Source organism: Heterodontus francisci, chromosome 1 (genome assembly GCF_036365525.1).
Source record: "Heterodontus francisci isolate sHetFra1 chromosome 1, sHetFra1.hap1, whole genome shotgun sequence".
Classification (NCBI taxonomy): Eukaryota; Metazoa; Chordata; class Chondrichthyes; order Heterodontiformes; family Heterodontidae; genus Heterodontus; species Heterodontus francisci.
In genome coordinates, this window is record NC_090371.1 from 274687980 (window position 1) to 274760068 (window position 72089).

The 72089-nt window shown below is 43.7% G+C and overlaps 1 protein-coding gene across 1 annotated transcript; it reads left to right on the forward strand.

The window, feature by feature from the left end:
• Positions 1–4108: 4108 nt before the first annotated feature.
• On the forward strand, positions 4109–45150 carry dkk2 (dickkopf WNT signaling pathway inhibitor 2). The gene is made up of 4 exons (XM_068045558.1): positions 4109–4501; positions 22562–22715; positions 34946–35095; positions 42804–45150. Exons 1-4 carry the CDS (start codon positions 4307–4309, stop codon positions 43040–43042), a joined length of 738 nt encoding a protein of 245 aa, XP_067901659.1. The 5' UTR covers positions 4109–4306; the 3' UTR covers positions 43043–45150.
• The last annotated feature ends 26939 nt before the right edge of the window (positions 45151–72089 follow it).

The window sequence follows — 72089 nt, forward strand, 5'->3', positions numbered from 1 at the left end:
TTTTTTTTTGGTCATCCTTTGCTGGTTTCTAAAATTTTCCCAACCTTCTAGCCGACCATTCATCTTTGCCACATTGTATGCCTTTTCTTTCAATTTGGTACCATCCTTAACTTCCTTAGTTAGTCACAGATGATTTATTCTTTTCATGGAGTCTTTCTTTCTCAATGGAATATATCTTTCTTGAGAATTATGAAATATTCTCCTTAAATGACTGTCCCTCCTTATCTACTATCTTATCTTTTAATCTTTTTTCCCACTCAACTTTAGCCAACTGTGTCTTCATACCTTTATAATTGCCTTTATTTAAGTTTCAGACCCAAGTTTCTCATCCTCAAACTCAATCTGAAATTCTATCATGTTATGATCACTTTTCCCTAGAATTTTTATTTCCAACTTTTTTTTTTCAGAAATGGGATTGCAACTCATGTTCTCTGGATTATTGGTCCAGGACTCTAGATGACTAGTCTAGTGACGGAAACACTATACTGCCATATTTGTTTTTTTCTGATTCAAAACACTTCAAGGATCCTTCTAACTATCTGAGTAGCAAGATAACATTTAAGTACTATTATTAAAGAAACATCTAAATCCTGCCTTACATAGAAAGCAGCAATTACAATGTGTCAGCCATTATTTCCATCTCAATCTCAGTTGAAGGCAGGGATTTCAAATAGTCAGCTGCTGTGACAGTGAAACGTGCAAATATTACAAAACAAGAGTCTATTAAATTACAGTTCCAGGACCTCAAAGAAAAAAAAAACCCTGGTCAAAGTCAGGAAACTTCCAGTTGTCTCTATAATCTACAAAGGCTGCATGAATTGAGCTCCCACATTACCTGACTAAACAAATCGCAGTCGTTAAAAGGGCCACAGCAGAGGTGGGGAGGGAGTAGGGGAGGGTAACAGCGAAAACAAACCTTTCTATAAGGAGACATTATAGAATGTGTTCTGCGTGAATGTGTCCCAGTAAGTACACAGCCACCTGAGTGATATATAAGAGATGGGGCATTATCATGAAAGATGCATTTTATTAAAGATTGCATTAAGTCAAGCTGTAATTTTTGCGATATAATGGTAGATTTTTTCATTGATATTAAATTTAGCACAATGGTAATTAGCATTTCACTCTCCCAATCTGTATGGCTGTTAAAGATAATATTTTCTTACATGCATCATATTTTATTGTCTAGAGTTATCCAATAGCAATCACTGACTGGTGATCACAGGTTTGGCTACAGTGACACCGTTTTAGCCATAGGCACTAAATTTAGTAGAAAGCACCTTACAGGCTGTAATTTTCATATTTTCACACTTCACTTGGAGAATAGTGGAATAATACACAGACTGACCAACAGTCTGACAGGCTAGGACCATCCTTATACAAACCAATGGTTAGTCCCACATGGTAGGAGAGTTTTATGGGCTCCCACAACCCATATAATTAAGGGCACAGGAAACCACCCAAACCCACCAGACATGCCCTGCTGGATGCCACCCCAGAATTCAGAGCCAGAGTTCCAGTCTCCATTTGCCAAGATTGCCTGGAGTGGGGTTCGAACATTGCATCTTCTGACACCGTGACAAGAATGCAACTACTAAAGACAAGGCCTGTTCCACAATCTAGTGAATTGTACTTCATGTGTATATTAGCAAGCATCTGTTGTAACTTGTTCTCCTTGACTATAAGTATCAAAACAGCCATGGTCATAGGACAAGGTGTTGCATCTCCACCCCTGATCACACTAATTAACACCCCACTGGAAGTGGTTAGCAAATTCTGCTACCTTGGGTCCACGGTGACAGACAATCTGTCCCTTGATGCAGAGTTGGATACACGCATAGGGAAAGCAGCTACCACCTCTGGCTGACTTGCGAAACATGCATGGAAGAACGCCAAGCTGACCCTTAGGACCAAGTTCATGGTTTATAAGACCTGTGTTCTCAGCACCTTGCTGTATGGCTGTGAAACATGGGCAACTTACAGCTACCAGGAAAAGAAGCTCAATAATTTCCATCTTCGCTGTCTGCAGCACATTATGGGTATATCCTGGCAGGACAAAATCAAAAATGTGGCAGTCCTCTCAAAGGCAGAGCTCCCAAGTGTGTTGGCAGTAATCAAACAGAGGCGGCTTCGGTGGAACAAATAGGTTCACAGGATGGAAGACGGTCACATACCCAAGGATGTTCTGTACGGTGAGGTAGCCGGGGCCAGACGACCAGTGGGGCGCCCAAAGCTCTGCTGCATGACGTGAAGGTCCTAAATGTCAACTATCGCTCTTGGGAGTCACTAGCTGGTGAAAGAGGGAAATAGCACCACTGGTGTGCACTACCACGATGACCAGTTGTTACAACAACCTGGCAACAGGCGTCAACATCAAAAACAATAACTCACACCGTCACTTGGCAGCTTCACGTGCAGCACTTTTGGCAGAATCTGCCTCTCAAGGATTGGTCTTCACAGCCATCAGCAAAGGTGCACCAAGAGAAGACACCCCACCGAAATGGATTGTTTGCTGCGTGTCCATCATCTCTTGTAGATGGAAGGATGCCAACCAACTTGCTGCCGTTCAGCAATTAAGGAAGCAAAACACTCACACACTCTGCTTTTCCTCATCATTTCACCAACAAACACACAAAAAGGGTTAAAGTTTGTGTGCATACCTGTGCAAATGTGAGTAGTGAATCATAAGACCAACGTCTATTACTCATTTTTTGTTCACTAATCAGAAATGCAATTATCCACGCCTGGATTCCCAGGGTCTCTGTACCTGGCGCTATCTACCTCCCCAGATTGGGATGCAAAGCGATGACAAAACTTGGATATCAGTTCAATGTGTGAATCTTCTCACCAAAACGGTGAATGTGTGGCTGCATTGCTTGTTCTTTCACCCCACCTTCTGCCATACACTTTAATGGACTTTAGAGTTTGAAAATATCTAAAAAGACAAACTTGTATTTACATAGTGCCTTTCACAACCGCAGGATGTCTCAAAGCTCCATACAGCCAATGAAGTACTTTTTGATGTGTAGTAATGTAGGAAAAACAGCAGCCAATTTGTACACAGCAAGCTCCCACAAACAGCGATGTGACAATGACCAGATAATCTCTTTTTTGTGGCATTGATTGAGAAATAAGTATTGTCCAGGAGACTGGGGATAACTCCCCTGCTCTTCTTCAAAATAGTGACATGGGATTTTTTTAACATCCACCGGAGCAGGCAGATGGGGGCCTCCGTTTAAAGTCTCAACCGAAAGGCAGCACCTCCGGCAGTGCAGCACCCCACTGGAGTGTCAGCCTTAACTTGTGTGCTCAAGCCTAGAGAGTGAGATTCGAACCTGGAACCTATCAAGCTAATCCCTCAATTTTCATGTTTTTTTGTTGGTCAGGAGCGGGCACAGTCACTGACATTTGAGAATCAAATAAGAGATTGCTTACCTTGCTGTTTTAAGATTGGAATAAACAGAGGATGATGTGGGAGAGAGTGGAAGGTCCGGGATCCTGTGCAAAGTGACAAGTTTTGCTAATATAGATCACCCACCCAAACCCTTTCCTCTCCCAACCGAGCGGACTTCACATTCTGCCTCCAGACAATCTCCAGCTTTTGGAATGTTAAATACATTGGAGTCTGCGGACGGGAACATCCCAGTCTATGTTTATTAAAAAAATAATCTGCGACTGAAACTTCACGCGATTGGAGTTTCATGCAGCGCCCAGTCTCAGTGCTGCAACATTTTGTCCTCCATTGAGTTGGAAAATTGTACAATGAGTGAGAGCTGGAGGTTGGAAGTCGGTTCCCAGTGGCTGCGATGTGAGTGAGAGGAATTTTCCCCCGCACAAGCGGGAGTCTCCAGCTCGCTCTGTCTGCACTGCGTCCGATATGATTTCTCTTTTAATTCACGCTGTCTGCTCGCTTGTGTATCTTTTGAGTTAGGAGCCAATCTCTCGGGAGAACGCACCGGGATGGGAAGGGAGGAGGGGGAGCCGCCTGGAGCCGACCCCCCGCCCCCACCCCCCCCCCCCCCCCCCATCCATCTTCTCCTGAATTGGGGGGCGGAGGGAAACCAGTCTGAGGTTTATAAATAGAGGGGCTGAGATCAGCAGGGACACAGACGTCGATGTCAGAAACGCTGAGCACCTTCAGGCAAATCCACCAACAGAAAATAATATTCCTTAAGGCACTTGCACTGGGATATCCAGACCCCACCAGTGTCCAGCCTCACCCTGCCCAGTTTGTATTTTATTTTCAGAAGTTACTCTTTTCTGTTCAAATTCCCCACCTCTCTTCCCTCTTTGCTCCGTTTTGACCATGTCTCCGGCGGGCTGTTTCTTACTCTGGACTGCACTGCTCATCCTCAGTATTCAAAGGATTGACAGCGGCAGATCCAAAGTCAACACCATCAAATCCCCGGCCAGCGGGCAGCTTCCCGACCAGCTCCCGGCTAACCGATCCACCGGCATCCAGCAAGCAAAAGTCGCTAAGAAGAACCCCATCGGCAGCCAGGTGAGTGAGTGAGTGACAGACGTCCTGGGAAGCTCAGGCTGCTTTCAGCTTGGCATTGTGGAGGGCTCCCACCTGGAGTGAGTGGAGGATGCCAACGTTTAGGGATTTTTCTTTGGGATTGGGACTTGTCTCCCATAGACATGGGGTGTTGTCATTAAACACCTTGCAGTTGAGTTGGGACTCTTCAATCTCAGATCCCGATGGCAACTGCCCTTGAGACCAACTTGCCCCATAACAGGCATTTGTCTGCCTTGTAGCAGGTTCAACAGAGAATGGGAGCGGGATTGGTGGCGAAATCCGTTTTTACTCTGCACTGGGAGCAGGTAGAGAATGTAAAAAGTCCTTTGTTTCCATCACCATGAATTTTATGTTAACTGGAGGGAAACCAGTTCTAGGGTTGTTTGAACAGAAACGGTTGACCGAATAAACGTCGATCTACAATTGCTATAATTGAAGAATCCTCTGGTGACATTAACATGAATTTAAAAAAAAACGTTTGTTTCAACATATTAAAAGTTGGAGCTCAGAACAATGGAGATTGCAGAGTGATTCGATGGGCATGTTTGAAGTCATGAAGAGGTGGGACAGAGTAGATGGAGTGGTAGGTAGAAAATAGATTTTCCTCCGACTGGTTGAGGCGGTCGACAATGGTATGAGGTTGATGTCGGAGAGGACAGTTAACAGGAGGAAGTATTTTACAGGGATGTACCACCAGAGTTAGTGACTGAAGCCAGACCATCAAGGGGGTGAATTTCATTAGGGTTTAACCTGTTTCTCCACATTATCTTTGGCAGAACCCCTGCTCATGTGAATGAAGTGCCTTGGGATGTTTTACTAAATTACAAGTGCTATATAAATGCAAGTTGTTGTTTCTGCAAGAAAAACCCCAATCAAATCCCATGTCAACATTACAGACTAGGTCAGATAGGTGGTTGAAGGAAGTGGGGGAATTAGGTCAGGCACCTGAGATTAAGACTACATTTGTGTAGAGGAGAAACACTGACACAGACTTGTGAAACATCCATGTTGCAATTCTGAAGTAATACTGTTTAGTGTTGTACAATAGAAGATTTAACATTTTGTAAATTTAGTTTATTCAGTAAACCTAAACAAAACCCCCCTTTAAGATTAAGTGGAGGGTTTAGTATCTGACAAAATTTGCACATTGTAAGGTCGGAGAACACAAGGAGAGTTTACTTTGCCATGGATGAATATTGTAATAATGTGCTTTCAGTTTCGTCAGCTTGATTAATCCTGCTATTAATGTCACATGATGTTATCTACTATGTGCAGCCTCTTCACTTTTCAGTATTTATTTGATTATATTTGGTACTTGTTTTGGTGTCAGTTGTGACTCTTGCCTCTAAGTCAGAAGGTTGTAGGTTTAAAGTCCCACTCCAGAAATGTGATCACAGAACCTAGTCTGACAGTTCAGTTCAGTGCTGTTGAAGATGCTGTTGTGTGGATGAGATGCTAAACCTGCCCTCCCAGGTGGTCGTGAAGATTCCATAACACCATTCGAAAAACAGTAGAGGGGTTCTCCCTGGTGTCCTGGCCAATATTTATCCCTCATCCAAAATCACTGCAGCAGATTGTCCGATCATTATCACATTGCTGTCTGTGGGAACTTGCTGTGCGCAAATTGGCTGCCACACTTTATACATTAAAGGAGTGACTACACTTCAAAATACATACTGTAAAATGCTTTGGGATATCATGAGGCTGTGAAAGGCGCTATATAAATGCAAGGTTGCTTTTTCTACCTACTTACCTTTTTTTCTTTCACCCTTTCATTCTTCCATTATTTCGCTTGCACAATGTTTATACGTCCAGGGGAATGGTGTCAAAGCATTTGCACGATAAAAATAAAAAAAAACATGTAGCAAATATTTTAACTTTGCTCACCTTGTGAGACTGTCTGTGCTCTCATGAAATGTTGTTATTAATAAGGACCCAAGGATTTGCTTCCTCTTTTTTTGTTACTTTGATTGAAACGGAGAAACATAAACTGACTATTATTTAAAGTAAAATTATTATGTATAGTTTTATGTTTATGCTTTTTAGGTTAACAAGTAAACATTGGGTTCATTGCTCTTAAATGACTAGCTTATCGGCTCAACCCAAACCTTGATAGTTCAAATCATAGGTTTCCAAACTGGGATCCACTGAGGGATTCCTGTGGTCTGTGAGGTCTTCAGATTTTATCATCAGACTTCTGCACTTATTTTCTGTGTTTGCTGACTTGTTAATGCACTTACAGAAATCATGGTCTGTGTTCCTTTGGGTAAATAATGCTGCATTTCAGATGTTAATGTCGGGATAGATCAGGGTGAGTCAATAATTGTGCTGGGGGATCACGGGCAATGTGCCATTTTTTTCAGGGAAAAATTTTAAAATCACTGCTATAGATAAATAGCAAGCAGCAGGTTACCACCCAAGCAGTGATGATCAATATGTACTCCTAGGTTTTTTTTCCTAAAATATACTTTATTCATAAAAATCTGTAAAAATTACATTCCCAAACAGTTTAAAACAGCATCAAGTCAAAAAATACAAACAGTGCAAAGGTGATCAGTTTCCTTCTATACAATCATGAGTTGCCTCACAACCCTTCCATTTCATTGTCATGCCATATACATTTTTACATTTACAGCACACAAAATTTTCCCGATACAGTTCGAGGGGTTTCTCATGGATCCAGCCCCTCAGTTCAGCTTGGTGGGGGGGACCTTACACTGTGGTCTTTCCCCATTGAGCCTCTGCTGCGGCTGCCCCAAGCTTTAGTGCGTCCCTCAGCACGTAGTCCTGGACCTTGGGATGTGCCAGTCTGCAACATTCGGTGGTGGACAACTCTTTGCGCTGGAAGACCAGTAAGTTTCGGGCAGACCAAAGGGCGTCTTTCACCGAATTGATAGTCCTCCAGCAGCAGTTGATGTTTGTCTCGGTGTGCGTCCCTGGGAACAGCCTGTAGAGCACAGACTCCTGTGTTACAGAGCTGCTTGGGATGAACCTCGACAAAAACCACTGCATCTCTTTCCACACCTGCTTTGCGAAGACACATTCCAGGAGGAGGTGGGCAACCGTCTCTTCCCCACCACAGCCACCACGGGGGCATTGTGCGGAGGGGGCGAGACTTCGGGTGTGCATGAAGGATCTGACGGGGAGGGCCCTTCTCACCACCAGCCAAGCTACGTCTTGGTGCTTGTTTGAGAGTTCTGGTGATGAGGCATTCTGCCAAATGACTATGACGGTCTGCTCGGGGAACCATCCGACAGGATCCTTTTCCCATAGGGCCTTGAGGACATTCCGTGCAGACCACTGCCTGATGGACCGGTGGTCAAAGCTGTTTTCCCGCAGAAACTGCTCCACGAAGGATAGGTGGTAAGGCACGGCCCAACTGCATGGAGCGTTCCGCGGCAATGTGACCAGGCCCATCCTTCGCAACACCGGGGACAGATAGAACCTCAGCACGTAGTGACACTTGGAGTTTGCATACTGGGGATCTACACACAGCTTGTACTCCTAGGTGTCAGCTATAAGAGGGGGGAAGAGGCACATAGGAGTTACTGGATGTAGGAAGACCCCGGTCCTTATAGTTCACCTTCTACCATCCTGGTATTATTGATTTTTATAGCTATCAATCTCTGATAATTTAGTCTACAATAGATGGGTGATGGGAAGGGGTAAAGGACAAAGGTTCCAAACTTTGCGGGGGTGGGGGGGTGGGGGGGGGGGGTGCGAAAGGTCAATTTTTCACGTTAAGTATTCCGTGGGGGAACAGGGCAGGACTGATGTGTAATAATGCCCCACTGGGGGGTTGGGAGAGGTCATGGTAAGCTTATTTTATTCATTTTCAAAAACTTAAAAATCACTGTACCTTTAAAATTCAAATGCTCATTGGGGGCTGTAAGTCCTTTAAAAATGGTGCCGGCACCTGTGCATTGGTGCTGGATACCGTTGCTGGAGACAGCTCGCCCGCCGCCTCCACATCATCGGGTAGGTAGGGGGGGCGGCAGCCTCGGACATGCTAATGAGCTGCCGTGTTTGGAATCGCGGCAGCTCCGCGACGTAGTCCCCGTGCAGGCGGACCACAAATTGCTTCTGCCCAAATCTAGCCTGAGATGAGGAAAACCCCAATATTGGAGATCTTTTGGAATCATAGGTCCAAAGTCAACTTTTTCCTGTCAAACATGTTACACTTGCTGCATGGTGTCTCAAATTACTCATACACTGTGTCCCAAAATGTTATTTATTGAAAGAAATCTAATTTGCATTTGACTGAATTAACACCAACTGCTTTCACCATTCCCCTTGGGATCCTATTCCATAGATTGACCACTTTCTCACTGCAATACTGTTTCAGCAGATTAATTTTAAATTTACCCCCATTTCAAGTGCTGGTCGTGCCCTCTGGTTCTACCGTTCTGGACAAGGTGAAACAGTTTGTTATGGTCTAGCAAGGTCAAGGAGATGGATATCAGCAGAGCCCTGGCTAGTGAAGAGACACTTGCACTTAAATGGTATTGTCAGATTTAATATAGCATATTCATTAGATACAACAACTTGGCAATGCATACAAATCTGTGGATGTTAGTATGCCTGCTCGTATATATGCTAGAATTAATCCTTAGGGATGCGTGGGCTTACTGCAGCAGAAACATTTTAAATCTGCAGACATCTAACAACAGCTTGCATCTATAATCGCACCATCAATATAGTAAAACACCACAAGGTGTTTCACAGGAGTGTAATCAAACAAAAATTGACACCAAACCAAAGAAGGAGATTATGAGGGACAGGTGACCAAAGACTTGCTCAAAGTGGTAAGCTTTAAGGAGCATCTTAAAGGTGGAGAAAGAGATGGAGAGGTGGAACGGTTTAGGGTGGGAATTCGAGAGGTTAGATTACCGAAGGCATGACGGGCACTGTAGGGGCAATGGGAATGGGGAATGCACAGGAGACTAGAGTTTTGGAAATGGAGAGTTCTGGGCAGATTGCAAGACTGGAGAAGCTTGCAGATATAAGGAGGGGAGAAGCCATGGAGAGATTTGAACGTGAGGAAGAGATGATTAAATTTGGCACGTTGGTGGACTTTGAGCCAATGTAGCTCAGCAAACATGGGTGATGGTTGAGCAGGACTTAGGTGAATTAGGATAAGGGCAGCAACGTTTTGGATGCTAAAGGTTATGTAGGGTGGCGGATGGGAGGCTGGTTGGCACAGCATTTGAATAGCCGAGTCTGGGAGTAACAAAAGCATGGATGAGTGTTTCGGCAGCAGATAGGCTGAGGTACAGGCAGAGATGGGCTGTATTATGGAGGTAGATGTAGGTCTTTGTGATATTTTCACACAATAATATCCCATCGATAGCAATGAGATAAATGACCATGTTTTAAGTGTTCGTTGAGGGATAAACATTTGCCTGGACACCAGGGAGAACTCACATGTCCATCTTCAAATTATGCCGGGGATCTTTTATGTTCACCTGAAAAGGCAGAAAGGGCCTTGTTTTAACATCTCATATGAAAGATGGCACCTCTGACAATGTACTCCTCCAGAACTGTACTGAAAGTGTCATCCTGCGTTATGTGTTCAAGGCTCTGGCATGGGACTTGAACCAGCAGCCTTCTGACTCAGGGACAAGAGTGCCTCCCTGAGCCAAGGCTGACAACTTGTGTCAAAAATTCTGTCTGGAAGTGGAACTATTACTTACATTGTACTCTGTTGTATTAACCTATATCAATGGATGTTAATCTGCATTAAAAGCTTGTATGGTTGGAATGAATGTAACAAATCAAAGGCAACACCACTTCTGGGGTCTTAAGAGGCATATGCATCATTGCCTTTTAACAGGGGAACTTTTTATTTTTCAGCAAAGTTGAGAGCAGGCAAGCCATTGAGTTAGATAGATTCTTGATAGACAAAGGGCTCAAGTGTTATGGGGGGGCAGACAGGAAAGGGGATTTATGGCCACATTCAGATTAGCTGTGATCTTATCAAATAGCGGACTATGCTCGAGGGGCCGAATGGCCTACTCCTGCTCCTAATTCGTATATTCCTATGTATGTAAGCATCCCATCACTGTGACATCATGCACAAGTGATACACTGACCTATTTCAACACCAGTCACTTGATCACAAGTGAATTGTATCATCTCACTGCATGCTTAAGAAACTGTTTAGAAGCACTGCATGCAATATTTCAGGTACAATAATGTCCTTTTAAAAATAAACCTAAAAATTGTCCCATTTATTGATGATTATAAGGCAGTAGTTTTATTCTAGTGAATGGTTCCTCAGGAGGATTACTTAGAAAATACAACACAGAAACTGGCTGTTCAACCGAACCAATCTGCAGTTGGTGTTTATCCTCCACACACTCAATTGTCCTAATCCCTTGTTTCTGCTCTGTTCTCATATTCCTTTATTCCTCTTTTTTGTCAACCACCTACCTAACATATTCTTAAATGGAAAATCAGAAGATACTGGAAAACTCAGCCGGTCAGGCAGCATCTGTGGAGAGAGAAACCGAGTTAACATTTTAGGTCGATAACCTTTCGTCAGAACAATCAGAATGTGTTCTGACGTCAGGTCATCGACCCACAACAGTAACTCTCTTTCGCTCTTTACAGGTACTGCCTGACCTGCTGAGTATTTCCAGCATTTTCTGTTTTTATTTCCGATTTCCAGCATCCACAGTATTTTCCTTTATATTCTTAATTGATCTCGCCTTCAATCATTAACTCCTGAACTGAACTCCACAGCCTCGCAACACTCTTGTAAAAATTTTCTCCTACCCTCGATCCAAAATTACATATAATCTTATAACTATGTCCCCTTGTTTGAGACTCCATAATCAATGGAAACAGTCTGCCCCATCCCTTCATAACATTTAACATCTCTGTCGAACCACTGCTTAATCTCTCTGTTCTAGTGAAACAGCCCCAGTGTTTCAAGTCTTTCTTTGTATTTCCTCATACTGAGTGGTATCTGACTGAATCTGCCCTATACGAATCTGTCTAATATATACAATGATTGATAACTGAAAGGTTAAAAGTAATGCTATTACATCTACAGAACAATCCTGCATGCACAAATCAGTTGTTCTACTCCTCAATTCAAATTAACTCATTATTTTGTTTTGTAAGTGCCCACTTTGCTGTGTATTATTTATGTTGCTCAGTTCAAATGATTGGATAAATCAAATTTTATAACATGGAACTTTACTTTGAATGAGTAAGAGCTGCCTGTGCCACGTTTGAAGTTTTTAACACGTGAATGATTTTTCAACAAAAAAATTGTTGCAAACCTTTCTTCTGCAGTTGTAGGACACAACAGTTTGAGGTGATAATCTTGCGGTCCATTATGGGTTGAATGGTATATTGGGAACTTGCTTTCTATTTGCCTATAGTTGTGTGAAAGGGGCAGTATTAGGGAGGAAGGAGAGTTGAGAGACAAAGCCGCGATAAAAGTGAAAAAGTAGTTCGTCTAGCACAGACTGGGAGAGCAGCAGAAGGAAGAAGGGAACAACTTGGGAGGGAGTCATCTGGTAAAAAGGAACGAAGTGAATAAACGGTTAGTGAGTGTCTGGGATATATTTCGTCACAAGTGGTTTCAAAGTGGCATTGATGGTAAACTAATACTTGTGGTATAAACAGCAATGTGTCTCAGAAAATGATATTTAAGTGTCTCGTTTCACTTTGTGCATTAAATAAGTGAGGCAAGAAGAGACAGACAGAGAAACAAATGAGATTAAAGGCAAGGCTTTTAAAAACTGGAAGTGATACGATATAATGAGGGAAGTTTAAACATCTAAAAGCCCTACATTTTCAAAGCTGCCTGGAGTGGGTGTAAAGGTGGGGGATGCTTATCAACCGGGACGCTATCTGTAATCTTTTATTTCTTGGGCTGGAGTTGGAAGACAGCAGGTCTATATGGGCAAGGATTCCCAGTCCGACCAGTGTACTTCCATTCCACGCCCTTCTGTTCCACCCCCGCATGATGCGATCACAAAGCTGCAGATTAGAATCACTCCCGCTACCTGTGGGGGTTAATGGGTTTCAGTTCCTGTTCATCAGCAACAACCTCCCTCTCCTGTATCTTGGACAGGATCGGACTTGTGCCAGACAGTTTACCATGCTGGTGCATATGTGTTGTACTTGGCACTCCACACAGCTTGCAAATATATTACTTTTCACTTGTGTAAGGATGACTATTGTATATGCAGGTGCCCAACCTGATCCATATTTAGGGTTCCAATATGCAAAGCCATTTGCTATCTGCCCACATTCTGTAGAATTCCTAACACTACTTCTCCAGGAATTCTTATCCTCTCCTATGGTACAATTTATGTGTGCCTTGTCTTGCCATACCCATGTGACTGCTATTTGAACACGAAACTAGTCAATCGTGTGGGGCATCACAGCAAGCCCCAATCCTATCTTTGTCTGGCATCTGCCTACTTCCAATAGGGTTCATTGCAATAGTGCAATATTATCCTGTTTTATACAAGCAATTAAGCAATTAAGGGCTCCCCTGCTTCCATTTTGGCTGAAGTAGCTAACTCAATGAAGACCAGGGATTGAAGCTAAGACTTGCTTGGTCTGTGTGGATGTTACTTACTGAATACATTTCCTGAGCAATGAAAGGATCCACTAAGATTAACACTCAAGTATTTGTACTTAAATGAAGCATAACATGTTTCATAGATCAATACTTGTCACTTAATTGCAGGACACTAGAAATCTCTTGAATAAGGTCTGATTTTCTGTGCTAAAGCATTCTCATCTACACAAGACTGAATGGTCTCAGGCATCAATAACAGCAACTTGCATTTATTTTAGTCTTTAAAGGAATAACTTGAATTTATATAGCGTCTTTCACAACCTCAGGACATCCCAAAGTATTGTTATGGACAATGAAGTGCTCTTGAAGTGTAGTCTCTGCTGTTAGGTAAGAAATGCAGCTGCCAATTTGCACACAGCAAGCTCCCATAAACAACAATGAGATAAATGATCAGTATTTGTGATGTTGATTGAGGGATAAATATTGATTAAGACACCAGGAAGAATGTCCCTGCTGTTCTCCAAATAGTGCCTTGGATCTCTCTGGAGAGGGCCTTGAACCTCCAACCTTTGGCTTAAAGGTGTGACTGCTACCACTGAGCCAAGGCTGACACCCTAATAGCAAGACTTTCCACAGCACTTCAGAGAGGCGTAAGGATCAATGAGCAAAAGTTACTTGGATAGATTGAAGAAGCTGGAGTTGTAGAACAGTGAAGGTGAGGAGGAGGTTTGATAGAGGTGTTTAAAATCATAAAATGTTTACATTGAGAAACTCCAATGGCTGAAGGGTCGATAACTAGAGGGCACAGATTTAAGGTGATTGGCATCTTACCAGAGGCAACATGAGGAAAAATCTTATACAATAAGTGGTTAGGATTTGGAATGCCTTGCCTGATAGGGTGGTGGAAACAGATTCAACAGTGGCCTTCAAAAAGTAATTGGATAAATACTTCAAGGAGAAAAGAATGCAGGGATATGGGGAAAGATTGGGGAAAGATTGGGGGAGGGAGACTAACTGGATTGCTCTTCAAAAGAACTGGCACAAACTTGATGGGCTGAATGGCCTCCTTCTGTGCTGTACTATTCTATGATTCTAAGGAAAGATTATCAGCTCTGACAAAAGGCTTGCTCAAAGAAATGGATTGTAGGAAGGGATTTAAAGGAAGGTGTTGAGGAGGGAGGGGGTTTAGAGTGGAAACATAGGATTTAGGCAGAAGACACAATCACAAATTCTGGGACAAAGGGAAGAACAAACACACAGGAGGTTTGAGGAATGGGAAGTTCAGGTCAGGGTGGGGGCAGAGCTCAGGTTGTCTAGTTGGAAGGAGGTTTCAGAGGTAGAAAGAGGTGAGGCCATAGAGGAATTTAAACACAAGGATGGGAATTTTAAATTGGAGGTATTGAGAGACTGTGACCCAATATGGTTCAGCAAGGACAGGGGTGATGGGTGACCAGGCCTTGGGGTGGGATAGGGTACAGGTGGAGCAGTTATAAATGAGCTCAAGATTATGGAGGGTAAGGGAATAGGAGGCGAGTTAAGGAAACATTGGTGTAAGCTGTTGCAAATTGATAATTTTTTAAAGTATAGAAACCTGGTAACAAGTGTCAGACTTCTTCCTTGTCTTTTTCTGTAGAGTCAGTTGTTAATGCGCCACAGAGACGAGTAAGGCTCCAAATTTGACCCATAGGTATGTGTTAGGTTACCCAACCTTGACAAGGGCAGTGGGGGTAGGCACCCTCTTTGCTATGAAAAATGAACAGAAGAGCCAGGATTGTTATCCCATTGTTTATAATTCTATCTCATTCTGTCTCACACATGAAGTAGGATCACTCCAGTGGGGTGTTAGCAGGACTCTTCCACCTATGCAATTTTCTTTTATCCCAGCTATAAATGGGGAGTCGAACGGTGTGGTGGGGGATATGAAATTGAATAACTGGAGATGGTTGATGCCAGCATCATATCACTGGTTGCCCGTAATGTTACCAAAATTAAGTTCTAGGCTTATAACTTTTATTACACCTATTATTATACATCTGGGACCCTTCTCATAATTTTTATCTTGTTCATTGAGAATGTGAGAAGTGAGGAAGCAATAAAGAAACTGACTTCTATGTGGTAATGAGCGAAGTGATATGGTGGCTAATGGCAACCGAGGCGTAATTAGAATGGGCCTGTAACGGAAACAACAGTTGCCATTCTAAATTGACCTCAGAGTCAACCGTTGCCGCATTCCTTGGTACCTGTGCTCCCCTGGTGGATATTCAGTGGGTTGTGGTTTGTGGTGTTGAATGTAAAAGTCCCAACACTCCTGAGCAGTGGATTTTCTGAGCCCAGTAGGGCAGTGAGCTGCAATGATAATTCTATTTAGTTAAATACGTGGAGCAGCACAGAGTCCTATTTTTAGTTGAGAGAGTTCTGGTGATGGGTGGAAGGCTTTTAAGTTTCAAGCGAGTCTGGATTGCTTAGACGCTGGCACGGTATTTTTAATAAAAGCAGATGATAAAAACAATGCAGAATATCACTTGCATAATAAAAGGTGCAATTAAGGTTATAAGACTAGAAATGAATTTGGGGAATATTAGTGGACAACCAATGATATGATATTCCTCTATCATTTTAACATAGGCATCAGCCATCCAAAAGGTATTAAGCAGTGTTCCACTAATGTCACCAGTAGTAATTCCTAGTATATAGGATCTGAACTAATGCAAAGTTTCTTAAAAAAAGGAGAAAATGATCCTTGACTGAGGTCATATGTTCAAATCTCACCATAGCAAATTAAACTCAATGCATTTTGCAATTTGTGGACTGGAATCAGGAAAAATGACCATGAAAAGTTGCCAATTTGTTGTTGAAAACTCAACTGCTTCACCAGTGTCCTCCAGGGAAGGGAACCTGCCACCCACTACCGTGCCGGTCTACACGTGACTCTAGTCCCACACTATGTGGTTGATTCTTAATGCCTCCAGGCAGTTAGGGATGGATGAAAAATAGCATCTTGCCAAAGTAACCCACATTTCAAGAAAAAATGAAAAACAGGAACTATCGATTGCACAACAACTTGCATTTAGTAAAGCCTTTAACATGCAAAAATGCCCCAAATCACTTTGCACAAGGAAAGTTGGAAGCTGAGCCTAAGGAAGTTTAGGAGAAGCAGCCAAATACTTGGTCGAAGACAGGTTTTCAGGAGGATCTTAAAGGGGAAGAGGAGAAATGAGAGGTTTAGGGAGCGAATTCCAGAGTGTGGTAACTGAAGGCATGGTCATGAATGGTGAGGTGAAGAGCAGGGAGCAGGAGGTCAAGATTCTTCTGATGAACAAGTAGCATGTTCAAATGAAACCCTGCTGTTATCTTAAATTTATGCTTTTTGTTACTAATACTGATCTAGAACTCTCCACATATTGATGGGGGTAATGTTCACCTTCCCTGCACTGGCAGTGAACTCGTGGGCCAAATCTCCCAGTGTTCCAGAAACAGCTCGATTTTAATTTTCCTTGACTTTGATGGCAATGTAAATCAGGCAGGAGGTGCAGGTCAGCCCTGATCTGATTGGTAGCAGCAGAATAGGTCCAAGGAGCTGAATGGCTTACACTAGCTCCAATGTTCCATCACAGGTGGGCAATCCACTCGTCCAGTTTCCCATGCAAGCAGTGTAAGCGAAAATGACCCCCAATTTTCTTAGAATAGCACCTTCTGTATAAATTGGATTTATCTCTATTTTCCTCTCCAATCTTCTCCCCTGTCCTCCTGAGGCTGCTGTTTGATTGCGAAGGTACAGCTTCATGGGCAACGGCTGTTGCCTGATAAATTGCCGAGTCAATCATTCTTCATGCTTGACCCATGGGGATGAACTGGATAATTGTCAACAGCAGCCAAGCCACGTCTTGTCCTTGCCCAATACTTCCACATCTGCATTGCTCGTCTGAAGTCAGTGGCTGGTGACCTGGGGAAAGAAAGCCAGACTGCTTTTGTCCTTCTTAGTTCAGATGTTGAGGCAAATAAGTCACAGTCCCGCTCAGGTCAGGATATGAATTATGGGACCATGCTGTTTAGTATGGCTCAGTTTCATATTAACCTATTCACTATCAGGGAAGCCAATGATTTTTAAGTATAAATTATTATTGTGTTGGGGCACTGATGCTCGGTGTCACCAAGTGTTGGGTCACTTGTTTTATATTCTCTTCCTCGTCTCCTCATCCACTTCAATGAATTTCTGATTTCAACCATTCCGTTATGGGAAACACCCAATGCAGACCAGGCACTTTCCCGATGAGGAGTGGGAAGATCATTCGGGCACAACTCCTTGTGGCTGGCATAAAGCAGCATTGGCACTGATGTGGGAAGCAGGTTAGCTGTCTGCCCAGTCTCTCAGCCACACTTGAGTTGTGTCCTGGAGTGACTGGTGAGAAGGGGGGTGGATTTCAGAAATCCCAGAAAGAAAGATTTGCTTGTAGAACGTGATATAAAGCAATGCATTTCTCAAAGAGAAGCAAGCCTTATCACAGCATTGGGCAATACAGTTGAGCATGATATCACTTTAGGTTATTGGGGTAGAACACAGCTAAAGAAAAGCACTTTTTACAAGTGGAATGAAGTCAATGGGAATTCAATCCTGTTGAAATTAGCGAGGGGATTGTGAATAAAAGCCTTGGTCTTGTATAGATCTCATTGTTTCCCAACAAACTAATCAGTATGTCAACCTAAACAGGAAAAGACCTTTTAATAGTCCTGAGTCACTTTTCTATCAAAGCCTCAGTGCAGTGTCTGATATTTCTATTGCAGTCTTCTTCTGACCTATGAATACTTATTGCTGAAATAAACTTAAAATCCATCAGGATAACTCAAGCATCATAGATGTTATTTAGTAAGTGGGGGTAGTCCTAATACTATAAAACTTCCAGACTTTATGAACACCAGACCTAATCTTGGTTAATTTACATTTTAAAATTAGTATATTTTATTATGCTTCCACATTTTTTATTTGTAAATCATATCTGTCTGGTCGACTTTACAATGAGAAAGAACTTGCTTTTATAAAGTGCCGTTCCCCTCCCCAGGACATCCCAAAGTACTTCATACAATGCATTACTTTTGAAATGTAGTCATGCTTGTAACATAATTTGTGCACAGGAAGGTCCCACAAACAATAATTACATAAATGGCAGCATCAGTTGAGAGATAACTGTTGGCCAGTAATTCAGCGAAAACTCCACTTTTTTTTACTTCAAATTATACCAGAAAACTTTTATATCCACCTGAAGCAGTAGACAGGGCCTCAGTTTAACATCTTATTTGAATAATAGCACCTTCAATGCTGGAAAATGTGGCCAACTCTTAAGCATGGGGCTTGAAGCCACAACCTTTCAACTCAGAGGTAAACGTGCTACCACTGAGCCAAGCTCTATTCTACAGATAGTTAGTGGGTAGGATTACTCCCTGCAGCATTGTAGTTATATAGTTCCAAATTTTTTGAAAAGATTTAATGTATTTTTCCGTGGATCTTCAGGGGATTCACTGTACAGCCTCCATATAAAGAATAACAGATTAGCGGCTGTGATTACAAAATGATAATTCAATGAAATGTGAAAGAAACTGATTTATGATTGTCCTTTGAATCATTTAATCAGAAGACAATATTGGAGTCATTAATCATTTTTTTACATATAAACTAACTAATCTCTGGTGTCATTGCTTAGGGCTAGTCTGGGATCAGGGATGTGGTTTAGTTGTTTAAATGGAGCTGTCTTTAACCTGCCCTGTCCCTTTAAGACCATTGCTGGACTATTACCCTGTGGGGAGGCTGTCTAAATAGGAATATCCTTGAGTCAAAAAGGGTCTGATGTTGAGAGAACTTTCTGTAGATTGGCGATTGCTGGAATATTCCCAGCTTTTGTCCTTGAGGAAAGGCCAGGTTATCAGAGTCAGAGAGACTAAGAGGAACTGACTGGCTCTTTATCACATTTTAAAATATATTTTACTTTCTGAACTGTAATGTTTGAAGTGTGATGGACATGTACGCTGCAAGACATTTATATTAATGGGTGTTGGGACTGAACATCTTTGGACATCCTCTGCCACTGACCTCCATTCCTCACACTGACACTTTTTGGGTCGCTGGGGTCTTCCTCGGTCATGACCACAGCCACCAACCGACCCCCCATCCCACAACCATCACCCAATGGACCCTACAACATCCTCTCCAAGGACCCAAATGTTCATTTATTTCTGGTATGCAGACCATTGCACACAAAGGAGGTAGGACTAACTGAAATTACAGTGGAGAAGCCTTCCTTTTGACCCTGCTTCCTTGTGACATCATGGATAGAGTGGATTAAGGTTCCACATTTCCCCAGGCCCCAGTGGAAATTCTTGAATTCTTGCTGGCTCCTCTATTAATTGCAGGTCCAGTCTTTCTGCTTCCTGTCAGACTTTCCTCCCTCTCCATTGCACTCCTGGCTCCGTTATGCCCCAGGCCATGTGAAGACTGAGGGTCATTTTTTCTGTGGGCATTATACTGATTTGGATGTTGTTTTTAAAAATGCTACTAAATAACAAGTAAAAAAACATAATAGGTTTCTGTACAATGTTCAGCAAAGAGGAGAGTAATTGACCTACCAAAGGAGATACAGTCTTCAGTGGCAGAATTTGACAGATTAAAGGAATTATGTACATAGAAACACAGGAATTGCTTGACAAAATAAGATCATGGTCCATTTATTTTGCATTCCACCATCCTGGTAGTTGCATGATACAATGATAATAGAGTTGCTGATAGTAATCAATCTCTATCAATTAGTCTACAACAGACCCAGGGATGAACTGCGGAAAAGTGGTGGAGAGCTTTGGGAACCATGGGTCCAAAGTCACCTGCTGATCCCAAATTTGCTCCACTTGCTACATGTCATGTTTCAAACCATGAGTGACATGTACACTCATGGATTAAGAAAAAAATGTGAAGGTAGGTTAGTTGACATGGACAAATGCAGCACAGGGCTGAGTATGGACAGTTTTTGCAGCAGTAGTGCTTGTCAAGGCAAGTGGCAATTGATTACATAGTCCAAGTGGTTGGGATTCACAGTGTAGGTTGACTGGTCATGATATATTAATGAGTAATTCCTTGCCCAATACATTTAACAACATTCACATTAACAGAATTCCCAGATTCCATCAGATATTGTAATTTTTAAAAAAAATACAAGCAAGGTCTGATCAATATATCAAACAACAAAAGTAAAATGAGTATTAGCCAAGAGGTGAGGATTAGCCAAAATCTGAAGTTTGTATATTTTGATATTTGTTGCCTTATTAGATTCTCTTCCCTGGATCAGTGCAGCCCAAGAACACTCAAGAAGCTCAATACCGTCCAGGACAAAGCATCCTGCTTGATTGGCTGTTGGTGTCTCCTGGTACAAGGACTAGGGTACACAAATTGAAGGCTTTGGGCAAGAGATGCAGGGGGTTAATGTGAGGAAGAACTTTTTTATGCAATAAGTGGGAATGACCTAGAACTTGCTGTCCAAGGAGGTGATGTAAGTGGAGACAATCAATAATTTCAAAAGGGAATTGGATGGGCACCTGAAGGAAATAAACTTGCAGGTGTATGGGGATTGAGCAGGGGAGTGGGACTGACTAGATTGCTCTGTGGAGAGCTGGCATGGACTTCATAGGCTGAATGACTTCCTTCTGTGCTGTAAATAACTCTATGACTCTATTAGCATCCCATTCACTCCCTTCAACATTCACTCCCTCCACTATTGGTGCACAGTGGCAGCAATGTGTACCATCTACAAGATACGCTGTAGCAACTTGCCAAGGCTCCTTCGACAGCACCTTCCAAACCCAGACCTCTACCACCCAGAAGAACAAGGGCAGCAGATGCATGGGAACACCATCACTTGCAAGTTCGCCTCCAAATCACACACCATCCTGACCTGGAACTAAATCGCTGTTCCTTCACTGTCACTGGGTCAAAATCCTAAAACTTCCTACATAACAACACTGTGGGTGTACCTTCATCACACAGTCTGCAGCAGTTCAAGAAGGTGGCCCACCACTACCACCTTCTCAAGGACAATTAGGAATGGGTAATTAATGTTGGCCTTGCTAACGATGCCCACATCCCATGAAGGAATTTTAAAAAGTAAATTCAAAGTTCAGACTTATGTTGAGCATTACATCCAACAATTTTGATTTAAAAAGTTTGCAGAAATTTTCAGAAGTGTAATGTGATACATAAAACTATTAGGGTGAATGTTAAAGGAACAACGTGTTCTGAAAATGCAGAAGGAACAGTTAGTCATGTATTGTTTTTAAATGACTCATTGATCTGTTGTGATGTTGCACACAGGGAGACAAAGCAATGTGTAGATTTCAGGTGGTGGCATTAAGGGTCGGGAATAATTGGACCAGGGAGTACACGTTTAATTCAGTCCCGATTTTGAAAAAATACATTCTGTCCATAATGTTATATTTCCGTTATAAATTTGTTTGTCCATTTTTATAATGGAAACTGACTATGTTTCTCCATAACCAAATGACCAACATCACTAAAACAGATGATCTGCTCATGTATCGCAATAGCGTGATGCTTGCTGTGCACAAATGGACTGTCATGTTTCCTATGTTCCAAAAGTGACGAAATTTCAAAAATACTTAATTGGTTGTAAAGCGCTTTGGGACATCCTGAGGGCATGAAACACACTACCTCAATACCAAGTCCCTTTCTTTCTTGTATTAATTTGTTACCTTGTAATTACACCCTCCCACCAGTGATGGCGCGGCAGAACATCCACTGGCAAGCAGGTTGAATGAGAGTGTGACATGATTACATAAGCAGTTTCCATAATAGTTAACAGGAAATGCATTCAGTCATATACATTTTTAATATATTATAATGGATATTTTTATGAAGTTGTAATTATGCTTTCACAGTAAAAGAACACTTGAGGGCCGAGCTTCTGATTCAGCCTGCAGTGCTTGTGGTGCTCTCAGTGCAGTTGGAGTAGCTTTGACCATGTTGTTGCCTTGGTATAGACCTACTACTTGTACCTGTCTGCCACGACCCTCCCAGCTGTGCTGCTGCCACATTAATTATCTCCCTTTTCTCTCTGCTCGCTCACACCCAGCAGCAAGCAGTAAGCAAAACAAAGTCTCTGATGGTTACTGTGAAGCGAAGGGACATTGTTTGAGGGGGCACGATGCTGTGACTGAGATAAGAAGAGGATATCTGTGTGAAAATGATTTCAGACAAAGCTAGCTTTCACAGGCACTCAATAACATGAGGTAGCTCACTGAGTACAGCCAATCTTTACAACCAAAAGCACATCAAAACCTGATACCTTTTCCTTCAGGGCACAAGTGCTGGGTAGATTTTACACTGCCATCCCTTCCCCCCCTTCCCCACCCCAACACCGTCCCCTCAATCTGAAGTGTTTGTCTCACACCGACTGCTTTTTAAAAATAGATATATCTATTGTGATTTGTTTTGTACCTTCCAGAATCAAGCATGCAGCAGTGATAAAGAGTGTGGGCCCAGTGGCTACTGCCACCATTCACACCACCAAAGCTACCCGTCCTGCCTATCCTGCAGGAGGAGGAAAAAACGCTGCCACAGAGACTCGATGTGCTGCCCGGGGAACTACTGCAGTAATGGTACGTTGGCTTTTATTTCACTGGGGCACATGCCTTGTAGAATGAAAGCGGAATTTAAACTAGATGTGGTGAGTTGTTGGGGGTCGGTGGCGGGGGGGGGGGGAGGTTAATTTTAACCTAACCTGCTATATTGGCAATGAAGAGTTAAATCGGTCAGTGGGAGTATAAAATGGACATTCTTCTGTTGGGCAGGTTTGGCTGGGTTCCATGTCATCCGCGACTTGGTTGGTGGCACTCTTACCTCTGAGTCAGAAGGTTCTGAGCTCACGACTTGAGTGCATCATCCAGGCTAATGCTTCAGTGCAGTACAGAGGGAGTGCTGCACTGTTGGAAGTGCTGTCTTTTGGATGAGACAATAAACCAAGGTCCCATCTGCCCTCTCAGGTGAACGTGAACAATCCCACAGCACCATTCGAAGAAGAGCAGGATAGTTATCCCCAGTGTCCTGGCCAATATTTATCCCTAAACCAATGTCGCTAAAATAGAATATCTGGTCATTATATCATTGTTGTTGGTGGGGCCTTGCTTGTGCAAATTGGCTGGTTGGAACGATGTGTGAAAGTCTGGGAAGGGAGGTGCAGGGAAGCGATCAGGAGCAGAGGCAAGCTGTGGCCATCAGTGGCTTGCAGTTTTATTGCAGAATCAGGAGGGGCACTCATGCTCCCACTGGCTCACATTCAGGTGAGCTTTTTTTTTTACAAAAGTTACCTTTTTGGTGGCAGCCTCTAGTATTCCCTTTCAGATCCACTGCTTAGGCCACATGTAGACCTGGTAATCCTGCATTCAGGGCAAATCAATTTTACGTTTTCGGTTCTAAAATTGAAGGAGCCTAATGCCTAATTTCGGTAGTCACCACGGACACCTCTACAGTGCCTGAACCAACATGACATCGGAGGTCTTTCCAATGCTATTCGGGTCTGGGAGGTTGGTCCCTTATATCAGACCTTTTTGTACCAGTTCATTGCCTGGAAAATGGATGCAATGAGGTTGCATTTCACCCCCATAGTATCCTGTATAACACATTGTAAACATTAGAATACATGTCTGCAGATGAAACATGTAAAGTATGTGGAAAGCTGCAAAACTAATCTCAAAGAGATTTTTTCAGGCTGCATTTGCTGACAACGCAACCACTAGGTGGCGCAGTACTAGCGCATGCACAAATGCAGCCTCTTCCACTGAAATGTCACTGTCTGTGACATTCAGGCAGCTGCCAGGATAAAAGATGGCGCTGCTCAATTTATCACACAAAAACAAACCTCAACCCAAAAATCCCCTCTATCAGTCCCTCCTGTACCTGTCTTCTCACCGCTGGCTCCCCGCTGCCTTCTCTTAGGCACTTGCTATAGCTTCGCCGTTTCCCGCCTCCCTCAGCCGCTCGCTCTAGACCTCGTCACTGCTCCCCTCTTCCCCTCCTTTCAGCCGATTGTTGCCCGGTCCTTGCTTCCTGCCACCCCCCCACCGCCACCCCGTTCTACGGCAGCACGTTTCCCCCCCCCCCCCCCCAAGACGCTAGCTCTAGACCGTGCCACAACCCTCCTCTCGGCCACTCGCTCGCATGTTCAATTATTCTATGCGCACCATCGAAAGAAGTGACGCTGGCCGCGAGGGGTGACGGGGCTACATAGGAGCGAATGGCCGAGAGGAGGGAAGCGGAACGGACTAGAGCTATCGGCTGGAGGGGGTGCGGGGAAGCAGGGAGTGAGCAGCCGGAGAGCGGGATGTCGGAGGAAGCAAGGAGCGGGGAACAATCGGCCGAGGGGAGTGGGGGGGAGCAGTGGCGAGATCTGGAGCGAGCGGCTGAGGGAGGAGAAGCGGACGGTCGGGAGGTGGGGAGATAGGGAGAAAGCGTTGAGGACTGGAGCCAAGGGGGTTAACAGCCAGTGGGGCGGAAAAGAGAAGCTGAGTTGAGGGGAGTGAGTAGCGGGGATCGAGCTCCAGCCTCAAAGTGCCTCATTCAGCCACTCGATGACATTGGCATTACGTGATGACGTTTTCCCGCGCATGCGCCAATTAGTCCTGGAAAGACATAGACTGCGCATGCGCAACATCTCACTGAGAGCAGGAGACCGTCTGCACATGTGCGCAGCTTGGAGCACTCTGATGACATCGGTGGGCTGCTGCGTTGTCAGGAGTCACTTTGTTTTTTTAATTGTATGAAGCAATGAGAACACCAGATCGCTGGATTTACTTAATAAAGAATCGGTTAGGGAGAAGATAAATGGCATGGCTGCCACAGCATTAAGAAGACTAATTTTAGAGAAGCAGACCATTAAAATATTTTCTTAACTGCACCCAGTCCAAAATCCATACTGTTCATTTAATAAATCTTTGTTTGCCAGAGTACGCTGGCTCATTCCAAGGAAAGGCTGTGTTGGGACATGTTGACAACAGCACGATGGAAAAGACTTTCAATTGAGGAAAGGTGCCGTTTTATTACAACTCTGCTACAAAGGATACTTATAAGCAGCAATTCCATGATTCCCTATTGCCAACGGCGAAATGTGTTCATGGCAATGCTCACTGGGAGCAAGGGATTGCGGTCACCTGAAATGTTTAACGGAGCAGTCACAAGGTTGGCAACCAAGCGTGTTGGTATCCCAACAAAGGAGCGTGCAGAATGATGCAACCACATCTGCACATTTTTTTATAGTTTCATTATAAACCACACTTCCCAAAGAACACCACATGAATTTGTTTTGAAGTGTCAGGCACTACAGAAATATCACCGCCTTGCAATTCGTGACTTCCTAAGGTTCCCACAGGCATCAGTTTATGATAAATAGATATTCAGCTTGCGCTGCAAGTGCTTAGGTGGCAATCGCTCAGGGATTTCTGACTGGGGCAATTTTCTTCCCTCATTCTCGGCACAAATCTGCTGGATGCCACCCAAGCTGATGAAATTTTGGTGTTTGGTGTTGACTTCACTCTTTAGCGAGTGGTCAACACTCCATCTGCAAGATGGGCAAAGACCAAACAGCCACAAGATGACGTAGAAGGATGAATTCATGGATTCTATGTGACCAGCAGGGGGCCATGCTCAAAGGGAGCAGGTCAGAGAATCAGTGCTATACTGTTGCAGTCCTGCTTCCAACCCAAACTCCTTCGCGCTCAGGTCCCTCTGGAGAGCAGTAAATCTGAGAAAAACTCACTCACTGTGAAAACAAACAGCGAGTTGCCCTCAGTGCTGACATGACCCGGTCAATGCTCTGTCAAGAGAGATGGATCATGATGTTGACTACCCGTTTCTATTCCACAACAGCCACATTATCAATTCAACTAAAAACATTCAGTTTCTTGGCTCCTTAATCATAGCTGATGTGTGTAAACAATTGGGGAAAACAGCCAGAAAAGCAGGTTGGAGGAGTACTGACCCTAATGAAAGCTCAGCCCTATTTGTCATCATCTTCAACTTTGGAGTTCCACAATGCTTCAGTCTACAATGGAATGGAATATTATAATACTGACAGTCACAGAGAACAGTGATCTCTTCTGCCTGGACTCACCACAGTTCAAAGACCAGTAGACATAAGGAGGCAGGTCTGCTGGAATACCAAAGGACAGTCTCTACAACACAAGACAAGCATGACTGGGCTGTCTGTTGAGATGGCTTCACAACAGTACTTAAGACAGACCTCGACTGCCAAGAACATCGGAGCCACTGGAGCCATCCCACAACATGTTGTACCAAACCAAAACGTTTGCACAGAATACCAGTGTAGGAATAGGAATAGGCCATTCAGCCCCTCAAACCTATTCTATCAGATCATGGCTGATCTGAATCTCAATTCCATTTACCCGTGTTTGTTTCATATCCCTTGAAAGCACCTAATTAAAATCTGTCAGCCTCAGTCTTGAAAATTCATCCAGCATCCATGGTCTTTTTGGGGGAGAGAATTCCAGATTTCTATTGCACTTTGTGTGAAAGATTGCTGATTGGGTTTTGAATAGCCTGGCTGTAATTTTAAGACAATGTTCAATTCTTCTGGACTCCCCCACCAAAGGAAATAGTTTATCTGTATTTACCCAATCAAATCCCTTTATCATTTTAAAAACATTAATTAGATCCCACACCAGCCTTCTAAATTCAAGGGAATACAAGTCAATTCTATGCAAGATTTTCGCGCAATATAACCCCTCTAAGCCCCGATATCAGCAGTGAAGCTTCCCATTCTGACTGTTAAGTCCGTGGAACTTTCTCCCAGCAGGTGTTGTTACCTCGAGCTTTGTAAGTTATCCATCACTGATTGCCACATTGTTGTTGAAGCATTGACTAGCCAGTGGAAAAGCTGTGAACTGCAATTTCTCCAAGTCAACTAGGCTGAAATTTATACTTCGGCGTGGGCGAAAACAGGCCACGTCGCGGAGCCGCCATGATATTAAGTGCGACAGTTCATTTAAATAGCCGGGGTGGGGCCCCCCCCACCCTCCCCGACGTGGAGGGGGCTGGCTGTCCGTCCCCAGCAATGGGATCAGCTGCCTGTGCACCGGCGCTGATGTCAATTTTAAAGGGCTTCGAGCTCTTTAAATATTTAAAGAGACATTTCATTAAAAAAAATGAAATACATTTATTCTGTCCCTCTCCCACCTCATCAATAGCAATTAAATTAATTACTAGCCCTCTCCCCCAAAGCATTTATCTTGTCCACCTGACCTTCCCCCCCCCGATGGTGGTCCCGTTGTCAAGTGGGGGGGGGGGAGGTGGGGGTGCCCGTCATGAGGCCTCATCGCCCCTGGCAATATTGGGCCGGGCCTTCCCGGCGTCTGGGTGCGTGGTAGCCCTTTCCCGGAGGCATTTTCTGCCCCCCGCCACCCAGCCACAACTCCCGACGTTGGGGGGGGTGGGGGGGGTGTAAAATTCAGCCCAGCTATTTTCAGAAAAATGACCAGGGTCTGATACTTAATTCATCTTATTATAATAGAATAATATAATATTCAATCATTATTATAATCAGTAATACCACCCTGCCATTTCTTAATCCCTTTACTCTGTTATAATAAAAGCAAAATATTGCAGATGCTGTGCTGGAAATCTGAGATAAAAACAAAAAGTGCTGGAAATACTCAGCAGTTCTGGCAGCATCTGTGGAGACTGCAGAGCATGACTAGCCCCTCCTTTTTTATTTCTAGTTTTATTTTTATTCTTCAATTTTTATTTTATTTTTGTTTGTTTCATCATTCATTTTTTTTTTACCATGTGCCTGCCCATTGTTTTTTCATGTTTGTGCTTTTGGCTAGGACTGTTCATTATTCTGTCATTTAACACCCTCTCTGCACTAATGCTTTGTCTTCCACCACACCATTAACATACTCTTTGTCTTTGCCTTTGTCTTTGCCCATGACCTCCTTGTCAGTTATTTTCTGTGACCCTCTGTCTTATCAACACCTTCCCTTTCGTTATCTCTTCCCCCACCCCCGCTTTATTTGCTTAAAACTGATTACATTTCTAACCGTTACCAGTTCTGATGAAAGGTCACTGACCTGAAACGTTAACTCTGTTTCTGTCTCCACAAGTGCTGCCAGACCTGCTGAGTATTTCAAGCACTTTTTGTTTTTATCCCTTTACTCTGTGTTTGGACGGCTGCTCTTCTGCCATTTACACCTCATGCAGACACATCGTTGTTTCTTTATTTTGCTTTGTACCATGAAACCTTTTATCATTTAATCTCTCCTGCCCTCCACCCCATCACAGACCTTCCCTTTTGATCTTCTTACCCCCCTCCTCCCTTTCACTTGCTGAAAACCTATTACATTTCTAACCTTTGCCAGTTCTGATGAAAGGTCACAGGCACAAAACGTTAACTCTTTTTCCTCTCCACAGATGCTGCCTGACCTGCTGAGTATTTCCAGCATTTTCTATTTCAGAGTGTCTCCTGACAACACAGAGCATGCGCAGAGTGATTGCGGATGGCATCAGTGCGCCCGAACATTTGCCAGTATAATGCGTACATGCGCGTGTTGACGTCACACAATGACATCAGACATAATGACGTCCGAGCGTTGCCTCACTTCTCAATGGCCACGATGGCTGCCTCCAATCCCCCCATCAGTACCCTGCTCCCTCCCACCATCTCCGCTACAATCGCTGCTTTCAGTTTCCTGCTCACCTCTGCTCATGACTACTGGCCGCTCCATCCTACCTTGCTGCTTCTCCCCCTCGGCTGCTCGCTCCCGGCCTCACCACTTTGGCCGTTCGCTCCCCGCCTCGCCACTTCCCCCCAATCGGCCACTCACTCCCCACATCGCCGCTTCCCCTCACCTCAGCCTCTTGTTTCCCTGCCGCGCCACCTAGAGAAGCAGCGGGGCTGTGGGGGCAGGAAGTGAGCAGGGAGCGGCGAGCAGCTGAGAGTGGAGCAAGCAGCCGAAGGGGGGGGGGGGGATGAAGTGGCAGGGCGGGGAGTGAGTGGCCAAGGGGGGTATGTGGCGAGGCCGGGAACGAGTAGCTGAAGTGGCAAGGTGCGGAGTGAGTGGAGAGCAGACGATCACCGGAGGGAGCGGAGAAGAGAAATGGCAATGGCTGGGGGAAGCGGGGTACTTTTGGGGATGGTATGGAGTCAGTAATCGCAGCCATTAGGGGATTTGTGTTTAATTTGGTTTTTTGATGTCAAATTGAGTAGAGCCATCTTTATTACTGACAGTTGCCTGAGCTGTCGCAGACAGTGACGTTTTAGTGGAGGAGGCTGCATTTGTGCATGTGCCAGCACCGCACCACCTAGTGGTTACATTGTCAGCAAATGCAGCCTTTTTATTTATGCTTTAGTAATGCTTTGGTACAGCTGTACATTGCAAACTACAACTCATTCTTAATTAGTGGACATGTTGTAGCTAGAATCTGGCACAACTTATTTAACTTTTGTGTGTCAGTCTGTCCTTCATGTTAGCACTCTTGCCTCTGAGTCTGGAGTCATAGGGTCAAGCCCGACTCCAGACTCTTGAGTAATGGAACATACGTGAACGGTCCACTTGAAGGCCCTATAAACAAATGATGAAGGACTATGATTGAGACAATCAGAAATAAGAGCTGAAAGCCCTTCTCTGACTCATGAGAAAGAGGAATAAACTGTAGCCATGAAGAACTGAAAGAAGCTTCATTGTGCATGGAAGAGATTATAATCTTTCAACTGCTGCACTGCAAGAGGAATCGAGGATGTGTGTCCAGAGGCATGTGATCTGAAGGAGGCTGATGAATGTTGAGAGAATAATTGGATGACGAGTGGATGGGATGATTCACATGAGGCAGGAATAATGTGAAAGAGAGGACAGAAGTCAGGGAAATTCCTGAGTTCAATGAAAAAAAATGATCCAGAGGATGAGTTACTAAACGATAGCACAGATGAAGTAGTTTGAGCAGAAACTAGTTATCACAAATATAGCAATGATGGGAACCCATGCCAGACCCTGTCAGTGGTTTTAATGATCGTGGCAATGATGAATAAATCACCAAAGTGCTGAAGAGTCTTGTGAGTCATCCAACAAGATTACCAACGGAATGGCCATAGATCAAACCAATAATCATGGATTGGGCCAGAAATGTCAAGATAATGGAAAACTTGGCAGTTAAAATTGGAGCATCTGAAAGCAGCTATATATCTCTCGAACGTTGCTGACACTGAACCCTGTACATAGTTTTAAAAAAAGCTGTGCAATCATTTTTCCATGTTAAACAATTGCAGTTTGGAGAAGGGACTGGTGGGCGTCTTCTATAATTGATTTCTTCCCTTACCACAATGGCCCCTTTTATCCTCTATGTGAATATGTCATGAATTAAGAAGCCTCAAAAGCAAATGGAGTAATTTCATACGATGGCGAAAATAATGTCTATTTTAAAACCAAGAAGAGTTAAGGCAGACAAAGAAGAACATTTATCTATAAAAAGCAAAATAAAATGCTGGAAATACACAACAGGTCCTTTTGCATCTGTAATTAGAAAACATTGGTTAACATTAAAGGTGCAGACACCTCATCAGTGCTGGAGTGTGGCGGGCAGTTCAGTCCCTTTATAGGAGTAAACATGGAGGAGGTAGGAGTGAGGAATGCTAACATCAAGTAGCAGTTAATGGGTTGAACAGACAACAAAGTTTCTTTGACCAGTTGGAAAGAAAGTTGAAAAAAATAAGGGATAATGGTTCATAACAGACAGTGAAAGACAAAAAGAAGTATTAAAAGCAAGTGTTAAGATAAAGCCAACACACTCCTCTGGGCCTCGCAAGGAAAGTCTCCCCTCCTGTGAGACCCTCCCGGAACCCTCTAACCCACACCTACCTTCATGTCGATCGTCAGCCATGGTCAGTTGCATGATTTTCTGGAAGTCCAGAAGCCTTTTCCCGCACAATTCCTTCCCATTTGGAACTGGCTACATGTTAATGAGGCCCAGGAGTCGAAACAGCCGTAACCTTGTTTCACACACACCTCCTCCTAACCTTCAGAGTTAAAATCAACCTCAGGGTATCTGAAAAGGCAACACATCTGATTCCAGGTTTGTCCAAATCAGCCTAATTTGCACCAGGTTGGATTGTAGCTTGAGAGTGTAAATCTCTACACCTGGTTTAGAGTTCTCCACTGACAGCTCAGATTACCCAGACACTAAAAACTACAGAGAGAGGTTTATTTGGAAGACAAACAATAATGTTAGGGAATGGACTTTGGATGATTGAAATTCAGATAATTGGATGTTCAGTATACTTTGTAAAAATGTGGGAATATATTAAGGTTATGAACATTTATTGACAATTTCTTCCTGTCTATACTGCATACTAGGTAAACAAATAGATTCTTGTGAAAGAGAATGGTTGTGGAATTAATAGTGCAAAACGTGCAATATAAATCAACAGGCCGTTTTAAACCCTGTCTGATTTCCTCATCTACTGAAATCAGTGGGGAAAGAAAATGGAGTGTGTTGTTGAAATGGGCTGCCAGTTCATTATGGTCTTATTTATGGTACCTCCTAAGGCCAGTTTCCCCTCAATGAGCTTTTATCGCTAAAGCTGTTCTTCGGCTGGGCATTTGTTGTTTAATTTGCTCTTCGCAAATTCTGGAGTTCTTGATCATGACACCGAGTGCCCAAGACCTTCCAATTACTTGCAGTGGCATCTGTGCCCATACTGAGTGAAAACCTGCCCCATTTTTAAAAAAAATACATTGCACTGTGGCTTCATCTCACTTTCCATAACCTCATTGAAGAGGTTACACACAGCACACTGCTCATAATAGACTGTGGCCCTAAGGTTCTTCAATCTTTTGCTCAGATGCAGGACAAGCCCAGCAGATCAGAAGCTGCAATCAGCCCAACCCTATAGGACGTGATCTTCAACTGAAAGTAGCGACTGAAACAAGGGATGTGGAACTTTGTGTTCATGAACATCAATTTGAATGATAGATATTGTGACACAGAAGACACCATGTTTCCAATTGCGCCAGTTCCAAAGTTAAATCTTCAACTGGCGCTGTCTACTCTAAGTCCCATTGCGCTACTCTGAGCTGCTTTGTAGGTCATTTTTATCAGACTAGTAGGAACATATGGGTTTTTTTTATTCACCACACAAATTTAGCAAAAGTAAATTTAACAGAAGTTAATGCAGTAGGGCGGCACAGTGGTGCAATGGTTAGCACCGCAGCCTCACAGCTCCAGCGACCCGGGTTCGATTCTGGGTACTGCTTGTGTGGAGTTTGCAAGTTCTCCCTGTGTCTGTGTGGGTTTTTGCCGAGAGGTCCGGTTTCCTCCCACAGCCAAAGACTTGCAGGTTGATAGGTAAATTGGCCATTATAAATTGCCCCTAGTATAGTTAGGGGAATTGTGGGGATGTGAGAAGGTAATGGGATTAATGTAGGATTATTATAAATGGGTGGTTGATGGTCGGCACCGACTCGGTGGGCCAAAGGGCCTGTTTCAGTGCTGTATCTCTAAATAAAAAAGAAGTTATGATTATTCTTTATTAAAGGGAAATGTAGTGAGTGTGGCCATCTTTTATTTTTAATTTATGAACACATCAATGTGAACATAAACTTTAGAGAATCAGCACACGTAAAGCAGTGTTTCTGAAGTAGGTATAGTTCTGCATGTATTTTTATGACTGACCTTTTTGGAGCAAGAGCTCAAAAGAACATACTTTACAATAGCAACATTGAACCTTTAAAAGGACAGGCCTACTCAAATAGTGTAAATTAGGGCAAGTTTTATACTTTTTGCCTGATGCAATGCATTGTGATGGAATCAGATTGAGAAGCTTACTCATATCTCAGCCCAATTGTTAAAGCAACTGAGAGAAAAAAGGGAGAAATAGCATTTATGTGATGATACGGCTCAGGTCATTGGTCAGGCCAGGTATATTGTGCAATGTAAAGATTCAAGAGTGACCTCTCCAATATGATATAATATATACTCTGACTCCTACATAATTTCCCTATTCTAATAACAGTGTGAAAAAAGCTTAATTGTAACTAGAACCGGGTTATTGAAAATAAAGCAAGAACTTGCATTTAGTTAGTGCCTTTCATAACCTCACAACTTTACAGCCAATGAAGTACTTTGGAAGTGTAGCCATTATTGTAATGTAGGAAAGGTGGCAGACAATTTGTGTGCAGCAAGATCTCACGAACAGCAATGAGATCTGTTTTACTGATGTTGATTGCAGAATAAATGTTAGCCAGGACACCAGAGAGAACTCTTCTTCAGAATGGTTCCATGCGATCTGTTACATTCACCTAAGTGAGCTGATGGGGCCTTGGTTTAACATCTCATCAAAAGACAGCACTCCCTCCAACAGTACTGCACTGGAGTGTCAGCCTAGATTATGTGCTTAATTCTGTGGAGTTGGGCTTGGATTTACAATCTTCTGACTCTGAGGTGAAGGTGCTATCACTAAGCTACAGAAGGCAACTTATTGCCTTATTGTAATCACACCTCATATTTATAGGTACACACAAACACACTCCAATTTGCATGCACCCACATACATACTTATTCACACAGATGCACATGTATACATCCACATATACGTATAATTATTAATTCCTTCCCCCCACTCTGACCTGTCTATCCTCAGTCTCCTACACTGTTCCAATAAAGCTCTACCTTTAATTAGGCATTTTACAGCCTTCCGGACTCAACATTGTGTTCAACAGTTTCAGATCATAACCACTGGCCCTATTTTTTCCAAATGGCAGCTGTTGCTATTCCCATTTACACCTCCTCTGTACCTATTACTTGTCTTATTACCATCTCCTTTTGCCTTGCACCATCATCCCTTTTGTCATTTAACCTCTCCTAACTTCTAACCTACTGGGCCTTCCCTTTTGCTCTTTTCTCTCCTCCCCCCCACTCTCTGCCTCTGTACTTACTTAAAAACTGTTATATCTGTAACTTTTTCCAGTACTGATGAAAGGTCATTGACCTGGAAAGTTAACTCTGTTTCTCTGACCTGTTGAGCATTTTCTCTTTTTATTTCAGACTTTCAGCATTTGCAGTATTTTGCTTTTGTATAAATACTCACATGTTAAGGAGAGTGGTGTAGTGGTAATGTCACTGGACAAGTGACCCAGAGGCTAATGCCCTGGGGACAGGGGTTCAAATCCCACTGCTGCAGCTGGTGCAATTTAAATTCAATTAATTCATTTTTAAAAATCCGGAATTGAAAGCGAGTCTCAGTAATGGTGCCATGAAACTATCATCAATTGTCATAAAAATCCATCTGGTTCACTAATGTCCTTTAGGGAAGGAAATCCGCTATCCTTAACTGGTCTGGCCTACATGTGACTCCAGACCTACAACAAATGTGGTTGACTCTTGACTGCCCTCTGAAATGGCCTAGCAACCCACTCTGTGCAAGGGCAGTTAGGGATGGGCAACAAATGCTGGCATTACAGGCAAAGCCCACATCTCATGAAAGAATGGAAAAAATGCACACACACAAATGTATTTATACACGCACGTGCATATATGTATATGGTGTACATACCTATACAGACAGGTGCACAGCATTAATAATGGATTGTTGATGTTCAGGATGGAGAAGAATTAAATATTCTTTTCATGATGAAGGCGTAAAATGCTGTGAGACATTTAAGTGCATATGATAACATTGTGGGACAAATGAAAGATTTATCTCGTGCTGGCAATGCCACTTTAACTATATCTGGACTCAATGGATTAATTGCAGCTAATCTTTAATGTGCGTGTGAAATGGGTGCTAATCCTGTTTTAGTTGCTGCATTTGTTATCCTTTTTCCCTCAGGTATCTGTGTACCACTTCTTGAAGGCACCAGCCGCAGAGCCCCCTCTGGGGACATACAAGAACACGCTAAGAAGGGCACCCACCATGGAACCAAGGGCACGTATTGGCAGATTGTGGGAAACACACAGGCTAAACCGTCACGTGAGAAAGGTTAGTGGCATTATGATTTTCCAGAGGAATCTGCCTTGCATTGTTGGCAGCAGTATGTGACTATGTGTCACACCTGCCCTTGACAGCAACTGCTGGATGACGAGGAGTGAGAATTACTTCAGTCAGTCCTGGGCCTCAAAACCAGTTGCAGTGTACTGCATATAACAGGTATCAAACTTGAGACCTTATCAGTCTGTATGGTACAGTGCCCCTTTGAGCAATGTGTGTACCAGTTGAGGCACCTTGAAGCTAATTGAGTGGGGAGGTGAGAGGTTTGTAATAACTTTTTTGCATGTATATTTATTGCTGCTCATGTGGTCCTTGAAGTTCACAACAGCAACTTCTGGCGGACAATAAAGATGCCTGAGTATCAATCTAACCAAAGTTAATTGCGGGTTTGGCAATGGTTTTGAGTCAATCAAAACCCTTTTCATCAACCCTATAATCTCCATTTGGCAGGTTACTCCATGTAACACTAATGTAGTTGCTGTTCTCCCATTACTCTGTTAAGCTGCAGCAGTCACGCACTGGGCTATTACTGGCTCCCATGAATGACAATAACGTAAATAGTTATTGACAGGAGCAAAAATGTTTGGCTTTGTAACATGCTTTTTAAAACTGCAAGGGAACTTCAGAAGAATCCATTTTTCATCCCAATCTGGCCTGATGTATTCATATATCAGAAGGATTCAAATGGCAAGCTTCTGTTTTACAGTGTAAAAGAAAAATCAATTTAGGTTCCTGGTTGCAAGTTTTTTTCCCCCACTTACTCAAGCCTTATAATGAAATCTAACAAACAAAAGACTTTCTCATGTATTACTGAACATTTCCTAGCGAGTTTAAAGGAGTATTATCATCCAATATACTGGCAGAAGAGCTGAATAGCATAATTAGAGTGTAACAGTAGCAACAATCCAGCAACCTTATTTTTAAACATATTTCCAAAGATTGTGTTGCAAAATGCTGCTAAGGGGAGTTAAACATGGTTATTCCATGAAAAGAACCTGCCTATGAATTTCCCTGTTTGGTGACATTATCCCTTTAATGAGAGCTAACATGAATTTATGGGTTTCTTGTTTGGCCAGGTAGGACGTTCTTAACAGTGCAATATTGGTTCACATAAAGTTGCACGTGGGACTAGCCTCTCATCCCTCTGTCCATGGTGTTATGCCCCAGGGCAGGTCCTAACCCAAGTCCCACACATGAGATTCTTGAGTCACTTACTAGGGAAGAGTACTAGGGTGGTTTCCCATTGCCTTGCTCAAGGTTTTTATCTTTGGACTACCTTTTCCTCAGTGGACTGCAACCAGGGCTAAAGGGCCCATGTAGCTGATACAATGTGGAGGTGGGGGATACCTGTACCCATTAAACACAAGAACCCTTGCTGAATGTCAACTCGGTATTCAGAGCTGGCACTCGGGTCTCCACTCACTGAGACTGTCTGGAGTGGGGCCAGAATCCAACCTTTCTAAATCAGAGATTGAAATATTACAACTGGTCCTATAGCCACTCTGGCCAGATGTGTGTACCCCACTGGATCCCAACTTACTTAGAAGACCGTGTTCTGGTCTCCATTCACCAGAACTGAGTGGAATGAGGCTCAAACTCACCCTTTCTGACTCAGAGTGGGGTTAAAAAATACTGCCACTGAGCCAGCAATTACTGCACCTGAGCATGAGTGTCAATCCAGTAATTGGAGACCATATTCTAGTTTCCCTTGTATAAATATTATCAATGCAACACAGCCTAGAAAGGTTACAAACAAAAAAGTTGTAATGGAATATTGAGACCCACAAGCCCACTCCTTGACCCCATTTCCAATAAACTGCTGTCCACCCACCTTCCCTCCCTGGCTGATGTTGTTACTGGTTCCCTATCCTCAGGTGTTGCCCACAGTCCCTTCAAAATTGTGGTCATCACCTTTTCCTTAAAAAATGCCCTCTCCTTCAGCCTTGCTGTCTTTGCAAACTACTACCCAATAGTCCTTTCCTCTCCAAAGTCTTTGAATATGCTGTCATCTCCCAAGTCCATGCCCATGTTCCCCTCAACTCCGTGCTGGGAATTTCCTTGGTGCTGGTCCCGCTTTGCCACTGTAATTTCTCTGTAAATGCAATGTATTTAGGTTTCTGATGCACTCTGACAACAGAGCAGGAGCAGATCCAAGGAAACTCCCAGCCTATACAAACAAATTCATTAATGTCATCCTCTGTGACTACGATCATGGTGCATTACCCCTGTTCATCATCTTCAATCCTTTCTGTACCCTTTGACATACTCAATCACACAATTTTCCTCCAACACCTTTCCTCCATTGTTCATTTCAGTTCCACTCTTACCTATTTGATCATAACCAGAGGATCTTCAGTCTTGAATGAACCAAGTTTCCCTAGCTAAACACTGGGGAAAGCAAATCTATCACCTTTTTGTCTGCACAAACTTGATACCCTTGCCACGATTCCATTCCCCTCTCTGGCCATTGGCTCAGGCTGAACCAGACTGTTCGCAACCTCAGCATCCTATTTGACCTTGAGTTGAGTTCCTGACCCACATACTCTCCATCATAAAGACTGGCTATTCCCATCTCTGTAACATCACTCACTCCTATTAATGAAACAGTCAGCCATGCCTTTATCACCTCCAGGTGTGACTATTTCAATACTCTACTGGTAGGCCTCCCATTCTCCATTCTTCGTAAACTTCGGTGTATCCAAAACTCTGCTGCTATCCAACCCAATTCCTGCACACCCATTACTCCTGCTCTGTCTGACCTGCATTGCCTCCCAGTCTCCATATGCATCCAATTTAAAATCTTTATCCTTGCCTTTAAATCCCTCCTTGGTCTTATCGCTCCATATCTGTGTAATTTTCTCCAGGCCTACAACCACCCACAAACTCTCCAATCCTCTGACACTGACCTCTTGTGCATCCACTCACTTCCATCACTTCATGTTTGGTGGCTGTGCCTTCAACTACCCAAGCCTCATAATCTACAATTCCCTCCTTATACGTCTCTGCCTCTTCACCTCACTGCCCTCCCTTGAGACCCTGCTTAAACCTCACTTCTTTGACCAAGCTTTTGGTCATCCCTCCTAATAACTCCTCATTTAACTCTTCATTGATTTTGTTGTGTGCTTTAGTGCATTTTTATCTATGTTAAAGATTCTATATAAATGCAAATAGCTGAGATTTTGTCATAAACCACTCAAATGGATTATGGCGTTATCTGCAGCTCTTGATTAGAACTTATTCGTTTTCTTAATTCCTTACACAGTGATCTACACCATGTTATTGGGGAATTGAGAAGTATCCATTAAACATTTCATATAATTAGAAAGGCAGCTATATTAAGGTTTCTGATGTGGATGAAGGAACTTCAGAAATGTAAATTTTGGTATTAACTGGTTAAACATCACTTTTTTGCTTGTCAGCTGATTTCCATTCCCTCCTTTTTCTCCTCTCTCTGTACTTTTTTATACAACACTATCCCAAAGCAAGAGGGTTTGCTCCCAGGCTGCTGATATTGCATTTGTATTACGGTTGCCAACCCTCCAGGATTTTCGTGGAGTCTCCAGGAATTAAAGATTATTCACTAGGACAGTACAGCAAGCAGCCTGGGAGAAAAGTCATAGGGGCATGAAAAGTTTTTTTTTTAAAGCTTTTGTTTATTAATTGTAAAATTATCGGAGTTGGGGAGAAATGCTGTTTAACTGGGTGAGGTGGTTGGAGAAAGGAGGTCATATGATGAAACCTCCAGGAATGTGTCCATGCAGAGTTGGCAACCATACTCTTCTGAAATGACAGAACAGCCCTTCAGTGTGACTGTCTTAAGGATTAGTCCCCATTTCCCCCCACCCCACTTCTCATTTCCCCAATGACATGACTTAAATCACTGTATAAGGATCTAGGAATATGAATAGGAACAGTGATCATAGTATCATAAGTTTTAGATTAGCTATGGAAAAGGACAAGGAGCAATCCAGCGTAAAAATGCTAAATTGGGGGAGGGCCAGTTTCAATGGGGTGAGAACGGATCCGGCCCCGGTAAATTAGAATCAAAGATTGGCAGGCAAAACTGCAATCGAACAATGAGCTGCTTTTAAAGAGGAAATAGTTCAGGAACAGTCGAGGGACATTCCCAAAAGGGGGAAAGGTAAGGCAAACAAATCCAGATCTCCCTGGATGATGAAAGAGATAGAAAGTAAGATGAAGCTGAGAAAGGGTGCATATGACAGTTTGATAATAGAAGTGAGAACCAGGCTGAATATAGAAAATTCAGAGGAGACATGGAAAAGGAAATAAGAGAAGCAAAGAGAAAGTATGAGAAGAGACTGGCAGCTAACTAGCTAACTTAATAGGGAATCCAGAAGTCTTCTATAAGCATATTAAATAGTAAAAGGGTGGTAAAAAGAGGGGTGGGAACCAAAAAGGCAATCTACGCATTGAGGTAGAGGGCATGGCTAAGATACTAAATGAGTACTTTGCATCTGTCTTTACCAAGGAAGCAGATGTTGCCGAAGTCATAGTGAAAGAGGAGATAGTTGAGACACTGGATGGGCTAAAAATTGATAAAGATGAGGTATTAGAAAGGTTGGCTGTACTTAAAGTTGATAAGTCATCAGGACCAGATGGGATGCATCTGAAGATACTGAGGGAAGTAAGGTTGGAAATTGCGGAGGCACTGCTCATAATCTTCCAATCTGTCATCGAGGGCTGGTGCCAGAGGACTGGAGAATTACAAATGTTGCACCACTGTTCAAATAAGGGTGTAAAGAAAACCCAGCTACTACAGGCCAATCACTATAACCTTGGTGATGGGAAAGCTTTTAGAAACGATGACTGGGATTTTACCCTAGGCAGACAGGAGCCGTCCACTGACTGAAAAGTCGGTGGCGAACCCGCTTCTGCCTGGCCTGGGGATCTGACCCTTATTTTGCGAGTCCCTGGGCTTTAATTGGTCTGAGGCGGGACTTCCACCCGCTTGAGGTAGGAAGTCCTGCCTAATAGAGCTGCCGGCCAATCAGCAGGCTGGTAGCTGTCTGTCCCAGCAGCGCCACTGGGAGCAGTGGCCACTGCTGGGACTGCACCCAGCATTGCGAAGAAGATGTCGGGGAACCCTGGAACGCAGGTAAGTTTTTGTTGCCTCACCGGGGTGATCGGTTGGGCCCCAGCGAGACAAGGATGGGGGGTATGTTGGGTGTTGGGGTTGGTTGGGGCATCGGGACCGGCTCTCCATTGGGAACAGGGTGCCTGATCATGAGGCCGCCCCCCCCACCCCCCCACCCCCCCAGGACATCAGAGAGCCTCCTGCTTTTAACAGGCGGCTTTTCTCGGGCCTGGCTGGCTGACCAGCGGTGGCCCTTAAGTGGCCAGTAAGTGGCCAGTAAGTGGCCATTTAAGGGCTTTGATTGGCCTGGGGCGGGTGGGCTATTTTTAGTCACCGCCACCCTGCGTAAAGTGGCAGTGGAGGTGGAAGCAGGTCAGGAAGGGCCCCCCGAGCCTCCCACTCCATTTTATGCCCCCCAACCCCTGCCACCTTCGCGCTCTTTGAGGGGGAGGGGGGTAAAATTACGCCCGATAATCCAGGACAAAATCAACAGTCACTTGGACAAGGGTGGATTAATTAAGGAAAGCCAGCATGGTTTTGTTAAGGGCAAATGGTGTTTAACTAACTTGATTGAGTTTTTGATGAGGTAACAGAGAGGGTTGTTGAGGGTAATGCAGTTGATGTGGTGTACATGGACTTCCAAAAGTGCCATATAATAGACATGCCAGTAAGTTGGTGCCCATGGAATAAAAGGGAAAGCGGCAGCATAGATATGAAGTTGGCTGAGTGACAGGAAACAGACAGTAGTGGTGAACGATTGTCTTTTGGACTGGAAGGTATACAGTGCATTCTTCAGGGGTCAATACGAGGACCACTGCTTTTCTTAATCTATATTAATGACCTAGGTTTGGGCATACAGGGCACAATTTCAAAATTTGCAGATGACAAAAAACATGGAAATATTGTGAACTGTGAGGAGGATAGTGATAGACTTCAAGAGGATATGGCAGAATAGGCAGACACATGGCAGATGAAATTTAATGTAGAGAAGTGTGAAGTGATACGTTTTGATAGGAAGAACAAGGAGAGGTAAAATAAATTAAAGGATACAATTCTAAAAGGGGTGCAAGGGCAGAGGGACCTGGGGATATATGTGCACAAATTGTTGAGGGGGGCAGGGCAGGTTGAGAAAGTGGTTAAAAAGGTATTTGGGAACCTGGGCTTTATAAGTAGAAGCAGAGAGTACAAAAGCAAGGAAGTTATGATTAACCTTTGTAAAACACTGGTTCGACCTCAACTGGAGTATTGTGTCCAATTCTGGACACCTCACTTTAGGAAGGATGTGAAGACATTAGAGATGGTGCAGGAAATATTTATGAGAATGGTTCCAGGGATGATGAACTTCAGTTGCATAGATAGATTGGAGAAGTTGAGGGGTTATTCTTGGAGAAGAGAAGGTTGAGAGGAGATTTGATAGAGGTGTTCAAAATCATGAGGGGTCTAGGCAGAGTAGGTAGAGAGAAATTGTTCCCATTGGCACAAGGGTCAAGAACCAGAGGACACTGATTTTTAAGATGAATGGCAAAAGAATCAATGGTGACGTGAGGAAAAACTTTTTATGCAGCGAATGGTCAGGATCTGGAAAGCACTGCTTAAGAGTGTGGTGGCGGAAAATTCAATCATGACTAAGTACCTGAAGAGAAAAAATGTGCATGGCTAAGGAAATGGGTGGGGGACAAGGACTAGCTGAGCTGATTTTGCAGGGAGACGGCATGGACATGATGGCCCGAATGGCCTGCTTCTGTGTAGTAGCCATTCTATAGTTCTATAAATCCACCCTCTATCTGGCCTGGCACTGCTGTACTCAGCTTATCTTTGAGGGAGTTTGTTTATTTCATAAAAGCTTAAATTTTACATAAAAATGTCAGCATGTAATTCTCAAAGTCATTGGAAAGATTTATGTTTTAAAATGGAATCATGTCAAAACTGTTTTCATAATCTGCAACTTGTCAGCTTGAGGGATTCAACGTGGGACTCGTAGGGCTCATATAAAAGTTGATCATGAACTTGTGTAGATCATTGAGAACAGGCCAGCCCCTTCCTGGAAATACTCATAAAAATGTTATTCGGCAGGTGATACTGCCAGATGCTTTCAGCTATCAACAAGGAATGAATCAGTCCATGAAGGTCTGGAGAAAGAGACTGGGAGGGAAGGACTTTCAATGCAAAGAATTTCCCCTTTATTATAAACAGTTGTTTCTTTTAGTAAAGACCTGTTAGAGAAAAGTTTCAATTAGATTTTCCCCATCCTTCCCTTTCCATCTCACTCCCTTGGAAGAACCCACACTTCAGGTCAGGTAGACATTCTGAGACCAGTCAGAGAGTGCCCAAACCTCTTATGCATCCCGTCCTTTCCCTTCGCCCCACCATTGGTGGCCATGCCTACGAGGCCTAAGCCCTGGAATTCCCTCCCTGAACTTCTCCCCCTCTCTCTCTCCTCATTCAAACCCTAGCTCCGACCAATATTTGGGCCACTCCTGCTGATATCTCCTTTGGCTCGGTGTTGATTATCATCTGATCACGCAACCTCAAAGTGCCTTGGGGTGTCTTTCACTATTAAAGGTGCGATTTAAATACAAGTTTGTTGTCCTTCTTGTTACACAGGTCACGAAGGGGACTCCTGTTTACGCTCCTCAGACTGTGCGGAAGGATTTTGTTGCGCTCGCCACTTTTGGACCAAGATCTGCAAGCCAGTTCTTCGCCAAGGTGAAGTATGCACGAAGCAGAAGAGGAAGGGCTCTCATGGCTTGGAGCTTTTCCAGCGCTGTGACTGTGCAAAAGGACTTGCCTGTAAAATTTGGAAAGAGGCCAAATCAAGGCTGCACATCTGCCAGAAAATCTGAGTGCATTGGCATTGCAATACAGCCCTGAGACTGTGAAACGAGGTGCTTTGTCGGAGCATATTGTGTAAATAATACAGGATTTCTTAAAGTGCCATTTCTTTCACCAGAATTCATTCACGCTTACTGCAAAAGTACACAGAGGACCAGGTCTGAGGACAACGGCATATCCATTCTGGCCATTGATAGGCTAGTACTTCCAAATCAGTTAAAGGCAGTTTCTAACTTCAGCAGGGAACATTGAGCTGCAGTCTTTGTTTTCACTTTCGATGTTTTTTGGAGAAAAAAAATTCTCAGGATGTTGGTGTTGCAGGAAAGACTGGCATTTATTGTCGGTCCCTAGTCGCCCCTTAAGAAAGCGGTAGTGGGCCTTTTGGGACTGCTGCAGTCAGTGCAGTGAAGGTGCTTCCACAGCACTGTTAGATAGGGAGTTCCAGGAATTTGATCCACGTATTATAAAAAAGAAATCTCCGCAAAAGTCATAGAATCTTACCACACCGGGGAGGTCATTTGGCCTATTGGGCCTGTGCTGGCATTTAAAAAAAAAAAAAATCTTTCGTGATGTACACAAGGCCGAACATATAGACCTTCCTCTTGAACCACTGTAGTCCCTTTGATTTGTGCCTCAAATTTAATTTTCCGAGTAAGCTGCAGAAGGACAGTCACTAATCAATTATTTTTCCCCCAAACCTGTTCATTTTAGCTGTATGAAAGGGGAACCCATTCAGCAGATCCACACAATAATTGTCGATATTACACATTGGGAACATCCTGCTTATAATTCAGTGAGTTTCTTACAGCAATGGCTCAGTATGCTAATCCATGAAGATATTTCTTAAATTTCAGTTCAATAAAGCCTGTTTGTTACAGAACTGATAATCTCCATCATGAGAACATAGAAATAGCAGTAGGCCATTCAGCTCCTCGAGCCTGCTCCACCATTCAATTAGATCATGGCTGATCTGTACCTCAACTCCATTTGCCCATCATTCCCATTCAGTGGACTGGGACCCTTGCAAGTACTCACCAAATGCATTTACAGACATCTCAGTAGTTAGCAATGATGTCAGTACTTTCATACATTTAGAAGAAACCATATGCTAAATTAGCTCAATTGGGAATAAATCTTCATTACTCATTGACATACTGAAAGTCAAAGGCCAGAAAGGCTAGTCTGAATTAATCACTAACTATGTTGCAGGAGTGGCTTGGCAGTTTAACTGAAATGGACGAAACCTGTCAATCAAATTGCTTTCTTCAACTTATTATACAATTCATTATTTCTATCCCATGATGCATAAAAATGGATATATTTTGAAACACTTAAAAAAAAAGAACGTCATTGTGAAGGATGTAAAATGATAGCTGTTTATTAATGATGTGGTAAATCTGTCATTAGTATACATAATATATATAAAACAGGTTAAGAAAAATTAATAGCCAGAGAAAGATAGCAGCAGACTCTGAGGCTAGGTAGACAGACTGGTGAAATGGGCAGATACATGGGTAAATTAAGTTTAATGCAGAGGAGTGTGAAGTGATGCATTCTGAAAGAATGAGGAGAGGGAATATAAACTAAATGATAGAATTTTAAAGGGGGTGCAGGAACAGAGATCTGGAGATTCACAGACACAAATCATTGCAGGTGGTGAGACAAGTTGAAAGGCTGTTAGAAAAGTATGGGATCCTTGGTTTTATAAATACAGGCATTGCGTACGAAAGCGAGGAAGTTGTGCTAAACCTTTATTAATCACTGGTTAGGTCTCAGCTGGAATTATTATGTCCAGTTCTGGGCATCACACTTTAGGGAAGATGCCAAGACGTTGGAGATGGTGCAAAGGAGATGGAATGAAGTAGTGTCAGGGATGAGCGACTTCAGTTATGTGCAGGAACTAGAGAAATTGCAATTGCTCTCCTTCGGGCAGAGAAGATTAAGGGGATTTTAATAGAGGTGTTCAAAATTACGAAGGGCTTTGATAGAGTAAATAGGAAAAAACTGTTGCCAATGGCAGGCTGGTCGATAACCAGAGCACATAGATTTGAGGTAATTGACAGAAGAACCAGGAGTTGAGGAGAAATTGTTTTGCACAGTGAGTTGTTGTGATCTGGAATGCGCTGCCTGAAAGGGCAGTGGAAGCAAATTCAATAGTAACTTTCAAAAGGGAATTGGATAAATACTTGAAAAGGAAAGCATTGCAGGGCTATGAGGAAAGAGCAAGGGGAGTTGAACTGATTGGAGAGCTCATTTAAATTGCCAGAATGTTGGACCGAATGGCCTCCTTCTGTGTGTATGAATCTATGTCCGGGATTTTATCTTGGTGATTGGGGTCATGGCCATTGGCTAAAGCACTGGTGAGAGCCCTGCATCGCCTCCTCCGGGGAAGGCCTGCCAGATCAAGTGCCAGTTAGGCGGTTAAGAGGACAGCGGCAGGCCATCCCGGGATTAAGGAACCCAGCAACAAGGGCAGGGGATGGCTCTCAGCGGCCCCCTCACCCCCTTCTCGATGCTTGTTCCCTCGTTCAGGCACTAAGTGCCTTTTAATGAGGGAATCCTGCCCCGTAGCTGGCAGGCAACCCACAAGGGTTTGCTTGTCGTGCTCCTTTTGTGGCGACAGGCCTGCCTGTGCTGTGCTAATACCGGCGGTGGTGGGATGAGGCTCTTAATTGGGCCTCAATTGGTGGCAGGGCAAGAAGGCCGTTCATAGGCCTTCCTGCCCTGAACTTAATTGAGGTGGAGGCAGCGTTCACGCTCCCCCACCTCCCCACGCTACTGTCCTGCCCAATTATATGCTCTCCCCGCCTCCAAAGTCACTATTTGTTCTTAATGCTTTCAATCCAACGGAACAATCATATTGCTATCTTCATATTGATATCTTGGTGATCTTGTGTGATGGCAAAAAGTATGCAGGCAGCATAAATAATATAAAACAAAACTAATGACAAATGGGTGAAACTGGTTTTCTTTCAGTAGCACGAAATAGGATCCTAGCGAATCAGAAGTTCATTATTCACTGTCCCCAATTTTCTCTCACACAATCGGGTGCAGTGCAAAAACGGGCTGCTGATTCACTGGGAGTCACTGCATGACTGGTGAAGACCAAGTTCACCCCCAAGTTAAAGTAGAGGAGGCTTTCCATTTAAGTACCCCAGCGTAAGATAGAAGTACATTTCAGGAATTTGTGCAATTCCTCCATTAGAATTAATGAACGGAAGATCACGGCTCAGGGTCCCGACTTTCTAAGTGCATGCTGCCAGAATGTGCTGGGAATAGAAAGTCTCCCCTAATAGTGTTAAGATGTGATCAAATAACTGAATTAGTCTTCACAGGTGCAGCACATGCACACATCTGTTAATGCTTAATCGAACTTCACCCCAGCTGAGCAGTGGCCAGCAGGTAGAAAGCTTTGTTGAAGCACTAGGCTGAATTGTCATGATGGTCACAGTTACAGGCATCAGGTGAAAGTTTAGGAGCCAGGTTTACAAAAGAAAGAAAAGGCAAACGTGGATCGTGATGCACACATGCCTTACTCAAACAAAAGTACCATTTTAAAAAATTTAATTTCCGCATCAGATAAGATAGAAATGTGCTATCAAAGGAGAGAAGTAATGAATAATACCACAAAACCTGTTTGTGGTGGCTAAATCTTTTAAGTGTAAATTTGTACAGGATTCTATGTACAGTATTGTAAGCCAAAACTTGGGATCGTCTTGAAGAAAAAATTCAAGCCAGTTCTTTTCTGTGCAGTGGATGCTTGAGTCAGGCCTGCTGGTACTGGTAATGCATGTAACATGATTTTTTTTCTTTTAAGAGTTCCCTACAAATATCAAAATATATTTTTAATAAGCAGAACACCTTGAGAGTTTAAATAAGGCACAATGAAGTATGTATTATTGGTGAATAATGCTTATAGCAACAGATGTAACATAGGTAAGGTTATTTTAGTCTCCCCTTCTCACCTGCCCCAACACATATGATAGCGAGTATGGAAGAGTAAATAGTGATGTACAATTGGAGAGCATTATATAGAGAATAGTGGATAGCTAGGAGTGTTTACCAGAAAATCATCTCATTAAAGGAGTTCAGATGGTCTCTTAAGTGCTTGAATTTTGCTGTTGCTGATTATCTTCATCTGTATCGATTGATGAGATTATTTTCATTGTAATCCCTTCACCAGTTATTTCTTCACAGCTACAGCAGCACTATTGATGACAATGACTACATTTGTGATTAGAGGAAGTCAGTCTACAAGTAGATCACTGGGAGATGACACTGCATGGATTTAATACAGAGAACAGCAGATGACTTATATTGGGCTCAAGCATGTGTGTGATTCCAAGCTGGTTTGGGACCTGTAGGTACACAACAGACACGAGCAAGATCCAAGATTACAAGGGGCCCTTGAGCCATCTATGCTTCATCCACTGACTATGCATTATTTTGAATCATGTAATCAAGGTACTACTCCCTCTTAACTCCATTGTAAAAGAAAATTGACCCATTACAAGTGAGGAGAATTTAGGAAATGATAAACAGAAGTTTGACATCACTGATGTTGCAGTTATCAGAGATGTAGAATCACAGATGAATAAAGTGTCACACTCTACCTGTTTGCACAAGCAAATTTTTCAGGGAGGATGAGCTAGGGAATGAAGTACCAGGTATATGTTATATACCAATAATGCTTAGTTTTTTATTCAGTTTGCTTTGTAGTCACAATTAATGCTGGTTTGTTAAGCACATAAAATGAAAGCTACTATCTCTTGGCCCAGCTTCGTAAATACTTAAAAGGTAGCCATTATAATCATTCAGAGAATATTTTTATAGTTTTGCACTTATTTTCTAAAGCAGTCATCACAGGTTTCAGAGTATTGAGAGAAATCCCAATATTTTGTCCAGTCACTAAAATTCTGTCCTCATATCAAAGATATTAAAGTATCAAAATGATTTAGTCTAACCATCTTGCTGTGGAATTCTTACAGACACGTCAGTGTCGCTTTTAAGAGCTGTTAATATCATTCAACTGGAATCGATTATATTCAATTGTTGTATTTTCCAAATTTTAGGACGAATAAAGTTTTTCTTGTATAGTACTGTTTAACATGCATTCAGAATGATTTATTTTACATATGACAATTCATAATTTTTTTAAATAAAGCAAATCGTGATTGTTCATCAACTATGCTTTTCGTTTGTAACTTTGCTGTTGTGTATTTCTTTATTTGCCATGAAAATGACGCATTATACTTTAGCGTATAGTCTAAGCAAGGGAGCATGTTACGTTGTGTAGATTGAAGCTAGAAAGGAACACAGACCAAGTGAATGGGAAAAACCAAGGCAGATGGAGTTCAATGTAGGAAAGTGTGAGGCCATCCATGTTGGATCTGACAAAAACAAATTGTAATATTTTCTTAATGGTGAGAGACTCGGAACTCTAGAGGAACAAAGGAATTTGGATGTCCAGATGAAAGCCAATGGACAGTTGCAAACAGTAATCAAAAAAGCTGGTGGAATGTTAGGCCTTTGCCTGAAGGAGATTGAAATATAAAAGTGAGGAATCTGTGTCTCAGATCTTTGTTACAGACTCCGTCTGGAGAATTGTGTTCAGCTTTAGGCACCGCACTGCAGGAAGGATATTTTGGCCATGGAGAGGGTGCAGCAAAGATTCACCAGTATGATACGAGGCCAAAAACAGTTTACATTCTAAGGACATGTTGTCTTGTGTTACCTTGAATATCGAAGATTAATGTGGGCAATCTAATCGAGATGTTCAAAATGGTAAAGGGATTCAATAGGGTAGATACAGAAAAACTGTTTGCTCCGGTGGGAGAATCCAGAACAAGGGTCATAATCCTAAAATTAAAGCTAGGCCGTCAGGAGTGAAATTTTCACATGAAAAGTCGTGGAAATCTAGAACTTGCTTCTCAAAAAGACTGGAGCTTTCAATACTATGATTTATAGACTTTTGTTAGGTAAGGGCATCAAAGGGGATGGAGCAAAGGCAGGAAAAAGTTGGGTTGAGGTACAGATCAACCATGATCTGATTGAATGACAGAACAGAGTCAAGGAACTGAATTGCCTATCTATTCCTACTCCTATGTTGCTAGATACATGGAAATTTCAGACTCCCTGGGAAAGCCAGTTCCATTCATTTTCAGTTATATTAGCCGGAATTTTGCATTAAGAATAATGGTGAGGCTAACGGCACTCATCATTATTACAGAGTAAATTGGACAGCACATGTTAGACAATAAATCATGTAAATTACTGTCTGAGTTTCCCAGCTCCTCCACTAAGGCATATCTGCGCCACGAGGCACCCAAAGCTCGAAAACGGCATCCGACAAACACGCCAAAAGTGTGCCAGTTGCAATTTTTGGAAAGGGATTTGCGCGCGTACCCCTGCTGTCCTTGGAGGGTGACTTTAAGCAGCTCTGGGCCTAGAAGGCCCAGCTTCAGACTGCACCATCTTATTCTGGGCCTTCCAGTGCACTAGCATTCTTCTGTAGCTTGGCCTGTTGAGTCCTCTACAGCAGAACTAGTGTGTGACCTCGCATTCCAATGAGCTGGCACCTGCGCTATCCTTTTCCCCAGCTCTGGCTCCTGCACACCTATGCCTGGAGTCTCTCCATATGCATATCCCTCCTCTATCCAAGCCTCTAAGTGCAGTGTCAGTATCTGAGTTGGTGGATGCGATTGCGTAGATTAATTGATGATGTCTCTTCATCTTCACTTTCCTCTTCCTCCACTGCCTGGGAAGGTTCCAGTTCTTGGGTGCCTGAAATGAAAAAGGGACAAGGGTTGGGTTGTGGTGAGAGGTGAGTAGAAAAAGAGAAATGTGTGCGCGCACCTACCTGCAGGTTTTCACTCAGAAGAGATTGAGGGATGAGGGGGAAGTGGGATGACAACAGGGGGCTTAGGTATGCTGATACCATCATCATTAATCGCTTCAGGCCCACCCATGGCCACGGCCTCAGCATTACACCTTTCCATGATGGCCAGTACTGTCTCCACCAGGGTTAAAACGTGCAGATTCACCTCTCCCCCTCCTGTTAATTCCTGCTACCTCCTACCATGCGCCACCTGCTTCTGCGAGAAAGAGGAAAATGTGTCAGTGAGTGTTGTGCAATATGCTTAGGTGATGTGCCTGTCAGGCTGAATAGCTGTCAGCGTGTGTGAGCTGTGAAATGTGGATGTGAGCCTTGCAACAGTGCTAAGTGTGTAAGGGTGAGAAAAAGCATATGAATTTTAGGGTTGAGTACTGATTGATAGATTGTTGGTGGATGGCTGATGGGTGTATAGTGTATTGAGCAGTGGATGAGGCTGGTGGTGCAGTTGGTAGAATGTGCCATTAGATAAATTCGCTGTCCTTGACAACTCATGTTAAATCATTAAACTTTTTCCTGAACTACATCCAGGTTCTTGCAGCTGGCAGTGACACCCACTGCTAACTCTTCCCATTGGTCCCGAGATAGATGTGGAGGGTCTCCTGCCCCCTGATGATTTAGGACATCACTCTTCCATTCCACCTCTTCCACCATGTGCGATGTCTGAAAACCTTGGTGCGCACTCTCTACCATAGTCAGCCATTGTTGAATCCTCCACCGCAGACTTTTGAAAATACACTCAGCACCTCCAGTAGCCACAATGCACCACCCCTTTAAAAGGTGTGGGTTGCCTTTAAGTTGTGCAATATTGGAACCCCTGCTGATGTGTGTAGCCAATGAAGAGCACAGGGAAAGCTGGCTGCATGCAGCAATTATGGAAATGAGCAAGCAGCACAAACTTGAAGCCCTGCCTGCACTGCCCTCAGCAAGCACAGGTTATCGTGCATCATGATCCCTACACCTGTTCATGGGATGTTATCTAATTTAACCTCCTGTCTAGCTCAATGAGAATTCTTTAATCTGATTGGTCAAAGAGACACACTTTTGCTTGCCCTGCTTACACACTCCACAGATGCCCTACAGGAACCGTAAATTGCCGTAAAAACGTCCACAAAACATCTATGGGCAGCTAGAAGTTCAGTTCTTCTGCAAGCTCGATTTGATGGTAGCCTGCACTGAGGTCATTTAGTGACTTGTTTAGCATCATTCACCTTCTCTATGATATCATCAATTATTGCTGTCAAATGTCTTTCTCGTTGTATGGCTTGGTTTGGTGATTGCATCTGAACACAGATTCTAATCTGGTTCTTGTTCTTGAGTTTCTTGACAACTTGTATGGTTGAGATCCAAGGGGTAGGCTCATCCCCAACTTTCTCAACAATGTCAAGGTGAAGTAGGTGTTGAAGTTCCTTGTCTGTCTGTTTCCTGACATGAAATGGTATTCACTGTTGATATGCCACTGGGGGCACTTTAGGGTCTACATGCAGCTTGCATGTAATACCTTTCAGCTTTCCGATACCAGTCAAGTAATTTGTGTACAGTTTGAGAATGCTTTTGTTATATGAAGAAATCACATATGTGACTGCAATCATGTGCAGATCTGTTGCTGTGTGAAAACTGATATGACATAGAATAGAGCTTTCATTCTAGTGTCTTTGAACATGACTGGTGTCGCAAAAATTCTGAGAATTTTCAGGGGTTTGTCACTGTTGTAAGGGAAAATTGTCATATTTCCTGGTTTGCAGAGAATGGGACAATCCTGAAGTTTGTTGAATATTTTGTTTCCCATGACATTGACAGATGCTCCTGTGTCTCTGAGAGCATCTATGTCTGAGGAGCCAATGGTCACTGTCACATGTGGCTATTTGCTGTGTTTGAGAAAGAGGACAAAAGTATGTTCAGAGTCATCTCTTGCCCTTTTGCTGTGGTACACTGTGGCACCCTTTTGTTGATATTGGTCTTAGTAGTTGATTTTATTGATGAGCGACAAACACGAGCAAATTGGTTCCATTTTCCACAGGCTTTATACTGTTTACTAGTAGCAGACACTCTCTCCGGTGTGGGTAAACACTACCACAATAGAAACATTCTTTGGACAAGTCGAAACTCTGTTTGTGAGACAGCTGTTGTTGCTTTGCAGCTGGTTTCCTGGCATGTGAGTGATGAATAGTGTTCATAGGAGTTGCAATTGGAGTTTGGTAGTTACTGTTAGCAGCCTCAACTTCAGTAGCACTGGACTCTGAGAGTGATAGTAATCTTGCTAACTCCAACAGCTCTGACAGCTTTGTCTTTTTCAAATGCTTTTCGGCGTAGTTGACTGGAAAGACAGCCTTTGATTATTTGTGTTTTGATTTCCCGTTCAACATCACCGAGGTCAAATTTGGTTGCTAGTTGCCTCAACCGCATGCAATATTGGCCAATTGTCTCATATGCTTCTTGCTCAGTGCGTCGGATAACAATCGTTTCCTATACGGCGTTTTTCTTGGGTGTGAAGTGGGTTGTCAGTGCATTTTTTGCTGAGTCATAGTCATTTTGCTCAGGCGTAAGTGTCTCAAAGATATCTTCTAATTCTTCACCTCCATAGTGTAGATGCAAAATCTTTTTTCTTGTGCTATCTGTGATTACAAAACCTGCCATTGCGCCTTCGAAATGCCAGCCACTTTTGCCTATGTGGAGATACGGATGATGGCTCTGAATACACATCAAAACGTGGCAGCTTGGGCATTGACAACGCCATATTGATCAGCAACACGGTGATAGTGCGTGATCAGGGATCTGTGTCATAATAAATAATAAACAGAAAACACAAGATCCTTTTACATTCTCCCAACATCTCAGAAGGTAGAAAACTAAAAGTCCACTGTACACAGCCTAAACTATGTGACGAGACTATTGCATACAGGCTAAACTTTTTAATCAGTCTTATTTATGGATAAAACAATATACTAAAGAACAAGACATACCAAGATAACAAAAGCAGTAAGAGTGGAATCAACCCACAAGAGGTTAATATACATTTTTCAGAAAGTCCTTCTTGCCATTTCTTCTTAGCAATTCCTGGAAATGGAGGCTGTGATAGTAAATTGCATAAAAAATTCACTGAGGCCCTATTGGCTCCCAGTATGTATTAACTATAAGGCAAATAAATAACTCGAGGCCTTGAGGTTCCTGGATTAAAGGGATTTTTTTGATGTAGAAGCTCAATTTTAGGGAATATCAGTTTGATTGAATTAGCCATCAAAGCAATAATGGTGACAAAGACACCAATCCTAAATCACACATTAAAAGAATTTTCTAAAAGCTTAGCAATCAGAGAACACAAAGCCATCTGTACCTAGTGGATGCTTCCAAATCATTGCCATCTGTCAAGCTCCACGCTAATACCTTTAAACTGTTTCTTTATCCATCTAAGGGAATGCTTTTATCAGCTATCTGTTTACCTGCAGAGTGAGTGTTGTCTTCCAGTTTATAACACAGTGAGGGAGGGTGAAGCCAGTTTAAGATCCCATGAACTAAAGGTATCAATTTCTGTTTCTATCACTGGTTGCTTACAGGTCAATGGTTGAGAGAGAACATAATTGTTTAAAAACGTTAAATTGGAACATTAAACTCTCCCTTCTCTGCCCCTGAAATTTTCACTAGAGCAGTGTGAAATTTTAATTTCCCACTCTTGTGAGATGATCTCAGCAGCAAGTGTCCAATTGTGCACCAGTGACATTCCCTACTATGACCTACACAGGGAAGTCCTTGTCCTCTCTCCAAAAAGAGGCCAAATTTCATTGGTGTAATATTTAGGATAAGGGAAGAAGTCGTAATGGAAACCAATTACAGCTGTTACCTGTGACTTTGGCAACGTTGATATTTGCAGCGCAATAGGAGGCCAGTCAGTCAGTATCAGATCTTTTCTGGATTAATCCAAAACTGGCGGCTTCTCCCCCCACAGCCTGTTCTTTAAAGATTTATCCAACATTCCCCTAAAAGCTACAATCTCTGCTGCAACCACTCCCTGTGGGAAACCATTCCATGCTTCAACAACCTTCTAAACAAAGAAATTTATTTTTCTACCCACTGAGATTTACGACTCATTTGGGAGCAGACATGCGTGCATTATTCCTACATTTATGAGAAAAAAGCTTGGATTTATACAGCACCTTTCACATCCTCAGCACATCCCAAAGTGCTTCATGCCTAATGACATTTTTTGAAGTGTAGTCACTGTTGTGATGTAGGAAATGCAGTAGTCAATTTGCATATAGCAAAGTCCCACAAACAGAAATGAGTTAAGTTACCGTTTAATCTGTTTTTGGTGGGATCGGTTGAAGTAGGACTGTTAGACAGGAGAACTCCCCTGTTCTTTTACAAATATGGTCATGGGATCTTATACGTCCACTGAAAGGGTAGATTGGTTTAATGTCTCCCTCAAAAGACAGCACTTCTGACCATGCAGCACTCCATCAGTACAGCACTGAAGTCTCAGCCTAGATTCGATTCTCAAGTTTCTAGAATCTGACTCAAGCAATGAACTGACTCACTTAGCGACACCGAACACAAGGTATGCTTGTGCTGAGGCAGTGTAGGCACAAACTTTAAAAAGTTGATATTTCTCAACTAATTGCAAACGCTGATCTTTCAAAGAAACGTAGCCGGAATTGGCCAGGCCTTGCCATGAGGTTGGGTGCCCCAGCTGCTCCTGTTAGTGGAACGTGGTCCTCAGCTAATGTCCACTGACCTCAGATATTCTGCAGCATCCTAGATCCGCTCCCTAAAAGATCTCCTTAGGAAAGGTTTTTGTAAGGAACAGTGTCTAAAATCTCCCTGAGGACTCATCTGACATGGGTATTCGTGTTTTGCTATTTCCTTTTTCATAGACCAGTGTAAAGATTAGCGATGAAAATAACAAATCTTTATTGTTATAAGTATCTAAAGTACTTTTAAAATTTTTTTTTTGCAGTTGTAAGAATTTTTGAAATATTATGGATTATACATTTCTAAAATATCCTTGGGCCAGGAGTACCTTGGTGGGAAGGGGTGGGTGGGTGCACGAGTGAAAGGACCATTTTAAAGGGTAGAAAGTTGGGTGCGACTGGGAGACACCAGTTTGCCATAGTTACTGCCTCCTGTAAGATGGAAACAGAACCCAGCAATGTCTCCAGGGTGACCCTCAGAACTGACAGCGATTTGTTTTAATTCTGGTCCTCTTACAAAGACAGATGATTATCTGGTAACAAGAATGTTACCAGAACTGTGAAACAATAACTCTGAGGAAAGGCTGAACAGGCTGGAGCTATTTTCTAGAAAAGAGAAGGCTGAGTGGTGACCTGATAGAGGTCTTTAAAATTGTGCAAGGGTTTGATAGGGTAGATGTAGAGAAGATTGGCTGGATTTTAAGAGCCCGCCACCGATCTTGGTAGTGAGCTCAAAAAATGGCGGCCCGATGGCCGCGGTGTTCATTCAAATAGCCGGGGCAGCCCACCACCCCCACCCCCCTCCCCCCACCAATTACGTGGAAGGGGTGGCTGTCCGTCCCTGGCAATGGTGTCAGCTGCCTGTGCATAAGCGCTGGCACCGTTTTTAAAGGGCAGCCAGCACTGCAAGCATATTTAAATCTTTAAAGAAAGATCCCCTAAATTTAAATAAATAAACTTCTTATGCTCCTTTCCCACCCTCCAAAATCTATTATAATAACTATTTGCCCTTCCCCCCAAAAAAACACTGACCTTTTACATCTGACCTTCCCGCCCCAAACTGTACAAAGTTTAAGGTTCAACCCTTCCCACCATCCCCTACACCCATTACGTGTATTTGATCCCGTTCCCCCTGCCCCCCCACACTGACAAACTTACCTCCTCCCTCCTCCCCACCAGTGTGGCACCGCGTTTCCCCGGACAGGGATCTGAAGGTGTGGGGGTGCTGGCTGCCGCGCCAAAGATTGCGGCGGGCCCTCAAGGTTGGAGGTAAGTGTATTTATACTTATTAACTTTATGAGCCTCACTGCCACCAGGAGGATCAGGCCAGACCCTGTCGGTATCGAGATCTGTGGCAGGCCTGATCCGGAGCCATCTTCAGGCCACTCCCCCCACCATGGATCACGACGTTGATGTTTCCATTTCTCGGGAAATCAAACTAGGGGGTCATAAGTATAACATAGTCACTAATAAATCCAATGAGGAATTCAGGAGAAACTTCACTCAGAGTTGTAAGAATGTGGCATTTGCTACCACATGGTGTAGTTGAGGTTAGTAACCTAGATGCCTTTATGGGGAAGCATTTCTTGTTTTTATTTCAGATTTCCAGCATCCGCAGTATTTTGCTTTTACAATAGATCTCATGGCCTTGATTGATGGTGGCGTGATGCCCTGGCTTATTGTTGTTGGGTTGTGCTGGGTTGCCTCGTCCTTACCTCCAGTCATACCATGTTAGCGATTTAGAAAATGTCACTCAACAGATTATACAGCTGTAACAAAAACAAGAAATGCTGGATTCACTCAGCAGGTCTGGCAGCATCTGTGGAAAGAGAAGCAGAGTTAACGTTTCGGGTCAGTGACCCTTCTTCGGCTGACCCGAAACGTTAACTCTGCTTCTCTTTCCACAGATGCTGCCAGACCTGCTGAGTGAATCCAGCATTTCTTGTTTTTGTTTCAGATTTCCAGCATCCGCAGTATTTTGCTTTTAGATTATACAGCTGTGTCTGTTCTGCAGATGTTGCATTGTTTCCGCCTGCTCTTAGCAATGTTGGCTCCTTTTATGATCTTATCTGAATTTTAGGACTCAAAATGTTCCTCCCCCAAAACTTCCTTAAAAATTTTGTGTCGATGATGAAGTATTTGGTATTAAAGACACTGGTTTGCATATGAACATAATGATCAGAATGAGTTGAAGTGCAAGACTTTGTCCAGCCTGCAGCATCCACCACCTCATCCTATTAAGCTGTTCTCCCAAATTGCTAACTGTCCCACTTCACTCTGATCTTTATTTGACATCAGAGTTACTGGCACAGATACAAGACCTTGTCCAACAGTGACTGGGAGGGTAAATGTTACCTTGGCAAGAGATCACAATGGGACTGCGTGTCAATTATTCTTCAATTTAATATCCCCTACATTCCTTTAGAAACCACACCATAGAGCCATAGAGGTTTACAACAAAGAAGGAGGCCTTTCACCCCATTGTCTTTGTGCCAGCTCTCTGCGTAAGAAAACCAAACCAATTTCACTGCCCTGCTCTCTTTCCGCAGGCCTGCATTGTGCTCTGCTTCAAATATTTGTTCTTAGCTTTCCCTTGAAAGATGCAATGGTCTTCGCCTCAACCACACCCTGTGGCAAAGCATTCCATGTTTAAAGAACTTTCTCCTAACCTCTCTCCTCCTTCTCAGTGACAACTTTGAATTAATAACCAAAACCCCCCAGTATGATGAAATCGTTTTTCCCGAATCACTTTACCAAAAGTCTTCGTATTTTAGAAGCCTTGATTAAATCCCTTTTTAGCGTTCTCTGCTCGCTTGAAACTAGTCCCAGTATCCCATCTCTCTTTTTAACTGCAGTTTCCCATCACTAGCACATCACTAGTATAATTCTGGTGAGTTCACACTGTGTGCTCGCCATGGCTTTAATATTCTTTCTGTAGTGTGTTGTCCACAACTGCATGCAATTCTCTAGCTGTGGCCTAACCAATGTTTCTATAAATGCATCCTTTCTTCTTTGTTCTTGTACTCTATATTTCTGTTTGCAAAAATGCTGCTTTTTTAAATTGGTTTACTCCAACCGCAGTTGCATTTTCAAAGGTATTTTTACCTCTGTGTCTCTCTGTTCACCCAGGTCTTTCAGTGACTTTCCATTTAATTTGCCTCCTCCCAACCCTTGTTTTTCATTCCAAAATGTTTCACCTCACACTTACCAACATGGAACTGTGCCTTTTTTACCCAAAAACCTGACCTGACTTCACCTTCCAGAAATTTGGCAAAGAACGTCCTCCCTGCTGCCACTGCACATTGGAAACTCATGGGCATGTTGCTCACAGTTTATCACCCTGCTGTGTATGGTAGCCTGGTGGCTATGGTACTGGGCTCACAATTCAGAGGGTATGAGTTCCAGTTCCAGTTTGGTAAATGAGGAAAGTAATGAAATTTGGAGATTTTTGGGCTGGTACCAGATAAAGTAACCATGAAAGCTGTTGGATTGTCATCAAATCCCATTGAGTTGACTAATGGTCTTCAGGGAAGGGAGCCTGGTACACCCTACCAAGCTGGACCTACATATGATTCCAGTCCCACTGCGTAGTTTTTTTATTCATTCATGGGATGTGGGCTAGGCCAGCATTTATTGCCCTTCTCTAATTGCCCTTGAGAAGGTGGTGGTGAGCTGCCTTCTTGAACCGCTGCAGTCCATGGGAGGTAGGTACACCCACAGTGCTGTTAAGAAGGGACTTCCAGGATTTTGACCCAGTGACAGTGAAGGAATGGCGATATAGTTCCAAGTCAGGATGGTGTGTTCCCATGCATTTGTTGCCCTTGTCCTTCTAGTTGATAGAGTTTGCTGGTTTGGAAGGTGCTGTCTAAGGAGCCTTGGTGCGTTGCTGCAGTGCATCTTGTAGATGGCACACACTGCTGCCACTGTGCATCGGTGGTGGAGGGAGTGAATGTTTGTGGATGGGGTGCCAATCAAGCGGGGTGCTTTGTATTGGATGGTGTCGAGCTTGTTCAGTGTTGTTGGAGCTGCACCCATCCAGGCAAGTTGAGAGTATTCCATCACATTCCTGACTTGTGCCTTGTAGATGGTGGACAGGCTTTGGGGAATCAGGAGGTGAGTTACTCGCCACAGGATTCCTAGCCTTGACCTGCTTTTGTAGCCACGGTATTTATATGGCTCCTCCAGTTCAGTTTCTTGTCAATGGTAGCCCCTAGGATGATGATAGTGGGGGCTTCAGCGATGGTAATGCCATTGAATGTCAAGGGGAGATGGTTAGATTCTCTCTTGTTGGAGATGGTCATTGCCTGGCACTTGTGTGGCGCGAATGTTACTTGCCACTTATCAGCCCAAGCCTAGATATTATCCAGGTCTTGCTGCATTTCTACACAGACTGCTTCAGTATCTGAGGAGTGACGAATGATGCTGAACATTGTGCAATCATCAGCGAATATCCCCACTTCTGATCTGATGATTGAAGGAAGGTCATTGATGAAGCAGCTGAAGATGGTTGGGCCTAGGACTCTTTATTCCTTCAGGGCATCTAAGGAGAGGTAGTAAATGTGGCCATACCAGTGTTGCCCACTTACCAAGAATGACGCATTTTTTAAACAGATTTTTTTTTAAAAGCACAGTCTTAATTCGAAGGCTTACATCAGGAGCTCAGGTCAAGAAGTTCAGAGGACGTCTGTTCTTGGTACAAATTACACAGCAACCTCAACCTGCATTTACACAGCATCTTTAACATTGAAGAATGGAACATATTTGTAATTAAACAGAAACAGAAGCTGAGACAAAGAGAGAGAGATTGGAGGTGGGGGGTTGGGGGTGGGGTAGCCAAGCTTGGCCAAAGAGATGGATTTTAAGGAAGAGAGAGAGGTGGAGAAGCAGAAAAAAAAGAAAGACTTGCATTTATGTAGCTCCTTTCATGACCTCAGGACATCCCAAAGCACTTTACAACCAATAAACTGCTGTTGAAGTGTAGTCACTGTTGCAATATAAGACACAAGGCAGATGATTTTTTTTGTACAGCAAGGTCCCACAAACAGCAATGATGCAATGAAATAATGGGGGTGTGGGTTAAAATCCCCCCCCAAAATGGACAGATTTAGGTTGAGAGGAATGAAAAAATTTTATAAATCCAAACACCGACCCTAATCCGTCTCCGACCCGCCCACCTCCGGTTTTAGCAGATCTGGGACACGGGGTCAGACAACCAACCCACTCCCAGGATACAGGTTGGCAAATTAAATATCATAACAAGGCTGCATGCTTCATATTTAATCACCATTTTAAATTTAACCCTGAAGATGAGTTTGCTGGGTCTTGGTAAACCAGTGTTAAATGAAGGCAAGGAGTGCTGGATCCAAGGAGGTGACTGCTGGATCCAGTTTATCTGCTTCACCAACCCTCGTTATCAGGCACCATCCTCCAATGACCCTTTCAATCACCCCCACCCCCCCCCCCCCCACCCCGCAACCCCGCTGACTCTTCTGATATCCCCCCACCCCTCCTTCAATCCTTCTGATCTCCTCAACGAAGCCTCCGCTTGTGCCTCTAGCCTCTAATCTCCCTTCCCGGTCCTGGACTCTGATCATTTCTCCAGCCTCCGATCTCCACACCGCACAGCACCCACTACACCCCTCCACCCCGTCTGCTACCTCTGGCTTTTCCGATCCCACTCTCCCTCCTCCACGGTCCCTCCCCAATTTGACTGGCTGCGACTGGGAAACGGAGATTTTAAAAAATAATGATCAGGTCTTGCTGTTAAAATTCAGCAGGACCTTCGGAAATTCCATACTTTTGGGTTTCCTGACCTCCAAATGTCCCCCAACTTCCTCCCTCCCTGCTTCTGAGATAATATCCAGCCCAATACATTTTAGTGATTTTTGTTGATGGATAATTATTGGTCAGAGAAGAACTCCATTGTTCTTTTTTTGAAGTACTTGGGATCTTTTATGTCCTGAACCAATCTAGCTTCAATAGCTCATTCAGTTGGATGGAGTGTAATCCTTTCATAATTTTATTTATTATTTTATTTAGAGATACAGCACTGAAACAGGCCCACCAAGTCTGTGCCGACCATCAACCACCCATTTATACTAATTCTACACTAATTCCATATTCCTACCACATCCCCACCTATCCCTATATTCCCCTACCACCTACCTATACTAGGGGCAATTTATAATGGCCAATTTACCTATCAACCTGCAAGTCTTTGGCATGTGGGAGGAAACCAGAGTACTCGGAGGAAACCCATGCAGACACAGGGAGAACTTGCAAACTCCACACAGGCAGTACCCAGAATTGAACCCGGGTCGTTGGAGCTGTGAGGCTGCGGTGCTAACCACTGCACAACTGTGCAACTCTCCTTGAAATCTATGCCTTCTAACGTAAATTGCAGCCTCCACCACCAGCACCCCCGCCCAGCCCCATACCTGCCCTCCAAACTTGTCCTGTTAACTGAAATCTCTTATACAGGTGGTCCTCTTCTGAACTTTATCCAGTAATCTAAGGGTTAGGATGCGATCGCCACTCAGTACAGCTCAGGCCATGTGCCATGTTGTAGAACAACATATAATAACACATAATGCAATCCCGATCAGTAGACCCATTCACCCGCCTCCAGAATTCTCCCTCTACCTGGACCCCTCACCCTGGCCACTTACCCGCTCTTGATCTCTTCATTGAAAACTGTCGGCGAGACATTGGTCATCTCAATTTCTCTGCCCCCCTCACTCACTCTAACCTGTCCCCCTCTGAACTTGAGGCACTCCGTTCTCTCAGGTCTAACCCCGACATGGTCATCAAACCTGCAGACAAGGGTGGTGCTGTTGTTGTATGGCGTACCGACCTCTACCTTGCAGAAGCTCAACGCCAACTCACAGACACTTCTTCCTACCTCCGTCTGGACCATGACACCACCACCGAACATCAAGCCACCGTCCAAAGGACTGTCACTGACCTCATCTCCTCTGGAGATCTTCCCCCCTACAGCTTCCAACCTCATAGTCCCGCAAACCCGGACAGCCCGCTTCTACCTCCTTCCCAAAATCCACAAACGGGACTGTCCCGGCAGACCCATTGTGTCAGCCTGCTCCTGCCCCACTGAACTTATTTCTTCCTATCTTGACTCTATCTTTTCTCCGTTGGTCCAGTCTCTTCCCACCTACATCCGTGACTCTTCTGACGCCCTACATCATTTTGACAATTTCCAGTTTCCTGGTCCCAACCGCCTCCTCTTCATTATGGACGTCCAATCACTCTACACCTCCATCCCCCACCAGGATGGTTTGAGGGCTCTCCGCTTCTTCCTGGAACAGAGGCCCAACCAGTCCCCATCCACTACCACTCTCCTCCGCCTGGCTGAACTTGTTCTCACATTGAACAACTTCTCCTTCAACTCCACGCACTTCCTTCAAGTAAAAGGTGTTGCTATGGGTACCCGCATGGGTCCTAGTTATGCCTGTCCTTTTGTGGGATATGTCGAGCATTCTTCGTTCCAGTCCTACTCAGGCTCCCTCCCCCAACTCTTTTTCCGGTACATTGATGACTATAGGTGCCGTTTCCTGCTCCTGCCCCAAACTGGAAAACTTTATCAACTTTGCTTCCAATTTCCACCCTTCTCTCACCTTTACATGGTCCATCTCTGACACTTCCCTTCCCATCCTCGACTTCTCTGTCTCCATCTCTGGGGATAGGTTGTCTACTAATATCCATTATAAGCCCACCGACTCCCACAGCTACCTCGACTACACTTCTTCACACCCTACCTCCTGTAAGGACGCCATTCCATTCTCCCAGTTTCTCCGTCTTCGACGCATCTGCTCTGATGATGCTACCTTCCATGACGGTGCTTCTGGTATGACCTCCTTTTTCCTCAACCGAGGATTCCCCCCCACTGTTGTTGACAGGGCCCTCAACCGTGTCCGGCCCATTTCCCGTACCTCTGCCCTCAACCCTTCCCCTCCCTCCCAGAACCGTGACAGGGTTCCCCTTGTCCTCACTTTCCACCCCATCAGCCTCCATATCCAAAGGATCATCCTCCGCCATTTCCGCCACCTCCAGCGTGATGCCACTACAAAACGCATCTTCCCCTCCCTTCCCTCCACGTTCCCTCCACGACACCCTGGTCCACTCCTCCATTACCCCCACCACCTCGTCCCCGTCCCATGGCACCTTCCCTTGCAATCGCAGGAGGTGTAATACCTGCCCATTTACCTCCTCTCTCCTCACTATCCCAGGCCCCAAACACTCCTTTTAGGTGAAGCAGCAATTTACTTGTACTTCTTTCAATGTAGTATACTGTATTTGCTGCTCACAATGTGGTCTCCTCTACATTGGGGAGACCAAGCGCAGACTGGGTGACCGCTTTGCGGAACACCTCCGCTCAGTCCGCAAGCAGGACCCTGAGCTTCCGGTTGCTTGCCATTTCAACACTCCCCCCTGCTCTCATGCTCACATCTGTGTCCTGGGATTGCTGCAGTGTGCCAGTGAACATCAACGCAAGCTCGAGGAACAGCATCTCATCTACCGATTAGGTACACTACAGCCTGCCGGACTGAACATTGAGTTCAATAATTTCAGAGCATGACAGCCCCCCATTTTACTTTCATTTTTAGTAGTTTTTTCTTTTTTCTTTTTTTCTTTTTTACATTTTTTACAATCTGGTTTTGCATTTATTTCATTTCATCTTAGTTTGTTCAGTTTGCTTACCCACTGTTTTTTTTCTGTACTAATGCTTTGTCTTTCAACACACCATTAACATATTGTTTGCCTTTACTCCATGACCTTTTGGTCAGCTATGTGGCCTTGTCCAATCTGCACCTTCTCCTTTGTTATCTCTTGCCCCACCCCCACCTCACTTGCTTATAACCTGTGACATTTTTAATATTTGTCAGTTCCGAAGAAGGGTCACTGACCCGAAACGTTAACTCTGCTTCTCTTTCCACAGATGCTGCCAGATCTGCTGAGTGGTTCCAGCATTTCTTGTTTTTATTTCAGATTTCCAGCATCCGCAGTATTTTGCTTTTAATATAATGCATTGTTCTGGAAGCAATCTGAATAATGCAGATAATCAAACTTATTTTTCCAGGCTCCACTCAGCATACAGATAAACAGGCCAATTTCAATCAAGTAAACACTTAGGTTTAATAGACAGAGAGAGAATTTTTGTACACTGCCTTCAAGGGGGCAGCTGTAGTTTAATGGGTAGCACTTTCACCTCTGCGTCAAAATGTTGGAGGTTGAAGTCCTACTCCAGGGACCACATATAATCTAAGCAGACCCTCTAAAGGTGTACTGAGGGAGTACTGCACTGTTGAAGGTGCTGTCTTTCAGATGAGATGTTAAATTGAAGCCCAGTCTGCCCTCTCAGATGGATGTAAAAGGTCCTTTGACACAATGTTGAAGAAGAGCAGGGGAGTTCTCCCTGGTGTCCTAGCTAATATTTATCCCTCAACCAACATCACTATCACATTTTATTTGGTCACTATCACATTGCTGTTTGTCTGACCTTGCTGTGTGCAAATTCACTGTCGTGTTTCCTACATCACAACGGGGACAACACTTCAAAAGTACTTCATTGCTGTAAAGGGCTTTGGGACATGAAAGGCACTATATAAATGCAAGTTCTTTATTTCCAGGTGATTAAACATACTCAGCACAAGAACAAGAAAATGTACCCTATGCATTTTCCAAGTATCTTTCAATGTGTACTTATAATGTGCTGATGCATTCACGTTAAAAAATTGTTTTATGAAATGTAACAAAAGCACAAAATAGTCTTTTAAGATACCAATATATAAGTGGGAGGCTAGTTTATCATATGGGTTTCTTGGAGACAGTGGAAGTTGAATTACTGCCTGTCTGTTGTGTAAATTGACATTGTTACAGACTGCCAAGTGAGCTACTGTTCAAAATACAGTTTCCTCTTTTTAAACAATTGGTCTCTGGTCTCACGTCCATCTTAAGCCATTTAATGTACCTGGAGGGCAGCTGGAGTCAGTAGGGCCCTTTTGGCCTGCCTGTCACTAATTGTGTAGCCCTCTCCAGTTTGAAAGTGCCGGGGGTGTTTCAGATACCCCACAAAGAAGATATAAAGTTTCTGTTCGTTGGTACTGATATGTGAGAAGTCTGCGGAGAACTTTGCTTAGTTTTAAAATTTGGTCATTACATAACCTTAACTGTGCGCAATGGCACAGTGCCTTTGAAAAGTATCTGTTAAATGTGAACACATTATTTCTTCAAAGGTGCACAGTGTAGTTTTTCTAATGCCCAACATCCTTAGATTGTTACTACACCAAAGATTGAGGGGCTATCTTTTTCCACCGGTCTTCTTAGACTGTAACTTAAAACCTTGGAGAAAAAAATACCCAATCAATAGTAACGTACCTTTTCAAAGTGGGACTATTCGGCTATTCAGTTTTGATTTCCTCAATTTGTCATTGAAACCGGGCAGAAGGGAAATGAGTGCTGTGAGTACTTTGTACCCCTAACCCTTTCAGTGCCATGTGGGAACTTTTCACTTAAAGGGGAATTGTCAGCATTACGCACAAGTGAAGCTATCACAATTTGGGAAGGGATAAGATTCTAAAAGATGTACTTATTTGAAAATCGCTAATAGTGAACTATCAACAAGAGACAAGATAGTTGAGCTTGCCTAAACTTTGTCACAAACAGGATAAGATTAAAGGCAAACACATATGTAGCCAACTTTGATGTCTGAGATTATTTTCAATGATTACTATAGAATATGAATTATGGGATTATCAGATAGACACTGTAGCATTATTAACTGTTATATTATGGGAGGAACTTGTAATGAAAAGACAGACACCAAGATGGCATGTCATGTTTAATGACAGCATCATGCACTGTGCATGCTCACAACATAGGAATACATACACTGCTTCCCCCTTTAAGCAAAAGTAATAAACTATTTGCAGGTACACTAACTATACAACTTCAAAAACAAACAAATCTTTGAGAATATGCACACTTGGCAAAACAACAACTGACTATTTTTCTTTAAATGATATCTATAAATCAAGTCTTGAAGTCTTCCTGATCTTCTCACAGGTTTTGGTGTAGAGTCAGGTTTTGGACTGTCTGCTTTCAGTTCAGGGAACTTACAGAAGATCTTTTTTCTTTTTCTGAAGCTGGTATTTCAGTCTGAACTGGTTCATACTCTGGCAAAAGCTTGCTGTCGAGTAGGTCATGCTCAAGTTTTGGATCATCCCTCACTGGGATCATGTGATCTACATTGACTCTTTGAAATGGATGAGTCACCCATGACCATGGTTATAAAGGAGGTTTTTGCCAGTGTACATGTGGAAACAGATGCTATGCTTTTGGATGATGTTGCTCAGGGGCAGTATGGAGATGAGAAACAGGAGGGGGGGTCGAGGATAGATCCTTGGGGGACACCAGAGATAATGGTGTGGGAGCAGGAAGAGAAACCATTACAGGCAATTCTCTGGCTGCAACTAAGATGGATAAGAATGGAACCAGGCAAATGCAGTTTCACCCAGCTGGACGACGGTGGTGAGACTTTGTAGGAGAATGGTGTAGTCAACCATGTAAAAGGCTGCAGACAGATTGAGAAGAACAAGGAAGGATAATTTACCTTTGTCACAGACAACGAGGATGTCATTTGTGACTTTGTCAAGACCTGTTTTGATACTATGGCGGAGGCCTTTAAACCTGTTTTGAACCTATCATTAATTCCCATAGTAGGTGTAGTGACTCTGTATATTGCAATATGACCAGGCAGTAATGCAGAGACAAAGTAACTAAAAAGTAAGAAGTCACTGTGTTAGGTTAGACAACAGAAAATGCTGAGGAATATGTAAGCCATTCAATTAGATCATGGCTGCTCTGAACCTCAACTCCATTTACCCATCTTTATCCATAACCCTTGATACCCTTACCCAACAAAAATCTATCAATCTCAGTCATGAAAGATAGCACCTCTTTCATGAAAAAGAGCTTTTTTTTGCAGAGTTATCAACAGATTTTTGATCTCTCAGGGAATCAAAGATATGGGGAGTGGGTAGGAAAGTGTTGAGGGAGAAGATCAGCCATGATTGTATTGAATGATGGAGCAGGCTCAAGGGTCCAGAAGGTCGACTCCTGCTCCAGAATGTACAGTCAGTATGGTTTTGTTACAGAGCTTCAAGAGTGAGTGGGAGAGTTCCTGCAATTGGGTAGGCGAGGGCGAATTGTGACGAGTGACATCAGTTAATATGGTCTTCTGGAGCTTGCCTGCTCACCTTTAGAGGTTGGAGGCGAAGTTGCCAGAATTTTCTTTCCTGAGTGGCAAATGGCATTTTGTCCTGGGGTTTTGCCTCTTCCAGGAGATTGTATTACTAGGGATGGGCAGGTTGATGGTGGGTGTAGGCTGCACCATGTCTGGATGGAGCAGTTGGTCATTACTTATCCTTTTTCATACATCTGTAATGGGAATGATTCCAACCCTGTGAATTTCTGGATCTTAGCTGCATTGCATGAGCGGGACCAAGGCATTTCACGATATGGAAAAAGAATGGCGAGTGAAGCGGGAAGGGTGTCTCTTTCAATCTGCTATCTTGTTGCCAGGCAAGAATGGTATTGATGGTAGCATAAGGGTAGGCAGGAGAGGTGGGGGGCAGACTGCAAATGAAATTCAAGAAAAGAGAGAGAACATGGTGCTTTTGGAGAGTGACATACATGTTTCAGGATTGTTGCCTAATTGGTCTAGGAGTTAGTTTGGGTTATTTTATATTATAATGTTGCTGTGTTAAAATGGGCCCATAAGGGATTAACTCCCAACTATTTATCAGCTATCTGGGATATGGAATAGATCCATTAGCTACAAAGTACCGAAGAGAAGTATGTTTCTCACATGGAACCATATCTGTTCGCAATAATGGGACCTCACATAATAGAGAGATATTGGATATAGTGTTGAAACCACTTAATGCAATGAGCACAGCAGAGGTCTTAGCTGAGTAGCAGGATATCTGTCATGAATGTAATGGACCAATCCACAACAGAGAGATCTGAGGGAAATGCAAAGATAAAGCTTTCTACTTCTTATCTCTTGGGATGTAGGGATTTTTTATTCATTCATGGGATGTGAGCATCACTAACAAGGCCAACATTTATTGCCCTTGAGAAGGTGTTGGTGAGCTGCCTTCTTGAACTGCTGCAGTTCATCTGGTGCAGCTACACCCACAGTGCTGTTAGGAAGGAAGTTCTAGGTTTTTGACCCAGCGGCAGTGAAGGAACAGCAACATAATTCTAAGTCAGGATATTTAGTGACTTGGAGGAGAACTTGCAGGTTGTGGTGCTCCCATGCGTCTGCTGGCTTTGTCCTTCTAGGTGGTAGAGGTCGCGGGTTTGGAAATTGCTGTTGAAGAAGGCTTGGCGAGTTGTTGCAGTGCATCTTACAGATGGGACACACTGCTGCCACTGTGCACCAGTGGTGGAGGGAGTGAGTGTTTAAGGTGGTGGATGAGGTGCTGAACTGCTTTGTCCTGGATGGTGTTGAGCTTCTTGAAAGTTGTTGGGGCTGCATTCATCCAGGCTGGTGGAGGGTATTCCATTACGCTCCTGATCTGTGTCTTGTAAATGATGGACTGGCTTTGGGGAGTCCAGAGGTGAGTTACTTGCCTCAGAATTCCCAGCCTCTAACCTCCTCTTGTAGCCACCGTATGGATATGACTGGTGGGGGATTCAGCGATGGTTACGTTCAGTTTAGTTTAGAGATACAGCACTGAAACAGGCCCTTCGGCACACCGAGTCTGTGCCGACCATCAACCACCCATTTATACTAATCCTACACTAATTCCATATTCCTACCACATCCCCACCTGTCCCTATATTTCCCTACCACCTACCTATACTAGGGGCAATTGCTAATGGCCAATTTACCTATCAACCTGCAAGTCTTTGGCATGTGGGAGGAAACCGGAGCACCCGGAGGAAACCCACGCAGACACAGGGAGAACTTGCAAACTCCACACAGGCAGTACCCAGAATTGAACCCGGGTCGCTGGAGCTGTGAGGCTGCGGTGCTAACCACTGCGCCACTGTGCCGCCCTAAATGCTGCTAAGCGTCAAGGGGAGATAGTTAGATTCTCTCTTGTTGGAGAGATGGTCATTGCCTGACACTTGTGTGGCACGAATGTTAATTACCACTTGTCAGCCAAGCCTAAATGTTGTCCTGGACTTGCCTTGCGGCATGCGGGCATGGACTGCTTCAATATCTGAGGAGTCACAAATGGCAGGGAATACTGTGCAATAATCAGCAAACATTTCCACTTCTGACCTTATAATGGAGGTAAGGTCATTGTTGAAGTAGCTAAAGATAGTTGGGCCAAGGACACTAGCCTGAGGAACTCCTGCAACAATGTCCTGGGGCTTAGATGTCTGGCTTCCAACAACGACAATCATTTTCCTTTGTGCTGGACATGACTCCAGCCAGTGGAGAGTTTTCCCCTTGTTTCCCTTTGACTTCAATTTTGCTAGGGCTCCTTGATGCCACACTCGGTCAAATGATGGCAAGGGCAGTCACTCTTACTTTACTTCTAGAATTCAGCTCTTTTGTCCATGTTTGGGCCAAGTCCAGAATGAAGTCTGGAGTCGAACGGCCCTGGTGGAACCCAAACTGAGCATCAGTGAGTAGGTTATTGCAATGCAAGTGCTGCTTGATAGCACTGTTAATAACACTTTCCATCACTTTGCTGATGATTGAGAGCAGTAATTGGCCAGATTGGATTTGTCCTGCTTTTTGTGGACAGGACATACCTGGGAAACTTTCCACATTATTGGGTGGATGCCAGTGTTGTAGTTGTACTGGAACAACTTGGCTAGGGGTGCAACCAGTTCTGGAGCACAAATCTTCAGTAGTTGGAGGCCTGTAACCAATGGGGTACCGCAGGGATCGGTGCTGGGACCCTTACTGTTTGTAGTGTATATTAATGATTTAGACGTGAATATAGGAGGTATGATCAGTAAGCTCACAGATGACACGAAAATTGGTGGTGTCATAAATAGTGAGGAGGGAAGCCTTAGATAACAGGATGATATAGATGGGCTGGTAAGATGGGCGGAGCTGTGGCAAATGGAGTTTAATTCTGAGAAGCGTGAGGTGATGCACTTTGGGAAGTCTAACAAGGCAATGGAATATACGATGGATGGTAGGACCCTAGGGAGTACAGAGGGTCAGAGGGACCTTGGGGTGCTTGTCCATAGCTCACTGAAGGCAGCAGCACAGGTAGATAAGGTGGTTAGGAAAGCATACGGGATACACTTTTATTAGCCAAGGCATAGAATATAAGAGCAGGGAGGTTATGATGGAGCTGTATAAAATGCTGGTTAGGCCACAGCTGGAGTACTGTGTACAAGACTGGTCACCACACTATAGGAAGGATGTGATTGTAATGGAGAGGGTGCAGAGGAGATTCACCAGGATGTTGCCTGGGCTGGAGCATTTCAGTTATGAAGAGAGACTGGATAGGCTGGGGTTGTTTTCCTTGGAGCGGAGAAGGCTGAGGGGGGACCTGATTGAGGGATATAAAATTATGAGGGGAATTGATAGGATGGATAGGAAGAAACTTTTTCCTTTCGTGGAGAGGTCAATAACTAGGGGGCATAGATTTAAGGTAAGGTGCAGGAGGTTTAGAGGGAAGTTGAGGAAAAATATTTTCACCCAGAGGGTGGTTGGAATCTGGAACACACTGCCTGAAGGGGTGGTAGAGGCAGGAACACTCACGACACTTAAGAAGTATTTTGATGAGTACTTGAAATGCCATAGCATACAAGGTTACGGGTCAAGTGCAGGGGAATGGGATTAGTTTGGACGGGTGCTTGATGATCGGCGCAGGCGCGTTGGGCCGAAGGGCCTGTTTCTGTGCTGTAAAACTCTATGACTCTACTTTAGCTAGGATGTTGCTGGCCCCCTAGCCTTTGCTGTATCCAGTGCCTTCAGCTGTTTCTTGATACCAATTTGCTGAAGACTAGCATCTGTGATGTTGGGGACCTCAGGAGGAGACTGAGAGGGATCATCCACTTGGCACTTCTGGCTGAAGGTGGTTGCAAATGCTTCAGCCTTGTCTTTTGCACTGACGTGCTGGGCTCCACCGTCATCAAAGATGGGAATGTTTGTGGAACCTCCTCTTTTGGTTAATTGTTTAATTGTCCATCACCATTCAAGACTGGATGTGGCAGGACTGCAGAGCTTTGATCTGAACCGCTGGTTAGATCGCTGAGCTCTGTCTATTGTATGCTGCTCCCGCTGGTTAGTACGCATGTAGTCCTGTGTTGTAACTGCACCAGGCTGTCACCTCTTCTGAGCTCACGTACAAAATAGGCAAGTCCCCATCTCTGTTTTATACATAATTGTTTGCACCTCTTAAGCAGCCTCTGTCCCATACAGGCTATGGCTCAATTGGCAGCATCCTTACCGCTCAAATGGTCTTGGGTTCAAGTTTCATTTGAGACAGTTGAGCACATAATGAGGCTCCTATGGTAATATTTTGAACAAGAGTAACAGAGTTCCCCCACTATCCTGACCAATAGTTATCCCTCAATGCCACCACAAAACAAAAGGTCTGTCATCACATTGTTGCTTGTGGGAGATTGCTGTGCACTAATTGTTTGCCACTTTCCTACAACAATGGCTACACTTCAAATGTGCAGACCCCACTGCTTATAGTGGCTGTTTTTGCGCAAATGTGATTTACCCACAATGGGTGATGGCAGGTATAATGTTTGATTCACTTTACAGTAAGCATGGTGGTCTCTGTGGGCTTATCACAAAACGAAGGAGGCCATTTCGCCCAATGTGCCCGTGCTGTTTCTTTGAAAGATTTATACAAGTAATCTCACTTCTCTGCTCTTTCCCCATAGACCTGCAAATTTCTCCTGTTCATGTATATATTCAATTCCCTTTTAAAAGTTACAGTTGCACCTATTGTCACTACCTTTGCTGACAGTGCATTCCAGAGCATAACAACTCACTGTGTAAAATACATTCTCCTCATCACCCCTCTGGAGTTTTTGCCAATTATCTTAAATCTGTGTCCTTTGCTTACTGACCCCTCAATGACACAGGATTTCATGTCGCGTTTGCAGACGTCTTTAAAGCGGAGACATGGACGGCCAGTGGGTCTGATACCAGTGGCGAGCTTGCTGTACAATGTGTCTTTGAGGATCCTGCCCTCTTCCATGCGGCTCACATGGCCAAGCCATTTCAAGCGCCGCTGACTCAGTAGTGTGTATAAGCTGGGGATGTTGGCCGCCTCGAGGACTTCTGTGTTGGAGATACGGTCCTGCCACCTGATGCCAAGTATTCTCTGGAGGCAGCGAAGATGGAATGAATTGAGACGTCGCTCTTGGCTGACATATGTTGTCCAGGCCTCGCTGCCATAGAGCAAGGTACTGAGGACACAGGCTTGATACACTCGGACTTTTGTGTTCCGTGTCAGTGTGCCATTT

What these genes read in the sequence shown, in the direction of transcription:
- dkk2 (XM_068045558.1), top strand. Translation starts at nt 4,307, where the DNA reads ATGTCTCCGGCGGGCTGTTTCTTACTCTGGACTGCACTGCTCATCCTC. An exon ending in AGAACCCCATCGGCAGCCAG is followed by an intron (nt 4,502 to 22,561) that starts GTGAGTGAGTGA and finishes TGTACCTTCCAG; the next exon opens with AATCAAGCATGCAGCAGTGA. An exon ending in GGGGAACTACTGCAGTAATG is followed by an intron (nt 22,716 to 34,945) that starts GTACGTTGGCTT and finishes TTTTTCCCTCAG; the next exon opens with GTATCTGTGTACCACTTCTT.